General features: G+C 41.4%; 2 protein-coding genes across 13 annotated transcripts; both read right to left on the bottom strand.

The window, feature by feature from the left end:
* Positions 1-1349: 1349 nt before the first annotated feature.
* On the bottom strand, positions 1350-34462 carry VPS39 (VPS39 subunit of HOPS complex). 7 transcript variants are annotated; one of them, XM_073348655.1, is made up of 26 exons: positions 34227-34462; positions 29951-30016; positions 28937-28963; positions 28391-28455; positions 27503-27545; positions 26447-26541; positions 24184-24282; positions 23285-23377; positions 21805-21988; positions 21074-21194; positions 19002-19122; positions 18453-18582; positions 17307-17449; positions 16306-16449; positions 15488-15629; positions 15017-15103; positions 13053-13126; positions 12231-12329; positions 11804-11921; positions 10492-10620; positions 9785-9887; positions 7215-7260; positions 6452-6601; positions 5244-5378; positions 4854-4945; positions 1350-3589 (listed from the first exon to the last, which is right to left on the bottom strand). In XM_073348655.1, exons 1-26 carry the CDS (start codon positions 34297-34299, stop codon positions 3514-3516), a joined length of 2655 nt encoding a protein of 884 aa, XP_073204756.1. In that variant the 5' UTR covers positions 34300-34462; the 3' UTR covers positions 1350-3513. The 7 variants fall into 7 exon arrangements, with proteins under 7 accessions (XP_073204756.1, XP_073204757.1, XP_073204758.1 ...); XM_073348656.1 differs by lacking the exon at positions 28937-28963; XM_073348657.1 differs by lacking the exons at positions 26447-26541; positions 27503-27545.
* Positions 34463-41710: 7248 nt separating this feature from the next.
* On the bottom strand, positions 41711-70768 carry TMEM87A (transmembrane protein 87A). Of its 6 annotated transcripts, none has more exons than XM_073348649.1 (20): positions 70525-70767; positions 69430-69490; positions 66940-67037; positions 65502-65618; positions 63377-63430; positions 63215-63268; positions 62017-62152; positions 61080-61141; positions 58861-59044; positions 56943-57042; positions 55464-55557; positions 54061-54129; positions 52670-52778; positions 50816-50874; positions 50417-50520; positions 49895-49965; positions 47610-47671; positions 46300-46355; positions 44603-44633; positions 41711-42516 (listed from the first exon to the last, which is right to left on the bottom strand). In XM_073348649.1, exons 1-20 carry the CDS (start codon positions 70654-70656, stop codon positions 42475-42477), a joined length of 1695 nt encoding a protein of 564 aa, XP_073204750.1. In that variant the 5' UTR covers positions 70657-70767; the 3' UTR covers positions 41711-42474. The 6 variants fall into 6 exon arrangements, with proteins under 6 accessions (XP_073204750.1, XP_073204751.1, XP_073204752.1 ...); XM_073348650.1 differs by having other exon boundaries at positions 46300-46352; positions 70525-70766; XM_073348651.1 differs by lacking the exon at positions 44603-44633 and having other exon boundaries at positions 70525-70768.
* Between the last annotated feature and the right edge of the window lie 1321 nt (positions 70769-72089).

Here is a 72089-nt window from a genome sequence, read left to right as displayed (position 1 = left end):
TGAAGAAAATGCAAGATGGAACATCTTTCCGGAACATTCTCGGAGACAAAGCAAGCGGCTTTGTGTCTATATTTCTGGCTTTGCCACAGATGGGCATCAAAGCATATAGAAGAGGCAGGTCTTAACTCCTAGCTACTTAGTGTCTGCCATGATTCTAGAATACCTGTACAGAAGGGGTCTAGGTTAACTAAAAAACTTATGTACAGTATATGAAATATATATAAACATTTGCCAGGCACAAAAAAGAACTGCATTAACTACACTGCCGCCAAGTATACTAACTACATTATACAAGGGTAAGTAAATTGGCAGTATGCAAAGTAGACACTTTTACTGATTCCGGCACTAAGACGGAACCAGTAGAGGCAAATGAGGCACATTCGGACCCATTCTGCCTTTACGTGGTGGTGTATGAGGGCATTTAGGGTGCAGGTTGGCTACAGACACAGCTGGCCAAAAGAATCCAATCTCATGTGCCTGAGGCACATGCAAACCAAGAGTGAAATCTATGTGGACAGGCATGTGAAGTAGTAAGATTACAAGGGACGCTGGCAAGTTTAAGTACCAGCATGCTCAACTTTACACAAAACATGGAGAGAGAGAAAAATTTCTCAGAACACATTTCTTTTACATTTGCTGACAGGACTTAGATGTATTTTTCTCTCCCAATGCCTTTACATATGTTCACCTGTAAAAACATTATGCCACAGAAATATTGTCTATTTCATGTAAAAAAAATAGCATCATACAAACAATGTTAAGGTAGAGAGGGGAAGAATAGTCTTGGAGCTAGGGCACTGGAATGGGGAAGTCCGTAGACTGGGGTCCTATCTATTTCTGGCTCTCCCAGAAATTTCTTGTGGGACCCTGAAAAATATCAGCTTTAAACCTATGTTCCCAAACTGTTTCGTAGACCTTAGCAAGAGCTAAAAACAAAGTCTTGCTCAAAGAAAATCACGTCAGGAATTAAGTTATGAATGTCTGACATTAGTAAATGCCACTTGAATGGGAGCAACTTTCAAAGCATAATTAAAAAAAACAAAGGATAGGAAATATGGAGCTTTAAAACATTAAAGTGAATAGTAGACCCTCATAGCTCTCTAGATAGTGCTCAAGTTTCAGGAACCAATACGCAAGAAGGGCCTTAGCCCAGGTTTTTAAAAACAGGATAGTGCCACCTGCATTATTTTCAGTAACATGAAATGACTTCTGAAGACTAACAGGTAAATAGGAATAATACTGGGATCTCAACCTTGTGTTACTGACCCTTAGAAGACCAAAGGAAAGAAATATGTAAATCCAGAGCAGCTCAGCTAGCTACTATCATCCACACAATAAAATGAACAGACTGGTTCACAATATTTATTATTACAATATATTGCTTTAAACAAAACTTCCATATGGTTAGTAAATCCAAACCATAGTATGAGGACAGCAGAACTGCAGCGCAAACCACACCTCTGCAAATGTATGCAAAAAAGCCGAACAAAGGCACGTAAGCGTCACCATGATAGAAGAGTAAACTACAGACCCCAACTGTGGGAGTGCAGATTTACAGGCAGCAGATAGTCTGATTTACCCATCCTCCTTACCAATACCAGAAAGGTCTCGTCTTCTGTATGCAAAAACTGTAGGGCCTTGATAGATACCCTTCTTTCACTGTCAGCTCCTAAACATCTTTCTCTTGTACCTGAACTAGTACATAAACACGATACAGAATATGTGCAAATTGAACACAAGCACGAATTAGGTTCTCTTGTTCAAACAGAAGGTTAAAAAAGTAAGTCCAACTCCCCTAACCTCTACAGAAAGGCACCACCAGCAGTATTACCCAAGACATCCAAGGTTAGTGGCAACCATGGCCTTGAAACAAAAAACAGATGGCAGAAGGAGTAGGCTATATGACCACAGTATGGTATTTGCAGAGTTTGAAGGTGAGATAGGATCAGTTATATCCTACAGAAGACCTGTTGCTAAAAGTGTTTTTAAAAAAGGGACTTAAATAAACATGTAAACAGTGGAATTCAATGACATTGTGGGCAGATGGGTTTTGGTTTTTAAAATTTATTTTCTCAACTCCTTGTTTGGGGAGTAGAATAGATTTTAAAGGAAAATGTGTATGATAATTGTGTGCCATGCTCCATATCATTTAATACTTAATTTTAGAAGTATGGCTAAACCGGGATGTTATTACCCACATTCAATTACGCTGAACCATGTGCTACTGCTGACTTTGTTCACTGCTGCTCAGATTCTTTGTACAGTAAGTGAACATGCAAGTACCCTTATATCAACTTTGCTATAGAGTAAAGTTCATGGAAAAATAAGAAAAATATTACAGACTATGAAGTATACTGCATCCAGTTTTGTGTATTTTGAATCCTCACGCCAAAGTAAAAATTTAAAAAAAAAACAAAACAAAAAACCACCAACTTGGGCAGAAGGGAGTTGATCTAATACCCTCAGAGACATCGAAATGCAGTCTATATTTTACTTTAATGCTGGAGAGAGAACTATAGACTGAAGAGCTATTTACATGCATAGGGATCTCAAATGTTCTCTAGAAGCTCAAGCAAGAGATACATTTCAGTCCCTGTCAAAAATGTTACTTTTAGGGGGTGCTCTTTTTGGTACAAGTGCAAGTGATAACTTCCCTTCTTCAGATAGTCATTGCTGCTTCTCAAAAGCATCCACTCATGTTGGAAGTGACTGTACACAGTGCAAACAGTGTGTGAGCTAATTCATATTTACATACCTCTAAAGTCAAAAAGGGAAAAATAAATGCTTACCACTGAAGCCTACTGTGTATGGCTAACTCCTGTGGAACTTCTGTATATCAGAAGATGAGTTGATAAGCACTCTAGGCATCAAAGATAAAAGTTCCTTTGTTCAACATCTAGTTATTCCCAACATTGGGAGAAAGGTGAAGTCAGACAATTGTTCAAGTATTAAGCACAAGAGCCTCATCCTCTTGCTTGCTCTCCCTCCCCTGCCCCCTCACGCACACAACTTGGCGGATAAAAGTAGATTTCAATACAATGTTAATACAGTTGCAGTGACTTTTCAAGGATTTTACCTTTTGAGGAATATTAGAGTGAGCCACAAACAAGGTCAGATCAGGAAGTTTTTACCTTAATAGAAAATATTTACTTTAAAACATGCCCTCATTGGTAAACACCACAGAAGTGTTCAGAAACTAGCCTGCAAGGTTTGGAGCACAATACTAGCTCATTGCTGCTCAATTTCCATTCTTCCTCATCTTGGTGTGTTAAGAGGTATATATAGTTGCCAGCAATTGAACAGTTAAAAGTGTCAATTTTCAAATAAGTCAGTACTGCCAAGTTGCAGGTAGAGTCAGTCCAGAGACATGCTGGGTACAAGCTATTTATAACATGTTCCTAGCAACATGCCTCAAAACTTCAGATCATCAACTTTTCCTAAACAAGTCTTCACTTCTGTATTTCATGTGAGTGTTGTGGCTAGTGCAGTCCGTCTAATATATGGCACCATGTTTCAGGTATCTGCCGTACTGACTTCTTTGGAGCAGAAGTAGTGCACAACTACTGCATTCGGGTATCGGGCAAATGCACTGTGAAGAAACAGAATAGCATACAAGATCAAATGTCAGTATAATCAATACCCAGTTTTCCCTGTTCACTATACAAGCTTGATTTTTGTTACAGACAGAAAAGTGACTACATAAGACTGCTACTTTCTTAATGAAGAGAATTCCTGACTGAGTTTCAATTCTAGCATCAGTTTTATTGGAGATGCCCCAAGCAAAGAACTCAGCTGGACTTTGCAGCATCGTGACTCAAAAATGAAGTACACAGTATATACTAACCCTACTTTCACCCAGTACTTCAAGATCATACTTAACAGGGAAAACTGGATCAATGCACACCAATAATTCAGTGCTCTAAGAGACAGCTGACTGTATTCATTAAAGCAGCAAGCAGAGAGAGATCTATTCCCCACTAGATTCTGAGTATCAGTCATGTCTTAAGAGGGGATTAATCCCACCACCAGTAACAGCAGCTAAAAGTTGTTAGGTGATATAAGATTTAGTTTGGAGCTGATGCACTGAAAGGGGTGAGGGAAGGGAACGTCAAAATCTCTGCTTCACATCAGACTGATTTCTTCCTGAAAACGCCAGGGATGAAAATGGTGAGAGGAGAATAATTATTGGAAGTTTTGACACCAAACCATTGCTGCTGCTCAGATGCACTGTGATTGGCACATAAGGTGCACGTTGATTTGGGAGCACAAGGTAGCCTTCACCACACTTAAGGCTTCAGATTTACAAAGCCTTTATATATTATATACATTATACTTTCAAAACTGAGAGACCACCTATAAAAATGTATATAAAGAAGCCATGTGCAATCCTAACGAGGGCCACTCCACATGGACCAAACTGTACTGTGTTTACAAAGAGCTTTCCGATTCCAGGATGCAAAACTACTTTTTATAGTGATCATCATCGACTCTGTACAGAGTTCTGAGCTCTGCAGTCAACATCTTAGGTGATATCAGCATATCAACTACTTGCTCCATCAATCTTGGAAGAAAAGCTCCATGAAACTTGAAATTGTTTTATTGTGTCTGTGCTGGAGGCTTGAAAAGCCAAGAGAAGTTATTTTTGCAGTTCATTTTTTTTTTTTGGTTATAGGCATCAAGAGGTTAGCCACTCTGCTAAGATTACAGTTTCCAATTCATTGTACACTTCTGAAAGTTCTCCCTCAGTTGTCTGCTCCTGGATTTACATATCCTTACTTCTCTGCAAGAATAAGCCAGACTAATTTGTTTTTGTACCACAAGCCTCTTTAGGAAGAATGCTCTGTATTACTCACCTATTTCCTATCTTCTTTTTACACACAGTGCACACTTTTTCCTCTGTGATGATACACTTCACCTGCTGATGCAAAATTCTCTCCTCCTGAACCTGTAGGAGAATGGAAACATGGTAAGCAGTGCAATGCTACACCTCAGCCATCTTTCTAGTCTGAACAAACAGAAGAATAGTATTTTTAATTACCTTTAGTTTCCCACTATCCTGAAATGCAAGAGTTATGATTCGCTGATTAGTGCGCATTTAGTAATCTTGGCTATGCTACAATACCATCTAGAGGACAAGTTTCCTGTACTGGTAATGAAGAGCTCAAATTTTTACAGTCTTTCCATTTAACAGAACTTTTGAAAATCCACTCTGATAAACGAGGATAAAAGAGGTGGATACAAACCCTCAGGAATTCTGCATGAAGAAGATTTTTTAGTACTTGGTTGAATCGCTTCTTCTGGGCATTTTCTTCAAGGACTTTTTCTAGGAAGATTCGAATCTCACTAATTTGAGTATTTGCTGGGAGCAGGTTTATAGCCTAGAAGCGACAAGGACAAGTTGTAAGAAAGACGAAGGGGTATGGAAGGAAAACAAAAAGCAATGGGATTGAGACATTCATTTTCGTCCGGTTTCAGAGCGGTAGCCATGTTAGTCTGTGTCAGCAAAAAGAACGAGGAGTACTTGTGGCACCTTAGAGACTAACAAATTTATCTGAGCATAAGCTTTCGTGGGCTAAAACCCACTTCATCGGATGCATGCAGTGGAAAATACAGAAGGAAGATAGATAGATATACACATATATACACAGGGAGAGGGAGAACATGAAAAAATGAGTATTGCCATACCCACTATAACGAGAGTGATCAGTTAAGGTGAGCTATTATCAGCAGAAGAAAAAAACCTTTTGTAGTGATAATCAGGATGGCCCATTTCCAACAGTTGACAAGAAGGTGTGAACAACAGTAGGGGGAAAAAATAAGCATGGGGAAATAGTTTTACTTTGTGTAATGACCCTTCCACTCCCAGTCTTTATTCAAGCCTAATTTAATGGTGTCCAGTTTGCAAATTAATTCCAATTCGACTGTTTCTCATTGGAGTCTGTTTTTGAAGTTTTTTTGTTGAAGAATTGCCACTTTGAAGCCTGTAATTGAGTGACCAGGGAGACTGAAGTGTTTTCTGACTGGTTTTTGAATGTTTTGTTACTGTTACTCACACCTTCTTGTGCACGGTTGGAAATGGGCCATCCTCATTATCACTATAAAAGGTTTTTTTTCCTCCTGCTGATAATAGCTCACCTTAACTGATCACTCTCGTTATAGTGGGTATGGCAATACTCATTTTTTCATGTTCTCCCTCTCCCTGTGTATGTATGTGTATATCCATCTTCCTTCTGTATTTTCCACTGCATGCATCCGATGAAGTGGGTTTTAGCCCATGAAAGCTTATGCTTAAATAAATGTGTTAGTCTCTAAGCTGCCACAAGTACTCCTCGTTCATTTTTGTCCAGATACTTTTAGGATCTGCTCCCAGAGCCTACCCTTAACTCCAGTGTTTTTCACTGTAATTCAAGATATAGCAACTATCCATATCCATAAGGTAAGGATTCCTTACCTTAGTAGTATCTAATTTGCTGTGGTGCAATTCTAAAACCTGCAGGGCAGCCTGGAGATTGGCTTGAGGCTCCAACAGCTCCATCTTGATTGGCCCCAGGCAATGTACACTAGGTGGGGATAGATACATCCGGAGTAGAGACAGATACACCTGTTTCACACAAACACAATAAAGACTGAAGCATAACAAAAACAGACACCACTGAACTCTAACCGCTACAGGGCTAACTCTGCAATACACCATGGCACTGACAAGTAGGGATTTTGATATAGACTTAAAATCTATTAGCCTTAAGCAGCTTGTCTCCTGAACAAGTTTGTGCATTGATTAATTTTCAAGCCTTCAGCAAGGAACAAATTTTAGATATTAAAATTTGCACCTCCTTTCTCTACAGCACTGCTACATGTATTCAGACTCATCTGTTGTCTTAAGTAGCAAGTTTTACTACTTTTTATTCTGGTTAGCAGCAACAATACAGCCCAGAGGGACACAGCTGGATTCTATTCCTACTTGTAAAACAGAACTGTTGGCCAACGAAAAAGTTCAGTCATTTCCTACAACCCAGCAACATTCCAAACAGGAGAGAAGTTGTAAAAAATGTACGACAAGTTCCTCAATAGTAGAAGATGATACAGAGGACCCTGCCCCCTGAGAAGTTCTGAGCAACCATAGGTCTCCTTTAAATTTGCTATATATGGAGACAATAGTTTAATTCATGCATCACTCACATGAGCAACAAGAATATGGACATAAAGCTACTCACATCTTTGTTGCCATCTTTGCTTCTGTCATAGTGTTTATGGCAGTACCTACAACAGACGTGAAATGAATGAAATGTGAGATTGTCTTTGTCATAAATATAAAGGGAAGGGTAAACCCCTTTAAAATCCCTCCTGGCCAGAAGAAAAATCCTCTCACCTGTAAAGGTTTAAGAAGCTAAAGGTGACCTCGCTAGCACCTGACCAAAATGACCAATGAGGAGACAAGATACTTTCAAAAGCTGGGAGGAGGGAGAAAAACAAAGGGTCTGTGTGTCTGTTGGTATGCTGCTTTTGCCGGGGATAGAACAGGAATGGAGTCTTAGAACTTTTAGTAAGTAATCTAGCTAGGTATGCGTTAGATTATGATTTCTTTAAATGGCTGAGAAAAGAATTGTGCTGAATAGAATGACTATTTCTGTCTGTGTGTCTTTTTTGTAACTTAAGGTTTGCCTAGAGGGATTCTCTATGTTTTGAATCTAAATTACCCTGTAAGGTATCTACCATCCTGATTTTACAGTGGTGATTCCTTTACTTCTATTTCTATTAAAAGTCTTCTTGTAAGAAAACTGAATGCTTTTTCATTGTTCTCAGATCCAAGGGTTTGGGTCTGTGGTCACCTATGCAAATCGGTGAGGATTTTTACCAAACCTTTCCCAGGAAGTGGGGTGCAAGGGTTGGGTAGATTTTGGAGGGAAAGACATGTCCAAACTATGTTTCCCAGTAAACCCAGTTAGAGTTTGGTGGTGGCAGTGGATATTCCAAGGACAAAGGATAAAATTAATTTGTACCTTGGGGAAGTTTTAACCTAAGCTGGTAAAAGTAAGCTAAGGAGGTTTTCATGCAGGTCCCCACATCTGTACCCTAGAGTTCAGAGTGGAGGAGGAACCTTGACAGTCTTGTAAATCAATAAATCCACACAAGCAATAAGTATTAAGTTTGGACAGCCTCAGCAATACAGAATATGTACTAAAAGTAGAGCAGAGCATTTACAAGGGACACTTTTCATTCTCAACTATGTGATACTGGTGAAAAGGGGAGTTTTTAAATGGTATTTTTAAAAATACCTGTCTCAATCCAAGATATTTAAATTTGAAATAGCATTGAGTTCTGGGGTGTAAACAAAAACAAACAAAAAAATCTGAGAAACTTATCTTAGGTTGACTATCAATGCAGCCAAAGAAATAAATGGATAAATCCTGGGGTAACAGGCCAATGAATAGTAACAGACTTTAAAATATAAGAAAGAGGTGCCCGATCAGCACACAGCAGGGTGAATGCCTCCCAATAGGCGTTACCTGAAGAGGTATGCACAAAGTTAGGGTTTAACAGCCCCCATGTCTAGCTACAAAGAAACCCTTGGAAGCACACCTGCCAATATCTAGGTGCTGGTTAGTTGTACTTTCACCCAAATGCTTTGAATTTGTTAAAAAATACAGGGAGGAATCAGCCATAGACTCCACCTAGTAGGAGCAGCTGCAGAAGCAGACAAAGCAGGGACTACTGCACGGGGGTGAGGGAGACGGTAAAATGTGGCCCTAGCTGGGCCATCCCTTCCATAGCACCATCTGGACTCAAATGGGGACCTCCTCGTCATCAGGAGACCCCAGGGAAAAACTGCAGAGGAACTGCAAGGAACTCCAGCCCACAGGAGCAACTGCAAAAGCAGCCAAGGCAGGGACCTTCAGTCATTCAGAGACCTTTCCACAGTTTTGACTGAAATTTCTCTGCCATGTGCTGATTGCCTCCCACTTCCCAGTCTCAGTTTCACTTCTTACCCTCTCGTCCCCTGCCATGTTCCCCTCACCACCTTCCCTTTTCTTTTTATGCAACTTATCCGCCCCTCCCGACTAACCCCTCTCCTGCCTGCTGCCAAAAAAACAGAACTATTATAGCAGTGCTTCCTCTGCTTGTGTTGTACACTTTCCCCTAGCCTCTGTCTTGTCTATTTAGATTGTAAGATCAGAGCAAGGACTGTTCGCTGTTCTGTCTTTGTGAAGTGCTAGCACAATGGGGCCTAACTCTCATTTGTTTCTTAGGCTCCATCATAACAAACATGTTGTTTAACTACCACCAACTTCTAATGGAAAAGAATCTCCTTGCTAACACAGTTCCTTCTAATTAAGGAAGAATATTGCAGTAGAAGATTAATATGTAATAATAGGGCACAAGCTAAGAGACAACAGGAAATGCTTATATTACAGGGTGAAAAACTAAAAAAGCCAGTCAGTGACTGCTCTGCTATTTAAGACTAATTGGAGCCCAAGTAAAGAAACAGGCTTGAGGCACTGACAAATGCAACAGCATGGGAAGGCCAAGCCCCAAGAAATGTGGAGATGCTAGCTGTGATCAGAAGAGTTATTCATGCATCATGCACACAGGGAGAATCCCAACCAACAAGCGTGGCAGGTATGAGAGATCAAAAAGTCTACAATACCTATCATGTTCTAAGTGCACATATAACATTTAACAACCCCACCCCACCCACCGAGACATGAAGCATCAATGGTTGGAGAGAAGCTATTTTAAAAAACAACCTTGAAAAAAAATGGACATGGAGGGAGAAGAGGCTTACATTTCAGCCATTTTGGTATCCTTCAGAATGTGGACATAAATAATGAGGGCTTGTTCATGCTTCCCCATACGACCCAACAGCAAGGCACGTTCTTCTAGGAGACCTAGAGGGGATCATCATAAAAGTAATAATCAGTGCCTGCCACAGAAAAGGGAAAATTCAAGCTCCACTACAACAGACCAAGGAACTGGAAGAGATGGGAACAGGAGTGAAAAGCAGGAGAAAAGTATAAATTGCGGCATGAACAGAAGATCAGACATGACTAACACGATGACCCATCGGTGGCGTCTAACCACATCAAAACACTATCACTTTACTGGATCCTGAACTATTTTTGCCAGTGCCCCCACCACCTTTTTTTACTGAACATGCTTGGGATGCACGTAGGATGCTTCAAGGGCCATTGTTGGTCTGCAGCAACTGAAGTTCATCTACAGGTTACAGTATAAATTTAAAAGAGAAGTCAGTCAGCAGCTCATCTTATCCCACCACAGACCCAGAGGGGAATTTCACTGTACCAGTCACAAAGCCCAAACAGCCAGCACTGGTGTATACAACGATTGGCAACAACTGACCTAATAGTTCTTTTCCATTTCTAGTTACTATAATTTTATAAACAGGAAGGAGAGCACAGAAAGATGTTGCTGTGCAACATGAAACTAAATAGGTCTCAAACTGAAGGAAGCTAGAGCATGACTAGCACTCACCATCAAAGGGGAAATCACTGATGAGCCTACTAGGTTCATAGCAGCTAGAAATCTCAAGAAAACAGAGCAGCTTTCTCCGATACTCCCCCAGCTCCCCTTCCTCCTCTCCAGCAGGCACTGGAATTTTATCTGTGAGGGGGAGAAAGCTGTCAGAGTTAGTATCATGTGGGTTCTCCCACAGTAACAAAGGGAACAGGGAGACGGAACATTTTTACCAAACTATTTTGCAAGAAGTCAAATGTTGTTTACAATACCCCATGCACTGCGGACCATGTGCAATAAAAGATGCATGAATAACTCTTAAGGAGTTGAAGACGATGGTCTCCTTTTTTAGGCTCCTTGATAATGAAGCAGATAAGACTAACTCTAGATAAGACTAGTAATGAAATTGAAAACCTCTCTTTCCCAAACCACAGAATTCAGGAAGCCTAGTCTCAACTCCACATAACCATGACAAAAAAAAGTTTCTTGTTGCTACCCTAGAATTTCCTTTAACACATGAAACTATAAGCTCTATATAAGTTCACCACTATTGTACTCCCTTCATCCTACATTAGAAGCATGCTGTGCTCTTTTCTCTAGTAAGTGCACTAGCAAAGAGAACCTACAATTTAAATAATTGATGACATGGATAATGGAGTGGACAATTTATTTATAAAATCTGTGGATAACGCCAACATGGGAGGGGTTGCAAGCATTTTGGAGGACAGGACTGGAATTCAAAAGGACCTGGATAAATTGTAGAATTGGTCCCACACTTTAAGAATGATGTGGATAAATGAGAGAGAGCCCAGAGGAGAGCAACAAAAATGATAAAAGGCTTAGAAAACCTGACCTGTGAGGAAAGCTTAAAAACCTGGGCGTGTTGAGTCTTGAGAAAAGCAGACAGAGCCTGAAAACAGTCATCAGGTATGTTAAGGTCTGTTATAAAAAGAAGATGATGATAACTGTTCCCCATGTCCACTGAAGGCAGGACAAGAAGTAACAGGCTTAATTAGGAATGCTTTTAGCTGTAAGAATAGTTAAGCACTGAAACAGGGTTTCAAAAAAAAAAAAAAAAAAAAAAAAAAGGCTGTGGAATCCCTGTCTTTGCAGGTTTTTAAAAACAGGTAGACAAACACCTGTCCGGAATGATCTAGGTATACATGATCCTGCCTCAGCAAAGAGGATGGACCAGAGGACGGGTTGAGGTCCATTTCACACCTACATTTCCAAGAGACTTCTAAGACAACATCTAGCCAGTGTGCTCTGCAATCTCCCCTTCCTGTATCACTGCCTGTTGCAAGGCAAGGCAGATCATGGTTAGAAGTACCTGCAGGGAAGGAGCAGAGATATTCCTTCATTAATCCTTGCACCTTCTCACAGTACAGCTGGATCAGACAATTGTGGAATTCTGAACCTGTCTCCTCCCAAACATGGATGATGTGTTCCTGTGAATAAACACACAGTTCAAGAGCTCATCAAAGAGAAAAAAAAAAGCTTCTTCTTCCTTCAGAAAGTGAGTCCATGCAGTCTAGCAACAGTTCCACACTTCTCTCCACTGACCACCACTTAGGAATGCCAAAAATGGCTCCCCAGTCTGACTCGCTTCCACCTCCTAACAACTGTATATTTTGTTTATTTCACCTCATGCTGAACTTAGTATTCTTTACAAAATTTCAGATTCTAACACTCAAGAGCAGAGGCTTAATACATACATATGTTAAATTAGCAGCACTGTTTTCAATGTAAGTTCTTACCAGGTAAGGGATAGCCAGGCTTTTAAAGCTTTCTATCAAGAAGTTGAGTACTTTGTCTCGAGGCAGGGATTCTACTTCAGGAAGGTCTTCTGTAAATATCTGCCAAACAAAATTTCTATTCAGGGACTGATTTTTACATGTGAGTGTAGTCTCGTTTTTCTGAAGCATAGGAGTCAGAGGTATTGCAACACACAAGCCCTCAAATCAAATGTGGGAGCTGTCTGACGAATGAAAGCAGCAGATTCACCCACTTGGCGCTGCCTTGTATCTGGAATGAGCAGCAATGTTCTCCATTGCTACCCTATTATCACATACATTACCTACTAAAAAGTGCACTTAAACTTGTGTTCTACCACCAGAAGCTGCAGCAGAGAAGGAATGAAAAACGAAGAGAGCAAGTTTTAGCTGGTATTTCAATATACCATATGAAACTGTGTGCAACCACAATACACATCATCAATAGTAACATTACACAGGGCCCTTACTGCTGGTTACAGCAAAAGCCCCGTGTACAGGGGGGAACTGCGTGGATGAGAAGCTTTAGTTGTCGTGAAATTATTCCCACATGCTCATCTTCAAGTAGAAGGCTATATAAGGAAACACGTAGGCATGCTCTACCTCCTTCCATTACCAGACAGGTAAGGTTCTTTAATTTCTGCACTGAATGTAAGTGAAAAACTAAACATTGCACTGGAGTTCAATAGTAATAACGGGACTCTGATCTCTGAGGACAAGGCTTCTGAGGACAAGGACAAACAACTGCTGCTATACTAATGGCATCAATAGCCAGATGAAAGATACATCTAATGTAGCAACTCTTACCTTCAATCCATCATCAGGAAAGTCTCTGAGCACCCATGTGGAATATAGGAACACCAAGTGCAAGTTTTCTGTGCCTGGAACAAGAACCAAAGTAATAAACACTCACCACAATCTGAATTACTGGTTCCTGCACATGCAGTGATTTGCATAGTGAAGTATTTTCACAACTTGAGGTGCTAGAAGTTTGATTTAAGAAAAAAAATAAAGCTTAAATTAGAGAGAGCAAATTCTGTACTAAGGCCCCATTCAGCTAGCTCCCACTTGCAAATCAAGTCAGCCAAATACTTTGGTGGGAATAGCTCAGTGGTTTGAGCATTGGCCTGCTAAACCCAGGGTTGTGATTTCAATCCTTGAGGGGGCCATTTTGGGATCTGGGGCAAAAATTGGGGATTGGTCCTGCTTTGAGCAGGGGGTTGGACTAGATGACCTCCTGAGGTCCCTTCCAACTCTGATATTCTATGATTCTATATGGTACCATTAGACTTAAACAATCACAAGAAAAACAAGATCCAATGGCTGGAAACTGAAACAACAAAATTTAGATCAATAAGATGCTCTTAAAAAAACCAGAGTAATTAACTATTGGAACAACTTGCCATGGGTTGTGGTGGATTCTTCATCACTGGAAATTTTTAAATCAAGATTGGGTATTTTTCTAAAAAAAATATTCTCTACTTTAAACAGGAATTATTTCATGGAAGTCCTAAGGCCTGTGCTATATCAGACTAGATGGTCATAACGCTTCTGACCTTATAATTTCAGAGATGCCAACCTTGCTCTGAGTCTTAGGAATGTTTATGAAAAAAGTTAGGGAGAAACAGGGAAGTTGCTTGGACCTGTGCCAACTGCCAAAGTTGGGAAGCCAAATGAAGACGGGAGTCTGGAGTAGCGCTTAAAAACGTCTAATCGATATTAGAAGCACTTCTGTGCATATCAGAGTAATAACAGTGTTTCAAGATGAAGTGACATTTAATAACAATAAACATCAATAGCCATGACCAGGTCAGACCATGATTTTGGGGATATCCTCACTCATTTTTAATCACCCACACCAATCATTCTGGTTAACAGTGGTGGCTGGTGAACTTTGGGGCAAGTCACTGCAGCATAGCAAACAAACAAACAAAACCACACACCAATCATGCCCGCTTCCTCGCATGGCAATATCCCCTCCATCAGGGGAGCAACCAGAATTAGAAACCTCTCCCCCAACCTCCATCTATGGTCAAGAGCTGCCCCCACCGGTTGTCTCCTTCCATCAGAACAGGCAGAAGGGGAATACTGGCCCTAAGAAAGCTGCCCTCTTACACCACCCTTCATTACCTTGGCCAGCCCAGGCCTGGACCTCCTTCCCAGGATGATCCTCCTGTCATGTACCCTCTCTTCCTCTTCCCTCTTCTGCCCCTCTGACTTCTCTCCCACAACTGTGCAGTAAGGGTCAGCCAGAAAACAAGCCATTGTCAGGGGATTTGCGGAGCTGATTCATTGCCCAAGCCTCATGTTGCATATTGCACTCTAACTGCCCTATGTGAAATCCCCTGGTGCATTCTAGAGCACATTGCCATAACAGCACCCTAACCCATTCAAAATCACCACTGTTTGCTTTCTATGAGGCCCTCACTGCACCACAGCGGCACTGGAGCAGAAAGCCCCTTGCAGCCATGGCATTACTTGCAGTGTTCGTCTGAACCAAGCGGTGGTGGGTGACTGACGCACACACATTCTTTCTATGTTATACATATAAAAATGTGTGTGCTTACAAAATAGATAGATTTAAGACAGAATTAGTGATTTTGTAACATGTACAAATTGGGAGGATTACAGAAAATATGGATGGTTGGCATCTCTGCAATTCATGAAAATTCACAAAAAAAAAAGTTAAGTGGCATGCCAAGTCTAGGTAATGAGGGTTAGAGGCGTCCCTTTAAAAGGGAGATTCCCACTTACCCCTGATCTGCACTCACCCAAATGCTGTAGATACTGCACTGTCCTTTCATGACCCTTCAGAGGAGAGTTGGCTTTCTTTGATTGATCCACTAGTACCTGCAGAGCTTTTAGTAGAAGAAAGAGGTCAATTCCATGGGGATTATACTTAAATTTAGAAAGCAGATTCCTGCATTCACTGAGAACTCATGCTCCTGGGAGAGCAGGATGACAAAGCATGCTCCTCCCACTGCAGCAGAACAGGAAAAATTATTTTTACATGTCAACTTTTTGCTACACAAGAAGCTCTTGGCAAGGACATACCCCAGGCAAACAACAGGGATAAATACTTAAGTCAAATAATTATTTAATCAAGAGACTGCTACAATGGGAGGCCATTCTGAAATACTGTTAGTTTAAGAATGAACAAACAGACTCTTGTCAGCAAGGGATGGGTTACGATGTATAGCAGAGGTGTGCACTCCATTCACCCCTCTTCCTTCCTCACTTACCTTTTTCATGCAGCCCTTTCTTCTCATACAGTATTATCAGCTCACTGTACTTGTGTGCCTTCTTCAGTACATGCTCACTCTCTTCTATGTGGCAGTGATTATTCTCCAGTCGTAGCAACGGTGCTACCAGAGCTACATTTGTCTGTAAGCAAGGGAAGGGCATTCAGAGGTTTCAGATTCATGAACTGTGCACTCAGGCTCAGTGTCCAACACTATAATCAAGAACACAGGAAGGGGAGGAGATCCAGAAAAGAGAAAATATCCATTAGGGCACAAGAAGTGGGATTTTAACATTTGAAAGGGAATCCTCTACTCTTGTCAATTTTACATGCAGTTTAACTTTGGTGTTCAGTGAGCAAGCAGATAGCCAATGGCCCATATACCAGCACTTCTTTACTCACTATGGTGGAGGCCAGCTGTTGAGAAACATTAACTTCAGGAGTAATGGTCTCCGACAACTCTCTCCATCTACTTAAGCACAGCAATGAGAGAGAAGCATGCTTACAAATATGTAGGTATTTCTCTATACTTCAAAACAGAGCATTTCTCTTTGAGGAAAAGCAACCTTGCAAATCCAAGGAAGTAAACAGATATGCTTGCCAAGTTCAGTGAAGTTGTCTGTTGCTAATGAAGAAATAAGATGAGATGAAATTAAGTTCCACAACGCACTTTAGTCCATGAAGGACAGATGTTCACTTGAATAACCTCAAATGAAACTATTCCTTATCCTGTCTTCCAATTTTCCACACCCCAAACTCCCAATGGAGTTTACTTTTTATAGATTTTTATAGGCTCGCTGGGTTAGGCAGGGAACTCACATGTAGGTAACACTTGAGCAAGGTGGTGTCAATGATTTGGAGCAACTTCTTTTTGGATTTGATGGTGGGTGTTCCTTCCATGAGGGGTGAGGTGCTGGACTGGTGGTCGGAGTCATTTAACTTCTTTACCAGCTGACTTCTTTTCTGCAGACAACAGAATGAGATTTTAAAAGTATGTATTTTATTCCACCATCCCACAAATACCGTTCCAAAGGAAAACATAGGCCAACCTAAACCCTCTTAATTATAATCCATTACACACACCCATCAACTATCCCTCTGCAAATGTCTCAATTTAGATATAAGATGTATTCATCCATAACTCTGGGTGCATTTAGCTCTAGGGCCTCAACTAATTTCACCTTCCATGATATCACACCATGATAGGAGTACTCCCCAATGTATACTAATTTTACACCCCAATTTGACAAGCCTACTATTAATCTACATTAACCACGTTTTATGAAAATTTAAGATTTGACATTTGTTTAAGAAAAAAGCACAAATGTCCAACTCCTTTTGGTGGTGTCTTTCACTATCTATCCCTAATAGGCCAACATGTCACAAACTAGGGAGAATAAATCTATAAATAGAAAAAGTAATATTTAGTTACTACTTTTAATTATTTAAGTCTAGGAAAGTAAACTATCAAAGTTTGTCAGTATTGTAAGTACCTTATAGAAGCCAGCCAAATTCTCAGCTGATACAGCTCCATTGATTCCACACTAGCTCAAGTTCTGGTCTTTTATCTTTATCTTGGCCCTATTAATCACTATGTAGTTAGGCTTTTTAGCTATCAAGGGAGAGAACAGTATAGTAGTCCATGGGAACCAGTGAGAGGGAAAGCATAGCTAACCAGACACATTTGGGGTATGCTCCAAATCCAGCACTGTATTCTTCTGACATCTCCCTGCTATGCAGTGCCCCCTTACTGAAGTCACCAGGTCAGGGCTGGGCATCAGAAGCCAAATTCCCTAGAGGTACATATTAACAGCATTTACCTGAGTTAGATAGTCTATGAGTGCTAAGTGTGCTTTCTCCAGCTCAGCCCCAGAGAGCACCGGCAGAGGATTAGGATACTGCAACTGTTTCCTGTAATCAGTGGGCAGTAAGTCAGGATACAGACCCATCACATGAGTGGGATCTAAGCAAAAAACAACCAGTATTTGTAAGTTTCATACCATCTTGTTTTTCAAAATACCAGTATTATATAGCTTTCTGGTAATTAGTGCAGTTTATCATAGACAAGCCCCCAGCACTTAGTAGTTTCATCTTCCTGGTGCTTTACAAATAATTGTCTCTACACTATTAAATTGCTAATCAAGTATCCCCATTTTACACATGAGGAAATGGAAGCAGAAGTTAAGTGAGGCAAGGGGGAGACAAAGCTGGAGCAGAATTTTTAAGTTCATGCCTTCCCCGACCCACAATATTCATTCTGTTGCTAGAGCTTAGTGCAGAGTCCCAGCACTAATAATGAGGTTCAATGGCAGGACTGTGAATTAATACTGCTGGTTGCAAAAGGCTTCTAAGAACATAACACCATTGTAATAAATCCAATGAGCTTCAGAACAGATTACATGGACAGACCTGACCAGCAGTTCCCATTACTAATGAACATCAGTTTCATGCAGTTTACAAACTCTAAAGTTCACTACTTAGATTAAAATCCTAGCTCCTGATCTGTTCCTCAGGTCCCAGGAGTAAAGTTTTCAAAAAGTCCTAATTCCCAAAAGTGACTTAGGTGCCTAAGACTCACTGAAAGTCATGCCTGAAGCTGAAAGTTGACTATTCAGGGAACTTCTGACATTCACTCACTTCCTTCTTATTCCATTCCATGAAATGTTCATCAAGCAGAAAAACAAGTAGCGGCTCACTGACTTTTAGCAGTGGCTGGTGCTCATAAAACTCAGAGTGAAGGAACTTTGTACAGGTGCCCCTTCTACTTCTATTCCAACTTGTGACACTTTTTGTAGAGTAGTGGGGAGGGTTTCAGGGTCTAACCAACAAACTAATCTTTGGGCTGCACAAGATGACACTACTTGTTCTCAGACTAAATCAAGTTCAGCACCAGCATCAATTTCTGGTGAGATTTACTGTAGTCTCCCCTCACTCACATTCTTCAACCCCAGGCTATACCAAGTTACCTGTACCGAGCTTGGCAAAAACCTGCATGGATTCATCGAAGCGCTTCTGGCAGAAGAGGTTAAAGGCATAGAGGTTCTTAATGTGATGAATCTGTTGTTGCTTTTCACTATCTGAATCATCTTTCATTTCCTACACAAATACAAACCCAGGAATAATAATAAGAATTCTTGTGCTTAAATATAAAGAGAACAGAGAAGAAAAACTGACAGTGTTGAGCTTGAAATCCATTGAAAAGAATGGGAAAACCCAGGATTGAACAGGTGACCAAAAGCGCCTAAACTTCTAAAACCAGACAGTTTGTCAAGGATGGGCAGCACTGGATAGCAGAGTAGAGCCAGGAGACAGGAAGTTATTAAATGGCTAAGGGGTTAGTCAAGAGAAACTAGAGAGTGTGTGTGAAGTGGACATCAAGGAGGTTAAGACCTCAGGGCTTTCAACAGTGCTTAGTGGCAGCAGTTACCAAACAGACTACAGAGACTGGCCCATGATTCTATACCCAGCAATACAAATAGTGTATTCCACCCACACCACTAAAGATGACAACTTACCGCCAACTGCAGAGCCAATTCAAACTGCTTGTCTTGGAGAAGCTGCTGGATCTGGGTTGCTATGGAGACTGGAAGGAGACGCCAAACAAAATGATTGCTGGCCACATACACAATATTCGTACTACAATTGGAAGAGAAAAGGCCAGTTACCAAGATATAATAGTGAGGCAGGAACTCTAGCCCACATCTTGTGAGAAGAGTCTATCCTGGTTAACACATGTATGGCTTAACCAGATATACTAAAGTGGTGAGGTTACTCAAGTTCTCCTTTCCCTGCTCAACATAGCGGTGAAGGCAAAACAGAAAGCGATTAAACCACCACTGTGAATTCCTGAGGACACTTGGGGTATGTCTACACTGCAATTAGATACCTGCGGCTGGATTGCAGGAAAGAACTTCAGAAAGGAATTAAAAGGAAGAGAAGCATAGCGAGGGAAGAGAACCTTATCTTGAGGTGCATATCAAAGGCTTGCTAATATATATTTGGGGGTACAAAGGGACACAGGCACCCTTCAGTGAGGAAGTAAAAGGACCGCGCTTTTGCTTCATGCAAAAGGAGTCTCAACTATGCTTAGCTGAAAACACCGAAGAGAACTTTGAGTGAGAAATTTCTTTGGACAAGAGAGTAATTTTTTAGTTAAGATTAGTTTCTTGAAAGTATGTTACAATTTTGTTTTATACGTAACCATTTGTTTCCAATATTCTTACTCATTATTACTTAAATTTCTAGTCATTGATAATACTGTATATATTCATATTTACAATGAAAGCAAGTTTAAGTGTACTAGTGTTAAGCAATGTGCTCATCTTGAGTTAAATCTTAGAAGCTGGTGTTTGGGAATAGCAGGGCCGGTGAGTCTGAGTATTCAATGGATAGAGGCTGGACGCTGCAGGGAAGATGCCGAGTATTTGCAAGTTGTGGTGTGCCTGTTGCTACCCCTACAGAGAAAGTGAGGTCTACAGAGGCCTAGCAGGCCGTGCTTATGCTCTCAGAGGCTGGTGGTGGTTTCAGGGAGCTGATCACAGAATACACAGACAAGACTACTTCTCAGTAAGGGCAGGCAGCAGTGAGGTGCCCCACAATCCTGGGTACCCTCGTGAAGAGTCACAGTATTCCATTTCCACAAGAAGCTTGTCATGAAGGCACTACTGCAGCCACCCCAACAATCAAAACTTGAAACAGGAATCAAAGGTTCTACTAGAGAGCAAGGGAACCCCCCACTATGCCCTTAAAAGCCATGAGAGATCAGTTTATACATATTTACCGTCATCAAGGTCAAGTGATGCTGCCCTGAATAACATCTACTTTTCATATTCAGAGCGACTTAAACACCCAATCAATCCTCAACACCCACGTGAGGTAGGTAAGTATTACCTTTTACTTTAAAGAGGGAGAAACTGAGAAAGAATGTTTAAGTGGCTTAGTCAAGGTCAGAGGGAGTTGGAACAGAATTAAGGATTTTCTAGCTCCCTGTGTTGTGCTCAGAACATGAGCCTCCCCAGTCCCTGCCCCACAATCAGACACATTTTGTTAATCTTAAGCCTTTTTTTTTTTTAAAATCCCAGGGAAAGTTTTGTGCAAACTTGTCAGTGCTTCTAGCTGCCTTCTACAAAAAAAAAAAAAAAAACACACCCACACAGAAAAAAGGGCAGTTATACCCCCAAATCACCAGGTTAGTTTAAATCAAAACAGGTTACATAACTAAGCAATCAGGATACAAGTATCCTGTCTATACTAGCCACTGCAGAATGAGGAGGGCTGTGAGAGGTACAGAGGAATTTAGTTCCAAGAAAGCAGCAGAACACAAGAGAACAGTGTCCCTTATCCAGTAACCTTAAGGTCAACACAGCATAGTGTAGCAACAAGAGGGGCAGATTATTAAGGTTCTGGCTATGAGCTGTTTACAACTTCTGACTCCACAGGTCAGAGAAGAAACAACATGATGATGGAACTCATGGTGCTAGTTAACCATAGTTATATTTCAGATTGTATGGAAGGGCACAATACACAGAAACTGTCGAAGAAGAAAGACTAGGTATAGGGAGAGATGAAAAAGGAAGTGCTCTTGTACCCTCCAGAGGTGATGAAGCGTGGTCTTTGCAGCTCAATACTCTGCACCAGCAGCCGGGGTTCAAAAGTGCGAATCTCCACATACCTTGGTAGCACCGCAATGATGTATGGAGGCTGATGTTCTGTTTGGGAGATGGAACAAGCATGCATCAGACAGATTTCTCCAGTATACCCTGGAAAGGGCCATGACTCACACCATAACTTCCCTCCAGAAATGTTCAGTATGTTACGCCCTTCTCACCCATCCCCCAAATCCATCAATGAGCTTAATGCTAGAAATTAACAGCAATTCACTGATTACTATCATTTTTTCCCCCTCAGTTTTCCTTGCCACTTCTCTCTCACCACACGCAAATTCTGCAGTACTCAACTTCTCACAAAAGCCAAAATCAGGTTTTAAATTACAAAAACAAGTGGCACATATGTAGTGTCTTTTATTTGCAGATCTCAAATCACTTTATAAAGATGGAGTTATCCCCACCATACTGAAAAAGAAACTGAGGGCACAGAAGTTGAGAGCAAGGAAGTAGAGAGAAATATAACCCATGCCTCTCTGCTTGAATCACTAGGTCATGCTAGCTAGCACTCAGATGATTGTAATAAAATCAGTGTGACACAATCAAAGACTCATACATTAAGCTAGTGAACTTAAATCTGCTCCACTCATAAGAAACAAAAAGCTGACAAATCCTGGTTGGATTACAGCAAGGAAAAACTACTTCTAGTCCTCACCCATAGCTATGGGAATGTCTGTCCAATTCAAGGCACCTTTCTGAGTACAGATCCCTTCTTCGTTAAGTACTACCGTTAGATCATCTTGACCAACTGCAACTTTTCCATCTGCTAAGGGAGCCACCAATGGTTCAAGCTGCTTCCCTGTGGGGAACAGTTCTTTGATGGACCCTTTTCCATCCACCTGTGAGAGGAAGGGGGCAGGTGGGAGGGGAAAGGTCATTCAGTTTTCACTGTGGAGTTGTCATCTCAAAACTGTAGAAGACTACTTGATGAAAAGACAGACTTTATAGCATATTTTTTTGAAAGTGATACATGAGTCTCAAAATATCCACTAACACATGAAGGTAGTTTTGAAGGCTATTTGTAGGTCATCTTTTGTATGTATGTATCAAAATATTACTTGTTAGCATTGCAATTTAAAAATAAATTTGTATTTTTCTCTTAATTTGAGGAAGCCTGTTCCTATTGCTAATAGACTACTGTAACTGGATGATCTTGTTATTTAGCCACTAAGGCGTACAGTCTGTGTAGCACGATAATACTGATGTCAGTAAAAGTGTGCCGTAGTCCATAGATTTTCCTTGGACTCCCTTCTCATTCATATATGGGCCTTATTTAAGTGACAGTACCATAGGAATGTATTTCATTTTCCTAAAATATCAACATAAAATGATAAAGATGGAAAACTATAGTAATGGTAATAATTATGACTATTGTTAATGTTGCTGTCAAATTAACCAATAGAAGGCACTATTTCATTTCAGTCCTGCAGTAAATCTGAAATAATTAACAGTGATGAATTTAGATATTTAAAGGGATGTTGTCAAATTGAAACTGTTTAATTTCAGCTGAAGCACTAAAATAATTTTGGTGAAGTTACTCTGCCCCTCGAATAATCTCACTTTTAAAAAAACCCTATTGAATAGGTTTCAGAGTAGCAGCAATGTTAGTTTGTATCCGCAAAAAGAAAAGGAGTACTTGTGGCACCTTAGAGACTAACAAATTTATCTGAGCATAAAGTGAGTTGTAGCTCTAGAAAGCTTATGATCAAATAAATTTGTTAGTCTCTAAGGTGCCACAAGTACTCCTTTCCTATTGAATAGGTTATTTTTAAAATATTTTCCCCTCTTATGTTGAGGTGTAAATACATCAAACAAAAGGGAAACTATGAAACAGAGTTAAAGTGCTGCCCAGCTGAAAAAATGTTTTCTTAATTTAATTCAGTTACACTAATCTTAGGCATTACTTGCAACAACTAGATAGTCTGTTTTTCAGAAAGACAAGCAAATTAAAGGAACATGCATGCTTTTGCGGAAGGAGGAGTAAGCTGAAAGACAGCATGTCAAAAATGGCACATTTTTATAATAAACAGTGTCTATCTCACACTCTGAATCCTCCCTCCCTGGGAGCAGTCTATATCTTCTCCTTAAAAGGATTAACATCCCCTTACATACTCAGTTCAAAGTCCTGTTCTTACCCTTATCAGATAATAGTCCCTCTTGAAACCTACACAGATAGAATTTTCACACCATGCCATAGACTTGGGCACATCCGGCACACTGAAGTCCCCCTGAAGAATGAAAGGAAAGTAAGTCACATTGGCTGCTTTAGGAGCTAACTATGCCTTCCCTGGGCTCCTTTTAACCTGTGGTCTGGAAAGCTTGTTTCATATTTAATTGTGGGGAGGCAGTACCGTAACACTGAGCACATTACCCTTTCTTCACTCTTACACAGTAGGAAAGGTTTCTTTTAAGACTGAGCACCCTACTAGCTACAGAACTGCAAACATTAGACATTACTGCAAAATATTGATCTGCTCATTGAATAATTCTTACTAACATCATGCTTGCTGCAGGAAAGGGCAGACTACATCTGTTTAAGAAGTGGAGTCTACTTTAGAATCACTCCCAACCCTTCCTGGCCAGGGAACGATAGCATTCAGCTAGAATGTCCCAACTCCATATTCTGCACAGCAGCATTTTTCTGTAACTAGACCGTGTGACCTTCCTGAACGGTTATTTAATTGGGCCTCAAAGTGGACCAGAGCTAGAATGCAGAGGTCAATTAGGATTGTATACAAATTGTACCTTTCTATCACTACCCATAGTCTTCAAGAGAGGAGTCAGTCTTCTGGTTCCTGGTGATTTTCACCCATAACTAGCTCCCAATGCATTATTTTGATGGTATCAACACTTTGCTTTCAATTGCTGCTTCTTTGTTAAACCATGCAGCACCAACACTATCAAGTGCACCCTGGAAGCAGAATCTAACACTAATTCTGAATTATACTGCTGATTAAACTGGGGTATTAAAAACAATTTGATACTCTGGCAAGGGCTCTCGTACGGTCTAGTGGTTCCCACAGCACTCTCTCACCTGTAGCTCATAGAACTCCCTGTCCTTCCAGAAATACAGCTGTAGCTTCTTCCGCACTGCCACGCACATCCTCAGCACCTCCTCCCCTGTATCAGAGTGCTGTGAAAACAGACAGCCTCACATGCGTTAGGATTAGAAGGTAAATAGGGACAATAATATCGGGCCATAAATAATCCTAAACCTATAGCACAACTGGTCAATGGAAAAGCTGAGTAAATTTTCATGCTCCCATCGGGTCACCATGGACTATTTTCTTCACTGGGCCAAACCCAAAGTGGATGTCAATCAAGGTGCTGAACATGAGTTCAGATGTGCATGTGGCCAGAAGAAAGATTCAAGATGTTTTCTGAAATAATTAATGTAAGATAAATCTAGGCCACAATAGGACTTGTTAATGAAAGTTACCAGGCACAGCCCTGGAGACTGAAGTTGTGTGTACATGACAGAAATGAATTGTGTAGCAGCAGTATAAGCTTACTCACATTTGTCACTGTACCTCAACCTTATTTTGGTGAGACCACCTCTATACAGAAAAAGATAGGCCAAAGCCTCAATGAACAGGCATAGACTGACCTTTCTGCAGAGACCAAACATTGGGATGGTGGTTTATGCAATGAGGACACCTGTTCCATTTCCCTGTAGACAAGATGCACCAAACCCTTTCATGTAGTCATCCAGCCAGCCTTCAAGATGGTAATGGCTCAGTCACTACTAGCCTGAGCTAGACCTGAAGAGGTGAAAGCCACCAATTCCCATTGCCCATTATTGAGCCACCTACTCCCACTATTTTTCCTGTAGCTCTCACAGTGTGCTAGGTGCTGTACAAACGAAGAAAGGCAGTCTTTCCCCAAGACCTTTCAGTCAACAAGAGAAGTTGTTTGTACCTTTTTCTCCTACTCTAAGTGGTCAGTGGTGCTTTGCTGTCCCCAGGTGCCCTTCCACCTCATCATTAGTTAATTAATTTCTTGACAGCGTCATGGTAGGAATGTGACTATGGAGAGGGCAGTGCTTTACATATCAGCTCCAAGAGGGGTTCCACATGTAGTCAAGCAGTGTGGGAGAAAAAGACAGCAGGTGGAAACTATTACTACTGGTGAAGTGGAAAGGACTGTGGCAATATGAAAAAGACAAGGACAGAGAAGCATTAAAAATTGGCATTAGTCAGGACCTTGAATGTAAAGATGAAAAGCTTGACACTTATGTGCTGAAGGAGTGGGGAACAAGGGATTCAAAGAAAGGGGGATATGATCATATTAATGAACTAATATGATCTAAGGGTCTATGTTTTGTATTCTAATTAATTAGAACAGTTTATTGACAAGAGGCACCACTGCAAGTATACGCTAAGTCAGACACCCACACACAAAAAGTACACCCAATTATAACAAGACATTTTGTAATGCTTGGATTTGCATGTTTCATATGATTTAGCATTAGCTATGTTAACACTAGAAGCCCAAGACTAAATAACTATGAGAAAATGTTTACCACTGGGCAAAAGTTTCAGCTTGCCTAATTACAAAGACCAAGCTCCCTTTCAAGAGTAAATCAAAGCACTAGAGGTACACCATTAACTTAAGTCTCCTCTAGCTATAAGCAAGGTCTGGGGACCAAAGTACAGGTAAATTGATTAACTGATTTGTGTGTAAGTAAGAGACCATTTTTATAAGACCGTAGGACCCGGATGAAGGACCACCTTATCCTTATGGAACATTATATAGATTGAATCAGCCATTAGTGTCTCCAAGACACTCTAGGTTAACGTAACTGTTACCAGAAACAATTTTCAGAGAAAGATGGTGAAGTGAAAATTCGAAGAACCACTCTAATGGTGGTTCCATTACCTTTGTAAGCCCCATTGTAAGTCCCAAGATGGGGATGGCTTCCAAAATGAAAAAAGCACTGGAAGAACTACCCTTTAAAAATCTCATCACTGAGGATGAAAATTCAGTTGAGTCTTGAATCAATGGGTGAAAGGCCAAAATTACAACCAAGTGTACTCTTACAAAGTGGAGGAAGAAACCAAGACCAACATTTTTAAAACTTGGTGCCTGGAGTGAACTTCCTAAGTCCACTGTTAAACACGCAAATAAGCAGCCTGATTTTCAGAAGTGCTGAACCACAACATCTCCCAATTTCTCACATAATAAATTTAAAATGAAAATAACTTTGTAACATACAAAACCCTCTGAGCAATTTGAAAGTTAGTCTTTGTTATGAGACTTTGTCAGAACACTTACAACATTAACCTGCCTCCACTTACCTGTAAGTCACACGTGAACAGAGATGCACCTTTTGCCTTAGAGACTGTGGTGATTTGTTGAAATGTCAACAGGTCGTGGACATAAATGTTATTTTCTGTTTTAGACAAAATTCCTAATTATTGTTCAATAATTTAAAAAACATGCAACTCATTTTTAATTTACAGAAACTATCACAAGACACTTTACAAAGCAGATCCAAACTAGTGAGAGAAATTTAAAGTTTCAGGATAGGAAGGAGACGGGGTTTTTTCCCCCCTTCACAATTTGAAAACAATCAGTGAGGCAGAGACAAAAAGGTTTCTGGGTTGCAGAAGACTTTCACACCAACTGTGGTAAGACTGTATGAAGGAACCAAGAACGGGTGCTAAACAAGCAAGCAAAGTGGAAGACAGACAGAAGAGAAAGCAGGCGACAGCAAGTTCATGATGGAAGCTCTCATTAAAAAAAGACCATTTTGAACTGGCTCCTGAAATTTGTGGGTGGTGAACAGAGTTGAAAGTTGGAGCTGGTGTGGTCAAGTTTTTGTACGCACGAGAACGCAGGCAGCAGCATTCTACACATGCTGGAGTCGGGAGAGCTGGGACTTGGAGGTCAAAAAGGAAGGAGTTGTACCATAAGTAAAAAGAGACAAGGAAGATCATAATTCAAGAATAAGTTCACCCAACATACAGTACTCAAAATTCTTGCATAAGTTATTTGAATATTAGTGGTCTGTTCCCCAAATGTCTTTACTGGCTTAAGGGTAGCCCAGCTGCTTCTTAACCTATACTGCACAACACTTCCCTGCAAATTAGAGGGCAGAATTCTAGACTCAGTGACTTTTCAACAACTAGACTGCCATGCAGTGTGAAGGACCACCCCAAATCAAGATGGTGGCAAACTGTTTTAAGAATAAGCCTTAGAGTAGGTGAGGGTATGAATTATTCACTTTCCTTGGTACAACAAACAGACAGTCTATATGGGGGTGGGGAAAAAGAGATGTCATGCTCAGCCAAGTAACTGCACCAAAAAAAAAAAAAAAAAGAACTAAATACTGAAACATATTCTTCACTTACCTAACAAACTGACCAGAATTTTAAATTGGGAAACAACATGAATCTGAAAAGAGAATTGTATTAAAGCAACATCTCTACAAGCCAAACACTATTCCCTGCCCCCACACCCAGACATGGACAGAGATTTAATTAGTCTATGCAAATAGTTTTATTTACCCACACAAGGCAATGAAGATGGAGCTACTGTTACTTTCTATGCAACATTCCTCCAGCTACTGTACAATCCCATACCTATACTCATGAAGTGTCTGATAAAGCTAGCTTATATTGTTTATATCCTTTCCGAGTGAGAAAGCTTAACAATGTAGATCCCTTTAACAAGATTTAACCATGTTCTGGTGCTTCACCAATAAAAGGATGTAAATGATTCCTTAAAAACTACTGTTCTCCAACAAAAAGGCAAGGTGCTCTACTTACTGCAGTGATACATTCAGTGTGCTAACATCTATCAAAATTAAAATGATAATAAAACTGACAGCAAGTCAGTACACAGCTATTCTAGATTCCAGCCTCTAATAGCCAAAACAATATTTGCACTTTAATAGCATGTTTCATCAAAGGATATCAAGTACCATGTCAGACAGCAATGTATTATCTCCATCATACAAACATGTATGATTTGCTGGAGGTCACAGCGATTCAGTAAGTGAGTCCTAACACCAAGTCATCTACTGTAACCACCAAGCCAAGTTCCTTCCTACTGTAGGAAGGGACTGTGGACAAACTCACAGTCTAGTCTGTGCCACTCCCAACAAAGTTTACTGTTTAACCAAAAAAAAAAAAAAAAAAGCAGCCTTCTGGGGATTCCAGATAAATGTATTTCACATTGCACCCTCTTAGTGGAATCACCAGCAATTTTCCCCAATGTCAGCAACTGCCATTTCCTACCTGCTGAATCTTTTTTGAGAAGTTCTTGTTGGATTTCTCTAGTGTCACTTCAAATCTGTTGCAACCTACCAAGCAGAGATTAAAGAGTGACATAAAATCACAGTTGCCTTCAGATTTATTACTGCATAAACCCTTACTGTAAGTCCCATAAATTATAGCAGAAATTGAATTAAGTATCTAATGACAGAAGACTGCATGTCTTGTAAGAAGTGTGTGCTTCCTTTTTCTTAAACCAGTTTGGGGGATCTGAGGTTGTCATACATATCTAGCTGGGGATTCCAAAAACATGGTTTAACTTCATGAAGTCAGCAAATCAGAAGGTCTCATCTTTAGCTAAATCCTTGCCTTGGAATCTCAGATCCTAATATAATTTAATTAAATATTTAAAAAAACCCAAGCTATGAAGACAGCCCTAAAGCACCTTTTTTCCCAGCCAATCAAATACCAGCAACTCAAATCTCCAGGAAGCACATCACTGCAAGATGGAGAAAGAAAAAAACACTTCACTACAAGGGTTTAAAAGGAGTTTTACGGATACAAACTTACAGCCACTTTCTGATGATGTAACCTCTCCTGGTATTGATGCAAAAAGGGGGAGAAATTTACCAAGTGAGACAAAAGACACTAGCAACTCAAGTCAGCATGATCTATTGAAACAGACTACCTATGGAGGCTGGGAAAGAGCTGGAATTAGGGTTTAGGAATCCAAGTGTCTACAATAGAAAGAGAATCCTTCTGAGACCAGGTGCAATTGGGGGCAGATGTGCCACACCTTTTAACTTTTTCCTTTGCAATCCAATGAGCTATTAAATTAAAGTACATTTAATAGTATTGTTTTCTGCACATTATAACTGGTAGATACCAGAGATATAGATCTGCTTAACATGAGTAATTTTATATATGATTCTAAATATAATAGGCGCTCTTTGTGGCATCACCAGAATGCACTGAGGCCACTTGTGACCGCTTCCTCAAAAGACAGAGAGGGGAGTATTTTTTGGTCTAGATTAGAATGTTCGGATTCTGAACCAGGTTTAATTTTATTATGTATATTGATCAAGATGGTGGGTCTCACCTTTCAATTAAGTTGCCTTTTTACTGAACCACCAATCTGATCTATTCGCTAGGTTCTGTTAGAGTTTATGCATGGTGGGTATTGTATTCATGCAGATTACACTAATTTACTGTAAATACACATGTGGAAACCATTATAGTTCAGATAGATAACCAGAAACTTCTATGCTTAAACTCTGTACCATTTTCTTTTTATCATCTTAATACAATTCTTAACTTTGGTGGAATCTTGTGAGAAAGGGTAATTTTTAAAGCAGATGGTAAACTCTAGAAGACAGATAACAGAGTAGAAGGAAAGAAAAGGTAAGATCTATATATATTGCAGTGGCCCTGTATAAACATTTTCGTAAGCTACAGGTGATAAAAGCTGCTGTTCAGTATACTAAATGTACCAGGGTACCAGTATTATTAGAGTCACTGAAGAGTGGAGAAAGATACATTGTCATAATATTGCACAAAAGCTTGGGGTTTTTTGTACAAGCTCACCTATATCCTTCCTGATCCTGTAAAGGAGGAGATGCCCTTGTTTGGTGCCAACAAGCAGCCATTCCTCTGTAAGATAAGAGAATTCTTATCAGTACCAATAAGAATACCCCTCTCAGCTAAAAGTAATCTGAAAATTCTTCATCTTCTTAAACTGAAGCCCACTGTTGAATGGTCCAAAACATATTATGGCAAATTTCGGCTGGGGAACGTGCATGGCTCTTGCACTGTTTCCCTAGAGCAGGGGTATGCACACTTTTTGGCCCAAGGGCCACATCTGGGTATGGAAATTGTATGGTGGGCCATGAATGCTCACGAAATTGGGGGTTGGGGTGAGGGCTCCGGTTGGGGGTGCAGGCTCTGGGGTAGGGCCAGAAATGAGTTCAGGGTGTGGGAGGAGGCTCCAAGCTGGGGCAAGGGTACGGGGGTGAGGGCTCGGGGTGCAGGCTCTGGGGTGTGGGAGGGTGGGATCAATGGGTTCGGAGGGTAGGAGTGGGATATGGGCTGGGGCAAGGGGTCGGGGTGCAGACTCTGGGCTGCGCTTACCTCAAACAGGTCACAGAAGCAGCTTCATGTCCCCCCCAGCTCCCATGCAGAGACACGGCCAGGCAGCTCTGCGTGTTGCCCCATCTGCAGGTGCCACCCCTGCAGCTCCTATTGGCCCTGTTTTCTGGCCAATGGGAGCTGCGGGGGCAGTGGCAGTGTGCAAAGCCCACTGGCTACCCATATGCTTAGGAGCTGGAGGAAGCCGCACAGAGCAAGCCTCCAACCCTGCTCCCCAGCAGGAGCTTGAGGGCTGGAATAAAAGGTCTGAAGGGCTGGATGCAGCCCCCAGACTGTAGTTTGCCCAAGTCTGCCCTAGAGGAAGTGCTTCCATATAGAGTAACCTTTGTTTTGGGAAACAAACATTTCCAGGGATCAGGAAAGAAGTATGAAAACATGGCCCCGATACAGGCGCCTACTTGCTCATAATTAGGGCCCTACCAAATTGGTGGCCATGAAAAACGTGTCATGGACCATGAAATCTGGTCTTGTGTGCGCGTTTATCCCATACTATACAGATTTCACAGGGGAGACCAATGTTTCTCAAATTGGAGGTCCTGATCCAAAAGCCAATTGCAGGCACGGGGGAGGGGGGAGAGTGTTGCAAGGTTATTTTAGGGAGGTCATGGTATTGTCACCCTTAACTTCTGCACTGCCTTCAGAGCTGGGTGGCTGGAGAGTGGCAGCTGTTAACTGAGCGCCCAGATCTGCAGGCAACAGCAAAGAAGTAAGGGTGGCAATACCGTAACATGTTGTCTTTACTTCTGTGCTGCTGTTTGAGGAGGCTCTGCCTTCAGAGCTCGGACCCCAGCTAGCAGCTGCCACTCTCCAGCTGCCCAACCCTGAAGGTGGTGCTGCCACCAGCAGCAGCGCAGAAGTAAGGGTAGCAGTACTGCAACCCCCCTACAATAACCTTGCAATCCCCCACAACTCCTTTTCATGTCAGGACCCCTACAATTACAACACCATGAGATTTCACATTTAAATAGGTGAAATCATGAAATTTATGATTTTTAAAATCCTATGATCGTGAAATTGACCAAAATGGACTGTGAATTAGGTAGGGCCCTACTCATAATGAAGTAAAAGTAAAAGGGAGAGAGCTCTGCATTCTTCATAAATATACATAAACTACTTTTCAAGCATTGGCTGCTGCATATAGATGCCTCGTGTTCCTCCCAACTTATTGGTCTACACAGTGAAAAATTGGAGGGAGCAAGACAAATTTAGATACTACCATTTGTGAGTTCTGACTTTGAACACAGTAGTCGAACATTTAGAAGCCACAGTTGTCCCCAGGAATTATTCAGTTATGTCTGAAATGATTACATTAGTTACAAAAAAAAAATGGTATTTGAGTTGCTGTGACACGTAAAAGTCAGTCATTTTGGATTTACAAAGTAGAATACTTGAGAAATCCACTGTTTTTCCACACACACACACTTTCATACATTGCATATTAGAAGGCTTTGAATCTAAGTATTACTGTGCAACTCATCCACAAAAATCTTTGTTCATTAAATTTCCATTAATCTTTAGCTTCATAACAGGGAAAACTTTACTAAACATATGAAATTTACCTTTCCCTTTTTCACACCATATTTCTCAAAGCTACTTGTGATTTAACAAGATCTTGCTTCCCCTGAGCCTCCTTTTTTCCTATTTAATTAGAAATTAAGTCATAAAACTGGAAGTACATCTCCTCTCTTCCATGAGACTGCTGTGCTCAAAAAACCCACAGGATTATGACTTCAATGAAACAAATAAATTTGTTTTGCAATGAAGTTTCTCAGTTTCAACGTTTTCTCCACTGTATTAGTGCTACTGTAAGGAATATATTCAATTTAGCTACAGAATTTAAGTCACAGTGTTTTGTTTTTAAGGCTTAATTAAAAACAAGCCAAGTTTCTGACAAAGTTACTCTTTTACATGAAAGTTTTTGTTCCATAACATAACATTTATTTGAAACTGCTCCAATGGTTTAGTATTAAAAAGAGTCCCAAAGAAAACTGATTAGAGCATAGATGAGGCAGTCAAAGGTGCATGATAAATAAAACCTATTCACCTAGGTATCACTAACACAAATTTGCTATGAACCATCTACTTGCTAAACTTGATTTGTTAATATCACAGCTTTACTATATTAACAAGCAATCTACAAGAAAGAAAGTTACAGGGAGAAACTAGCTAACCCATATTTATAAATATTGAAACATTTTATACTACTGTAAGTAATCACTGCTCCATCTACAGTAATAACAGTTACTAGAATTGTCACTTAGGCCTGATCTACACTTAAAATTTGAGTCGACATAGGTTGGCATAGCCCTGAGAGACATAGCTAACTCCCATGGTAGATGCTGCTAGTTCAATGGAAAAATGATTCTATCCTCAGGGGTGGGGGGTGTTTACCTACACTGATAGAAAATCCCCTTCTGCCAGCACAGACTGCATCAGCATAGCTATGGTGCTGTAGCTATGCCTGTAGTCCCAGAGTATACACACAGCCTTGGATAACAGTTCTAACCCACCAGGTCAGACTGTTTTGTATTTAAGACACGAAGTATGGGTTTATTCACAAATAAAACACACCAGGTAGGGAAAGGCAAAGTATCACTTCTTATGCTACACAGGAACACATTTTCTCCCTCTCTACCATTCAGACTCACACTTAACACACAATGGGAAAGAAAAACACATAGGATACATAAGACCAGAACAAAAAATTTCATCCCACAACAAACAAACCTATTCAAGGTTTCAGAGTAGCAGCCGCATTAGTCTGTATCCGCAAAAAGAAAAAGAGTACTTATGGCACCTTAGAGGCGAACAAATTTGAGTATAAGCTTTCGTGAGGTACAATGGGTGTTACAATGGGTGTTACCATACACACCATAACAAGAGTGATCAGGTAAGGTGAGCTATTACCAGCAGGAGGGGGGGGGGGGTTTACAATGATAACACCCATTTTTTCATGTTCTGTGTGTATATAAATCTCCCCACTGTATTTTCCACTGAATGCATCCGATGAAGTGAGCTGTAGCTCATGAAAGCTTATGCTCTAATAAATTGGTTAGTCTCTAAGGTGCCACTAGTCCTCCTTTTCTTTTTACTTTGTGTAATGACACATCCACTACCAGTCTTTATTCAAGCCTACAAACTGAGCGCAACCAGATCAGACAGATCACCCAAATGTTTAAAAAACAGACCCATACACAGACCAAAGTGGGTCACTTCCACTACCCTTCAAAACTGCATCTTTTTAATGAATGGAGGCTACAAATCACACTTCAGCCCAATTCCAGTCCCCACTCTATTCCCTGAAACGGGGGCTCAATCCCCGCTAGCCGCTGCCCGGGCTACGCTCAAGATGGGTCACACACGCGGCTTGTAGAGACCCCAACATTCGAAGTCTGGAGCGTGTGTTTTTAGAAAGAGCTTCGAGCCCTTCCCGCGAGGAACCCACCCCGCGACGGGAACAGCCGCAGCGCGCCGGGAGGCTGAGGGCAGCGCTGTGTCACAGGGGTGCCTGGAGACACTGGGCTCAGGGGCAGCGGGCTCAGCCGCGGACACCAGGGCGCGGGGCCACAAGCGGGCCGCGGCCTCGGAGCTGGTCCCGGGGCAGGCGGAGCAACCGCCGCCCCACCGCCGCGGGGTCCCCGGGACTCCTTCGCGGGGCCCCCGGGGGAGGGGCCAAGGCCCGTGGGGGGAGTCCGGGGGCAGCCCCGCCGCTCACCCCAAGCCGCCAGACAGTCTATCTGCAGCGGCAGCTTCTCCAGGATCGGCACCGGCTCGAAGGCGTCGTGCATGGCGGCAGCTCCCCGCGCTCGCCCCGGGCCGGTAGCGCCACCTCACCCGCACCCCCGGGCCGGCCAGGCTGGAGAATCCTGCGCCTCCCCAACGCGGAGCCCCCGCGGCCCCAAGTACAGGCCCAGCTGATCCCCAACCCTTCCCAGCAGCCCCCGCGCCCAGCCCGTTCCGCTTCCCCGCTGGAGCCCGCCCACAAGCTCCGCCCCCTCCGCAGGGCAAGCTCCGCCCTAGGCCCCGCCCCCTCGGCGAGTCCCCGCTACTGCCAGCCCGGCCTCCCTGCCCTGCCCCTCGCCCTTCCCCGGCCCGGCCCATGCGCGTGGGGCCCGCTCGCCCCCAGACCTGTAGCTCAGAGCTCGCCTGCGCGCCGTGACTCTGCCGCTTCTGAGCGGCATGGCCCTGCAGCAAACGCGCTGTGCACCAGGAGTAATGTGACACCTGCTCTCTGAAGCAGGCCCCCAGGCCCCGAGAGCTGTGAACGTCCCGTCCCTCTTCATAGGTAGGTGGGTGGGAGGGTAGAAACAGCGAAGGCTGCTGCCTCCTTAAATAGGTACAATAGTCGCTACTTCACGGCCGCTCAGCTTGGCAGAATCATCCAGCCCCCATGCTTGCAGCCGGGGGCCATGGAGCGGTAAACACTGGCGCACGCAGGAGGGCATCCAGTTAAAACACGAGCGCTGGCCCAGGGAGTTGAAGCTGCTGTTCACTTCCGGCCGTTCCCCCAACATTTAAGGTACCAAGAGCCTGCCCGGAGAAGGGGGGGAAAGGAGTGCGTATCACCCTGTAACAGTAGCTATTAGAGTCAGCTGTGTAAGCATGACCCATCTCACGGTGACTAGGACCAAACTAAAATTGAAAAGGGCAGTTTCGTTCCAGCACTCGCAGACGTGGGCGTTCCTGACCTCAGCTTCATCTGCTTCCTTAGGGCTAAAACACCCAGGGCGTATGCACCAAAACCACCACTTATCAAAGGAACCGTTACACTTGCTAAGACCAATTGGGCATCTAGCCTAGGAGCCTGTCTCCTTTCCTTGACAGTTTACAGTAGAAAATGAAAATGAATAAAGCTTAAGATTATGAGGCTCAATAAAATGAAGCTTACATTTTGATAAGATAGTTATGTCATGCCTTTGCAACCATTTGTCAGCCTACTTTTTACTGCCGCTCACAGTTAAAGTGAGAAGAGTAGTGGTGGTACTGTACTAAAACAAACATATTGCTCTTTGACTTCTGTACTATCAGCAAGGATCTATTAACATTGTTTTATGCATGTACAGTATTTATGATAGAATTGTACCCATTACTTCATGGGGTGAAGCCAAACGCCGTCATCACCCTCTTCAGCAACTGCATGTGAGCCTTATTCATTCTCTTTCCATCAAGGCTGATGAGTCTTCCCTTCATCACGTGACCCTAGTCTCTCCCTCATCTAAGTCTACCAAGCTTCTACCACCCTCATCAGATCCTGACTCCTCATGGGGAGGAGTCCAGGGGCCGCCCCACCCTTCACCCCAAGCTGCTAGACAGTCTATCTGCAGGGTAAGGGTAGCCTCACCCCCAAGTCTGGGTCCTGGGGGAGCTTCACAGGGATCTCCCACCTGTGCTCCCAATGCCATGCTGGAGCCTCCACCTTTAACAAATAAAATTTGCATAACTTTAAAATAGCATGCAGAATTTTTATGTTTTTGGCACAGAATGCCCTCAGGAGTAACCACCTGCACTGTTAAGTACCCTACTGCTCATAAGACTACTCTCAAATATAAAAAGAAAAGGAGTACTTGTGGCACCTTAGAGACTAACCAATTTATTTCAGCGTGAGCTTTCGTGAGCTACAGCTCACTTCATCGGATGCATACTGTGGAAACTGCAGAAGACATTATATACACAGAGACCATGAAACAATACCTCCTCCCACCCCACTGCTGGTAATAGCTTATCTAAAGTGATCATCAAGTTGGGCCATTTCCAGCACAAATCCAGGTTTTCTCACCCTCCGCCCCCCCCACACACAAACTCACTCTCCTGCTGGTAATAGCCCATCCAAAGTGACCATTCTCCTCACAATGTGTATGAAAATCAAGGTGGGCCCTTTCCAGCACAAATCCAGGTTTTCTCACCCCCCCACCCCCACACACAAACTCACGCTCCTGCTGGCAATAGCTCATCCAAACTGACCACTCTCCTTACAATGTGCATGATAATCAAGGTGGGCCATTTCCAGCATAAATCCAAGTTTAACCAGAACCTCGGGGGCGGGGGGGGGGGGGAACAAGAGGAAATAGGCTACCTTGCATAATGACTTAGCCACTCCCAGTCTCTATTTAAGCCTAAATTAATAGTATCCAATTTGCAAATGAATTCCAATTCAGCAGTTTCTTGCTGGAATCTGGATTTGATAGTGTCCCCTGAATAGATATGTGGGGATATGATATAGATATGAATAGATAATAGATATATAATAGATAGATATTTGTTGCAACAAAGCCCGTTGCCAACTGTGCCCACATATCTATTCAGGGGACACCATCAAAGGGCCTAATAACATCAGCCACACTATCAGAGGCTCGTTCACCTACACATCCACCAATGTGATATATGCCATCATGTGCCAGCAGTGCCCCTCTGCCATGTACATTGGTCAAACTGGACAGTCTCTACGTAAAAGAATAAATGGACACAAATCAGATGTCAAGAATTATAACATTCATAAACCAGTCGAAGAACACTTCAATCTCTCTGGTCACGCAATCACAGACATGAAGGTCGCTATCTTACAACAAAAAACTTCAAATCCAGACTCCAGCGAGAAACTGCTGAATTGGAATTCATTTGCAAATTGGAAATGGCCCACCTTGATTATCATGCACATTGTAGGGAGAGTGGTCGCTTTGGATAAGCTGTTACCAGCGGGAGAGTGAGGTTGTGTGTGTTTTTTTGGAAAAAAAAAAAAAGGGGGGGGGGGGGAGAAAACCTGTATTTCTGCTGGAAATGGCCCACCTTGATTTTCATACACATTGTGAGGAGAGTGGTCGCTTTGGATAAGCTATTACCATCAGGAGAGTGAGTTTGGGGGGGGGGGGGAAGAGGGTGAGAAAATCTGGATTAGTGCTGGAAATGGCCCAACTTGATGAGGACTTTAGATAAGCTATTACCAGCAGGACAGTGGGGTGGGAGGAGGTATTGTTTCATGGTCTCTGTGTATATAATGTCTTCTGCAGTTTCCACAGTATGCATCCAATGAAGTGAGCTGTAGCTCACGCTCAAATAAATTGGTTAGGCTCTAAGGTGCCACAAGTACTCCTTTTCTTTTTGCGAATATAGACTAACATGGCTGTTACTCTGAAACCTCTCAAATATAAGTTATCCAGAGTGATGGTACAGCTGAGCCCATAGCATTAAACTATTTCATGAGAGGAAATAGACTCTTGCCACTGAAAAATATAGGAAACCCATGTCAAAACAAAAAAAGGGAAAGTAGCTGAGAGCCAGAAATTGTGTAGAATACATACTGAAACAGTGTGCATTTTGTTGATTAGGTATAGTATCCGTCCACAGGATGGAGAGACAGCTTCAATACTGAATCAATCTACTGCTTGAGAAAAGTCAAGTAACAGCATGGATCAAGAGCCCAGCATAGCTGGTGGCTGATAGTATGTGATCTCTGCTATGTTTATTCTCCTCTCAAACCTCTTGCACACCTAGCAAGTTTTACCTAGCCAATTTTACCAAAATTTTGAAAGTTGTTTGAAATACCTCTTAAGCGTAGATTCAAAATTCAAATATAGGTCCTGGACAACCATCTCAAGAGCTTTTCAACCAGCAAGTGACATCAAGCAAGTAACGATTATTGCTGAGCTTAATTTATAACAGGGAATAAGACAACTATTAGAACGGAATCAGAGAGGAGGTAAGTAAGATAGCAGGCATCTGAGGGTTAAAAGGGAAATAGTAAACTAGAGCTTGATTATTGTTTAAAGAAGCCAAGTTCCTTGCAACTCTTTTGAAGAACAAAGATTATTTTCTGTCCGTTCCCCATCACAAAGCAGAGCTGCTCAGCAGAAGGAATCCAGCTGAGTTAGGTCCTTCCTGTGCCTGACCTAGGTTTTATTAAAAACACACACATAACCATCTCCACATTGCAGTTCCAAGGCAGGTGATGGTTCTTTGTTCTATTCACCTCTAATATCAAACAGGAGTTAAAGAAAATAGCACAGAAGAGCCAGTTAGCAGCAGCAACAACTGCTAGCAAACAGAGCCAGAAAACAGGGGAGTTTGAGTGTAGAGCTGTTGGAGAAGGGAGGCAAGCCCCTCTTTCTTAAGGGCAGAGAGTAAGTTCTTGGGAGTCTGTTTGCTTGCTGTTTTGCTTTCTGTTTTTCAGTTTTCAGAGGCTGGTGGGGCAGAGTACTGTGAGAGAAGCAGAGCCTTTGATCATGGCAGAGCCCTGATTAGGGGGCCTATAAAGGCAGCCAAGCAGCCAGCCAGCAACAAGGGCACAGGAGACAGCAAGCAGAGCAGAAAATGGAGTCTTGAATAGGGAGTGTGGTGTTCTGAACTTGCAGGGTTTTTCCCCCTTGACAGGAGCTTAGGCAGGAATGCTATGACAGACACAAAGGCAGCAGTGGTAGTGATCCAAGGAATGGAAGAAACAGTGAAGATGACTAGACATGGATGCTACGGGATGTACGTTATCCTGGAACAGGTACCCAAAGAGCCCAAAAACTTCATTTGAATGAAGTGGCGCCTGATAGAGCTAATGAAAGAGAAGATCCGAGGTTTGGAGATGCAGGTGGAAAGCATGCTTGAGTTTCAAAGGGTATTCAAGCTGATGATGGAGGGAAGACGAGGGGAGGCAGAAGGGAAAATTCAGGACTCTCAGATGGAAGCTGGACTAAAGAACTGTGAGGGTAGACTGCTGGATGCGGAAAGTGGCCTATGGAAGCATGTGACTGTGGTGTTACAAAAAACATGAACATGGTTTGATCTCTAAGATAATCCATTTTCTAGACAAAGGAAATGCAGTAGATCGAATCTACCTGGATTTCAGTAAGGCATCTGGTACAGTTCCACATGGGAAATAATAAGTTAAATTGGAGAAGACTGGGATTAATATGAGAACTAAAAGGTGGAGAATGAACTGGTTAAAGGGGAGACTACAATGGTTCATACTGAAAGGGGAACTGTCAGGCTGGAGGGAGGTTACTTGTGGAGTTCTTGAGGGATCCATCTTGGGACCAAATTTTATTTAACATTTTCATTCATGACCTTGGCATAAAAAGTGGGAGTGCTTTAATAAAATTTGCACATGACAAAGTTGGAAGGAGAACCGGAATATCATACAAGAAGATCTGGACAACCTTGAAAACTGAAATAATAGAAATAGGATGAAATTTAATAGTGCAGAGTGCAAGGCATTGCACTTGGGGACTAACAACAAGAATTTCTGCTGAGCATTTATCAGTTGGAGGTGAAAGAAGAGAAAAAGGCCTGGTTGTAAGAATTGATCACAGGATGACTATGAGCTACCAATGCAATGTGGCCATGAAAAAGGCTAAATCAAACCTAGGATGCATCAGGTGAGGCATTTCCAATAGGGACAGGAAAGTGTTACTGCCATTATACAAGGCACTGGTGAGACCTCATCAGGAATACTATGTGCAATTCTTGTCTCCCATTTTTAAGATAAATTCAGACCAGAACAGGTACAGAGAAGAGCTACCAGGATGATCAGAGGAAGGGAAAACCTACCATATGAGAAAAGACTCAAAGAGCTTGGCTTATTTAGCCTAACCAAAGGCTGAAGGGAGATATGATTGCTGTCTATAAATACATCAGAGTGATAAATACCTGGGAGGGAGGGGAGTTATTTAAAGTTAAGCACCAATGTTGACACAAGAACAAATGGATATAAACTGGCCATCAACAAGTTTAGGCTTGAAATTAGATGATGGTTTCTAACCCTCAGAGGAATGAAGTTCTGGAACAGCCTTCCAAGGGGAGCAATGGGGGCAAAAAACCTCATTGGCTTGAAAGACTGAGTTTGGTAAGTTTATGGAGGGGATAGTATGATGAGACTGCTACAATGACATGTGGCCCATCTGCGACTGCTAGTAGCAATATCCAGGGACGGGAGCACTAGATGGAGAGGGCTCCGAGTTACTACAGAGAATTCCTTCCCGGATGTCTGGCGGGTGGATCTTGCTGACATACTCGTGTCCAAATGATTGCCATATTTGGGGTCAGGAAGGAATCTTCCTCTTGGTCAGATTGGCAAAGACCCTGTAGGTTTTTTGCCTTCATCTGCACTATTAGGCATGGTTTACTTGCTGATTTAAACTAGAGTAAATGGCTGATACCCTGTAACTTGAAGTCTTTAAATCATTATTTGAGGACTTCAATAACTCAGCTGCAAGTTATGGGTCTATTACAGGAGTGGGTGGGCAAGGTTCTGTGGCCTGCAACATGCAAAAGGTCAGACTAAGGCCAGAAGGGACCACTGTGCTCATCTAAAGTTTGAGTCTGAGATTTTAGTAAAAACCAACAGGAGTACTTGTGGCACCTTAGAGACTAAATTTGTTAGTCTCTAAGGTGCCACAAGTACTCCTGTTCTTTTTGCGGATACAGACTAACATGACTGCTACTCTGAAACCTGAGATTTTAGTGCAGTTCTCCTGCACAAAAGCAGCTCTATCAAGGGCACTTTGAGTGTTACATGTTATCTCATCAATTTCTGAAATAAATATGCTCAATTTACAAGTAAAAACCTGCTTAACTAGTGGTACTGCAAACTCCACATGGTATGTAACAGTCAAGCTGTTGCCTCCTGTGTCATTATCAGTAGTAAAGACTCTGCAGGCCAATTATAGCCTCACTCACACCCGTGCAACTTACACATGCAAACCTGTGGCCTACAATGGGCATGCACATGTAAATTATTGCCAAGTGAAACTTCCAGGCTAGAAAGTATGAAAAATTATTAAAAAACCAAAAGCAAAGACTTTTTTCCACTCTTTTAAAAAATGAGACGACCATTCTGTACAGAATAGAAATCTGCAACTCTGACATTGATCAAATGAACAGAAAGCACTTGTTGGCCCCAGGGATGGACTAGACAGGAAAAAAATCGATCACTAAACCACTTACGTAACAGGTGACTTTTTAAACTCCCCATTGCCCCCCCCCCCCCGCGCTTAACTTTCCCCAGGAGCCGAAGTATCCCAGCAGAACATATTAGGATCAAAACCAGCAAAGCTTTTGCCTGCAGGGAAAAGAAGAACCTGCTCCCTCTGGGAGGTGGTGCCATCATCTCATGGGTAAGTACGGACCTCGAGGCAGACAGGTCACTTGCACAGAGTAGAGTTCTACTGAAATATCTAGTTAATATTTGCTTAACTTCATAGACAAACATTAGCAAAGTGTTGTAGGAAGTTTTTATTAGGCCACGCAACACTTTGAAGGTATGGGTAAGTCATTTTTAGGCATCCATCACATTGCCGGCAATGAGATGTGCCACAACAACAAATGCTGAAGTTATGCAACTGTTGCTCCTAGGTCAATGACATTTAAAATAGAAAATCTTTCCTATACACAGTGTTGTTAATAAAATTGCACTTGGTTTTGTTAAAAACATCAATATCATTGTAACTTTTTCAAAATATTTCCTTTTTGGTATCTCAATTGATTTCCTTCAATTACTGGGGCTTCTTACTCAAAAACCTCCTCTCCTTCTAAGCCAGCTGCGCAGTCTCCATCTATTAGCCATTATTTTCAATAAAATGGGAAGGTTGTTTCTAAAGTAACTCTTCACCACCTTCTTCTACCCTCCACCAAAAACAGGTAGTTGACCTGTGGAAGTTAATTGTAACATTGAATTCATAGTCCCTCAGTCAGATGTTAGGACTTTTAGTTTGACAGATTAAATATCTGAAGAAAGTTACAGAAGGTGCTGGAACACACATTTAAATCACTTAAAAATCCAAACTTGTAAATTCACTGTAAATTCAAACATTTTTCAAAGGTTTATCAATGTCCTCGTGAACCTCTTCCACAGTGAACTGTGTAAGATGCCCTCGCTCAAATACAGGGTCCAGTTCCAACGGTGAAGATCGAGAGAGAGAAGTAGGATGCGCCTGATCCACTGGGCAGCCTACGGGAAACAGAACTTTCAAGAAGCTGCTTCTTCACTCCATTTTGGATCTTTCAAAGTGTGTAATCATTCTTTCCTGCAAAATTCAAAAAAGGTCATTGAAGTTCGTAATTTTTGTCTCTGTGTTTACATCACTCAGTACTAAGAGCCCACTCGTCACATGTTTATAGATAACGCACATGCATTGCAGAACAGTGGTTATACACGGAATAAGAGATATATAAAGAGAGTGCTCAAATTTTGACAAGATATTAATTTGTCCAGTCAGAAATCTAACAGCACATATTGGGGAAAAGTTACCTTTCTGAGTATACACTGCTACTCTCTCTCTGTTTAGGTCAGATCATTACATGTTAACTCTGAATGTGTGAAGATACATATCATGTACACATTACAGAATTTCGTATGCTGGTTAGAGAGAAGCACACTCAAATACTGACATAATGCGTTTCTCCCTAACTAGCAGGAGGTTTGCGTTTTGTCACTCCCAAATAGGTGAAAAGGGAACTCTTAATCAAACCTTAAAGTTTGGAACTCATCTAATACTACAAAAAGCAGAAAGAAAAATATGTGCTAAAATCAAGGAAAAAACTATTCACTAAATAATTTGCAGAATGCTATAATAATCCATCGTCTCTCTCATTAAATTCTCTTCAGCAAGAACAATTTTTGCCTAGTGGTTCCAGATACAGTAGAGAGCACACTTTGTCAAGAATTTAATCAACTCATCAACATTCATAGCATTGGACATCATCAAATTAGGCTTGAATAAAGACTGGGAGTGGATGGGTCATTACACAAACTAAAAACTATTTTCCCATACTAACTTTTCCCCCTGCTGTTACTCACACCTTGTCAGCTGTTTGAAATGGGCCATCCTGATTATCACTACAAAAGTATTTTTTCTCCTGCTGATAATAGCTCCACCTTAACTGATTTGTCTCATTAGAGCTGATATAGCCACGCCCATCGTGTGTGTGTGTGTCTTCCTACTGTATTTTCAACTCCATGCATCTAATGAAGTGGGTTTTAACCCACAAAAGCTTATAACAAATTTATTTGGGCAGTTTAAGATGCCACAAGTAGTCCTCATTCTTTTTGCTGATACAAAGTAATACGGCTACCACTCTGAAACCCGTCAGCATTATTTAGGTGACTGATTTTATTGTAATTCAACATGAGGCACAGATTTCACATATTAACCCTTTATTTGGCCCAAAAGCAACATGCAAATGATGGTATTAACCAAAACTCAACTTCTAGAACAGTGGTGCACAAACTTTTCCAGTCGCACCCCCACTTACCATTAATGGAATCTGTCTGCACCTCCCTCCATTACAGCACCGCCAAGGCTTCCCCAGCTTGGGCTGAAGGCAAAGCTGGGGGCGGCACTGCGGATGGGGGAGGAGCTGGGGCTAGAGGCAGAGCTTGGCTGGGGGCAAAGAGGGAATCACAGCAGAGCGGAGCTGGAAATGTAGCACTCCCTCCCTGCCTCCCATGGGGGCTGGCCCAGGCCTGGAGGCAGAGCAGGACTGGGGCTGAATGAGTTTGGAAAAGAAGTGAAGCTGGGGGCAGAGTGGGACTAGAAGCACAGTGCTCCCTCCCAACCAGGGCTGGCTGACATCCCACTGCACCCCTGCCCACAAAATGTCCCGTCCCCCCCCCACCAATTTGGGGACCACTGTTCTAGAAACAGCTTCTAATTTATGCACCAGCATCTGCAGAGCCAGAGAGCCAGAAACAGCACTGTTTTGCTACAACATAAGTTACTGGAATTCACACAAACGTGGAAGGAGACAGGGAAATGCAGCTTTACTTTGAGTAAACATGCATGGCACTACTACATGAAGGGAGCATCTAGTATTTTAAATCATTTGGATTTAAAATAATTGTTTCATGATAAATTGCAATCTGCTGCACAGGTTCTACCATTCTTGAAAGTCTTTCGGCTGAACACTAGTTTACACTGTTCATATTTAGGGCAAATTATTGTATTTCATCCAATTAGAACATCGGTACTTCCTCCCCTCCCCTTTCCTGCCGCATTTATAGGAACATAAAGCTCAGTTCTAACAGGCCAAGTCAACCTCTTTAATGAAAGACTCATGACTCCCTTGGCATGTCATAAGACTTCAATTTGTGCTGAAGGCTTGTTTACTGACCTCATCTGAATCCAGAAGGGCTGGGAGAGCACTGCAGTAAAAAACAAACAAAGATTGGTACACAGACCCAAGCACTAAATGACTGAAAACATCAATGTCAGTTTTAACACCTCCAGCTTTTTGACAGGAATAGGTTATAATGGAGAAGACCACCAACCCTTTGCTAAAATTAGAGAACTGGAGGAAGACAGAGAAAGACATTAACAGAGTGAGATAGGACCTATGTAGTATTATCAAATACCAATAACAAAATCAGTTCCTAAGTTCTGCTTTAATTGTCCAGCTCTCAAATTCCCATCACTTGAAATCAGCCAGAAGATATCAACTTTCAAAAACTCTCAAGTAAAATGACAGTGTCTTTTATAACCTCTTATTTACTTTATGTGGTGGAGAGGAGTATCTTGCCTTTTACTAGCTTTCGGTACCCTCTAATTAAAGACAAACCCCAGGCAAATGAAGACAAATTTTCACAAGATACACCGGTTTTCCTCAGTGTAGTATTCTGAAACTGTACTTAGTATCCTATCATGTATAAACTGAATTGTATTTTTGTTAAACAGAGTTGTGTATTTAAATCCAGGATCTGAGTTTTCTGCTGGAATGCCAGTATCAGAACTATAAGCCAGTATCCATCATGGTTTACATATGATTTAAAAAAAGAAATTTAGGCACAGAACACCAAAGTTTAAACTGTAAAAATCACTATTAAGGCAGAAGTGATACCGGTTGTGTACAGTGGGCTTCCACACTACCAATGTCAAGTATTGAACTAAACTAAACAGCCACTAAACAGAAGGCCCAGACATTCTGTCTTAACTACCCAACTTAATAAAAATTATTCACAATTTATATTATATTAGGAAAAACACTCAAATGTACATCCAGAGCACACTACTGAGGGAAGCTAATCTGATTTTAACTCCACAAAAAAAAAAGCAAGTCATTGGACATGAGATTCAAAACACAGGTGGCTAACACTGACTTCAGCTCATTATTCATAGTCATGAGATGATATACAGAAGCCACAACAGGAAAAAGTTTCTTTCATACAAATATCACTACTCATGGTCAGAATCACACTGATTTCTCCATCCACAGAGCACAAGAATGTGTCAGCTCTGTCCTGTATCTTTTAAATGTCTTGGTCCTTTAACTAAAAGGACTAGGACTTTACCTTGTGTGATACCTCTAACTACACAAATGTTGAACGCTTAAAACCAAACATGTCACCAAAATATTGAACCAGAGACTTACTTATTCCCAGTAGCCTCACTTGTAGTACTGCTGATTTTCAACTTGAGGTCAAATCCTCATAAGGGACCATTTGCACCTACCACTACCAACTGTAGTGACTATTTAAGAAATTCCCAGTCTACATTTCAGCAGATGCATTACGTTTAAGGATAATTTCACCACAGCAGCAAGAGAAGGACAAACACCAAGATTTAAAGAAGGTGCAGTTCTAGATTTTTTTTTAAAAACCACTTAATAAACCCTATCAACTACTACATATGGCTATATATTTACACTTAGCATGCTGCACAGACGTACTCTTAAAGTCAGAGGCCAACTCCAGAAAGGGTTCAGCACTTGCCCAGCAGAGCCAGCACCACAACTGCTGGCATTCTAACTATACTTCCAGCGCTTCTGACTCCAGTGCAGCTGCTGCTGCTGCTTGTCACAGCACAGATACTCACACATCAGTCACTGAAGAAGGAACATTCTCTTCTACCCACTTCAGATCATCTTCCTGCTAGAAGCACAGAAACCAACATTAAAATAAAAAATGACAAGACTCTGAAGGGGTTTGCAAATGAATACATTTCCTCTAGCCTACCTGAAAAGTTCAGCATTAACTATAGTGGATGCCCACACAAGAAATACAAATTGTTATTTCTGGATAAAGGAATCGAATTCAGAGGAGCAGGGAAGTCAAAATAAATGTTTAAAACATTTTTCAGCCATTTTAAGCCAGTGCCTACTCAGCCAAGAATGAACTTAAAATGCTACAATAATGTATAAAACATGGTATTAAAACACAAAAATAGGATTCAGAATGTGGCATTCAAAAGATTAAAGAGTACACCCTATGTTAATGTAACCTTCCTAATTTTTGTTGAGACTCTCAGCACTTTCATAGCACTAGGAGGACTGTTGATTTGTATGAACTGACATTTTGATTTGCGATACATAATATTACGCAGGATTTTTGAGCACTGAACATATTTCTACTCTGCTTTTTTGCTGAACAGAAAACAATGGGCAGTTTTATCTTTATATTAAGGATATCTGTGAATTAGAAGTCATCTTTATTTGAATGTCCTTGCTGCTGACTCAAGAGTTTGAGGAACTCCTTGCTACTGCCAAAGCAGAACAGAGATTTCAGGGAGCAACAGGGTTCTACAGTTTATGCATGCTTTAGACAAAAATGAGCTCGACCCTGAAGGCTTTAGAGAAACAACTTTGGAATGCATTTTCTACCTACTCGTGAATAAATCCTGAGTTTTACAGGGTCACATGTGGAAAATGCAGACGTCTTAAATGCACTCACAAAAGATACACATGTACCTCAGGTGGTTGTGCATCTGACTGAAAAGCATACAGGATTTGGAAACATAGGGTAAGCAGTGTAAATGCCCTCTGAATCCAGTTCAACTTCCATGTATTTTTCTGTTTTGAAGCAATCTTAGAACCTGAGAGACTAGCTACACAAAGGCTAAATTATTACACTTCGTGTAATATGAAACAGTTCTGTCTCTAATGCATTATGTGCAAGTTCTCAAAGCACACACTGAATTCTGATTTACCAGAAAGCTAAAAACACAAAATCTGTTCACAAGCACCACGATCATCATGTTTTGACCCAAATCACTCACTTCTTGGAAAGGACAAACACAGATACTTGGTTTGCTCCTGTTACAGAGCTCCTATTTAAGTGGCAGCCAACTGAGTGATCTGGCATTACTTTTACCTAGTGATAGGGCCAAGGTGGGAAGGGCATACTCACAGCTTTGTTTGCTTTCACATTTCCATTTGGTTCTTGTTTTGTACTTCTCATTTTCATTCCCTCTGCAAAGGGGAGACACGACAGACACGGGATATTAAACTATGTCAGAATGTAAACTGTAGATGGCATATCTATTAGGAATACTCTACTGAAGCCAAAGGTCATTATTTAGGGGAAAGGGCATGCTACCTATTTAAAAGCAGAGTCCCCTTTCCAGGTAGCAAAAGTAATTTCTCAGAAAAATTCATATACATTTTTAACAAACAATACTAAGGGTTGGTGTGCATGGTGCAACAATGCACCCTAGGGGTGTGTGGAAACAGCACTATGTTGAAGTGCTACAGGAAACTTTTAGTGCACACCACATTCACACACTTTAGAAATCACTCCCCCCCAGTGTGCATTGCTGCACAGTCTAGGCAAGTCCAAAGTGAAGCTCAGTGAACACCTATGATAACTATAACTCTAAGAGGAAAAGGATCTTTCTTCAGTGTACTTTTATGCATGATCCATTTCACTGTTCCTGTAAGAACCAGCTCCCCCACCTTTTCTGTGAGCCTTTCAATCATCATGTCTAATCCATCTTAATTTGCTGTCCAGCAGTAGCATCTGAAAGTCCCCACTATCTGAAGGCTAGTTGCCTACAAAGTTGAAGATCTCAGACCAGTTCCTAGTGGACAAGATTACACACGAGTGCCCCCATTGGCAGTTTCATCTGAGAAGTCAGAGACTGAACAGGCCACGCAGAGACTGAACATTTAGTGGTGGTGTTCCTCTAAGGCTAGGGTTAAGTCTAGCGGCAGCGTGGAGGAGTTTACGCTGCTGGTGACAGTGCTGCTATACCTGTCCTTGATTAATTCAGCACTAAGATTCCTTTCCCACCCCCAAAGAAAGGAAAATCAGAAAGATTCTGTTCCTGTCTTTAGGCTTAGTTATGAAATTAAAAGAATTAAAAAGTTAGCTTAAGTTTGGTTGAGAAAATAATATATTTGCTTTCTGGTTTGTGGCCAGTAAGGAAGGGGCTCTAATCAGCAAGTAAAGGAAGGCCATGAGAATAATAAATAGTATCACTTGTAGTGTGGAAAGGACGTATGGTTCAAAAAACTAACTAATAAAATAAAGAGCTGCAGTAACAAGACAAAGAAAAAATGGTCTTAAGAGAAACAAACACAAACCTTCCCACACTTCTGCTGCTGAGCGGTTGGGGGAGGGGGAGAGGAGGAGATAAAGGAAGGCCTTGGAGGAAGGAAAGAAGCAAGGAGAAACTCCTTCAAACTGGACTTTTGCTAAAGCTAGTGAAAGGTATAAAAAAAGCCATGAATCTGAAGCTTCTTTGTCAGACCCCTACATGATCATGCTGGAGCACACCAGGATAAGATGGTTTTCTCTAGGTCTGGCCTATTTGTAAGTATACTGATCACAGGCTTACAAATACTTTAGTACTGTATTGGGTGTAGTGACTGCTTATTTCAGAGATGGGCAAACTACATCCAGCCTGCGGGACCCTCCTGCCTGGCCCCTGAGCTCCTGGCCCGAGAAGCTAGTCCCTGGCCCCTCCCCTACTGTTCCCTTTCCTAGGCAGGCTCAGCTCACTGTGCCACCAGCGCAATGCTCTGGGTGGCCTGACCCAGTGCTCGGTGCTGCACGATGGCGTGGCCAGCTCCAGCTGGGCAGCACGGCTGCCTGCCCTGGTGCTCTGGGCAGCGCAGCTGCAGCGCCACCAGCATTCCAGACAGCACAGTAAGGGGGCAAGGAGCAGGAGGGTTGGATAGAGGGCAGGGAAGTTCGGGGTGGTGGTCAGGGGGTGGGGGTGTGGATAGGGGTCGGCGTGGTCAGAGGGCGGGGAACAGGGTTGTTGAGTGGGGGCAGAGGTCCCAGGGGGGCAGTCAGGGGACACGGGGGATTGGAATGGGCAGGAGTCCTGGGGGGCAGTCAGGGGCAGAGGTTCCAGGGGCAGTCATGGGGCAGGGGGGAATCGGATGTGGCAGGAGTCCCGGGGGGGCCGCCAGGGGGCGAGAAGCAGGGGAGGTTGGACGGGGCGGAGGCCAGGCCATGTCTGGCTGTTTGGGGAGGCACTGCCCCTCCTAACCAGCCCTCCATACAATTTCGGAAACCCAATGGGGCCCTCAAGCCAAAAAGTTTGTCTGCCCCTGGCTTATTTTTAGGCTGTTAGGTATGTTTAGAGCAATTGTATAAAACACCATTTGGCCTTTGGATTTAAAGAATGTATGGTTAAGAGTGTGTCTGGCAGTCTCCCATATTAATATTAATAATTCCAACATTACCAAAGCTTTCCTTTAACATGGGCTCTTTCTGTTCATCCTCATCTTCCTCAGACAATGGTGAGAAAGCAAACCTTTTGAGAAGAGGAAAGAATGAAGACACCATGAGACAGATGCACAAAGTCAAAATATCTTACATAAATGTCATTTTGAAGAGATTGATTATCTTGCCATTTTTATTATTTCACTATTCTGGACAGCTCCCTCTAACTAAGTTAGATTTTTGATCAACCACAAGCTGAGATAATTTAAGTACTCATACCATTTCCCTTTTTTAAATAAATGTTACTAAGGAGAGCCTATAAATCTACAAATGCTACTTCCACTTTCTGTGGTCAGGATATACAACATGAACTATACTTCCTTCTCAATCCCTATACACACACGCACGCATGCACACAGCTCTCAGAGCCTGCAGAAAAGTTTAGCAAGTGACCATGCAGTACACCAGGACTGCTGGAAATGCTCTTTGGATAGACTTGACTTTAAGAAGTCAAGATTACTTTAAGGTAAAATGCGTTAAACCTTTGGTTGTTGGCAGACGGCCTCCATAGAACCATGATGACAAAAAGGATCATTGAGAACAACAGTCGCCAGATGGCATCATCCACCCACAGCTCCTGCCAGTCCTGTCAAGAAAATAGAGAATCCATGCCCTCAGTCTTTTTTTTTTTTAAAATACACTGGTGAACTAGAAACACCTGTGACAAGGAGTAAAGTTGCAGTTCTGTTCTAAACGGCTCCCCAAAGGCTATAAGTTTCCATGGATTAAGACTTCCCTTCATGTGGAGGAGCATACAGTGGACCCTACAGGAAGAGCATCTGCCAGCTTCCCCAACCTTACTTCCTCTACCTCCAAATCCAGATTTTTAAGGAAGGAAGTCGTAATCATGGAAACCACTTAGGTATAAGATGCAAACTCACCAACTGACAATCCACCAGCCTGAACTTCATGGTGGTCCAGATGATAAATACAATAGATGCTGAAGGCAAAAAAAAAAAAAAAAAACTTGATAAAACCAGTAAGTCAGAGTTTTTCTACCACTAGAGTATCTAAGAACTAAGTAATCATGCCCCGGGACTTCAAAGGCAAAAGCCTTTTACAGTAAATTGTTGATGGTTTAAACTTTTCCTGTTACATCCTTTTCTTCCAATCACAAAGGGACGATGATTCTGCGGAAGTCATCTCACATCAGTTAATTCAGCCACTGAAATTGAGAGCTGAATTCAATGTTGTTGTTTCCCCCAAAGCATGCTTGTCCAAGACATGGCAGGGAATGATCCCCCACTACTTCCTTCTTCTCCATGGGACTATTTTTTAAAGAATTACATAACTTAATTCTAGCAGCATTCTAGACAATGTAACAGTTTAACATTTATGAAATCTATAGTTCTTTACAAGCTACATCCACAGCAATAGTGAAGAATAGTTACCTCAAGCAAGCATACTTGCAATCAATTGGCACACAATACATTGCATGGCAGATTGGTGACTTACACAAAGAAAACCCATTGATCTTATGAAAAATGCCAAGGAATCTAATGATTTTAAAAACAAGGTTCTGCTGATACTGTACAAGGTTTCATTCCAAAGACCTTCAGAGTGAACTGCATGTAACTCAATTTATCAGCCTTTGGAAAAAAATAAAAGTTAAGTTAAGGTCAATTTCCGACTGGTTCTGACAAGAAGTCAAGATATTTCAGATCAGAGGCTTCAAATACTATACTCTATCTCTTCAAGTAAAAAGGTCTGAGCTAAACCTCAAACCTGCATTTCCCATGCTCATCTTACTTTCCTTCTTTTAGAGAGACAGATTAGGATATTGGCATTCAAAGACATCAGGCCTCTTTAAAATATTTTGTACTTGTAATCTGATCATGAAGTAACCAAGCCTCCCACCTACCATTCCTGGAATTTAGATCTTATTACCCTGGGCCAAAAGCAAGTTTTAATGCAGAAGCTAAGCGTTCCCCATAGTGGGCTTTAAAGGATGGAGTTTTTTTTAATACTGGTTGTATTTTGGAGCAGCTTAGTTTCAGATGCTGCCAAGAATGTCAACCAAACCCACCTATTTAATGGGCGCATTTTCTAAAACAAGTTTCAAACATCTCAGTCCCTTATGGGAGTTGAGTTAATAGCAATCTGCTCACTGCCTGGATAGGGTTTTTGGGTGGGTAAGAAAAATGGAGTCTGGTAGTATTATTAGGTATGTCCTTGATGTTAGCTGGATTTTATTTGATGCAAATAGGTACAAACTTTAAATTCTAATTTCCCGTCCAAAAATAGCCTGCCCTCTCTTTTCTAAAATGAGCAGATGTTCTTTTTCACAAAGCCACTCTGCTCAAAGATTAAGCTGTCAGCATGGTGGAGCCATAACACATTTTAAAAGCCCCCATTAACCAGTACAAAGTGGTACTGAAGTCTTGGAGGAAGCCACTACCCATCTGAGCAGGAGATTTCAGCATGGGATGCTGCTGCTAGTGAAGCATGAGGATGTCTGGGGAGAGGAGGTGGGAGAGGAAAGGGGACCATAATAAAAGAAACTTCAAAAAACTATTAAGCTTATTCAGATAAATGCTAATTTGAAGCTACTGTTTATGGATAGTCAGAAAAAATCTGGCAGAAGCCCACCACTATGCAAGTCTGAGTGTTCAAGAGCAAACACTGAAATGCCAAAGGCCAATAAACTGACCCAAAGCAGAGCTTTAGTAAACTAAACCAGCCCCATAATACCTGGAAAGTGCACTATTTAGTGAGGAAGGGAACCCACAGCTCACCTGCTACTGCCAAGATAAGAGTGTTGGTGAAATGCCGGTAAAGAGAGAGTTTCACAATGTTCCTCCGCAGTTTTAGCAGCTTCATCGTTTGAGTCAGGCTGATGAATATGTATGGCAAGTCAAGGAAAGCAAGCTTAAGAATCAAGTTCTTGATAACAAGTAGGATACAGCTTTTGTACACATCTCAAGCAACACTGTCAGGCCATACAGACATAGCGCCCCTGCAACCCTCCCTAACCACAGCACAGCCACGGTGACCCAGCCCTCCTGCACTGCAGAAGGTCATCCAGCGGCAGTGCTCCTGAACAGTGGTTTATTACAACTGGTTTTCCATACCCATCCTTTTATGTCACCCCACTCCATCCAGGCCTAGTACTCTGATATCACCACATCAGTAAGCTAGCCTGATGCAAAATTTCACAACTACACTACAGTAGTTCATACCTGCAGGAAAACTTAACATGCATTTTGAGAAGAGAAAAATAGGTTTAAAACCTGGTCATGTTTTTAATATAAATGGACAGCACATCCATGTTTGTCTTTACCTACTTTCCTGCAATTTTAATTGTACAATAATCAAACATGTGTTTAAGACAAAAGACTGACATCATTGTAAGAGGAATAAGGGGGTTGCCCTGGCCTGGAAAGGGAAAGGTGAACTTTTTGGCATATCCTAATTTTTCAGGTTTGGTAGTTTCAAGAGCTTATACTAAATCTCGATCTTTGCTTATACTAAACCTAGTCAAGTCCTAAACTCAAAGGGTCTCAGCGCAGCAGAAGACAAACAGTAAATGTGGAAGAGGAGGCTGGGAAGAGATTTAAACAAATGACTGAGAAAACTGCTTAAAAAGTTAACTCTTTCTTGTCCCCAAACTACTTTATGAGACCTGTAAGTTCTGAGAAGAAATTTTAGCACTAGTGTTAAAATAAAGAGTTTTCTACCAGTCTAAAACAAAACCAAAAAACTCAAAACCACCCCTCCCCGCCAAAAAAAACAAACCACTCCCAAACAAAAATACTCTCAGTAAGGTCAGGACGGACCATAGTCCAAAAGCTGCTGTTCTGAATACTGCTTCAATACAACTTTAGAGTACACTCACATCAATAAGCAGAGACCACCACAACACAAAAACTACATGTTCACTATGGTAAGGGCTAGGACCTGTTCCAAAACCCATTCACAAACCTCTGTTGGCAATTTAAAATTTGTTACATGAGTTATGGAAATAGAGCTTACCTGAACCCTTAGGCCACAGGGCCTATGGTAGCTGTTCGACAAAAAGATGGTATGTCATTCAATATGGCAAAAAATGTTTGCTGCGGAAAGATTCCCTGAAGACCAAACTCCAAAGAAAAAACACTGCACCAAATTAAACAGTGAAGAAGGATATCCACCAGCAGAGGGCAGTATCTAGGAAAGCCAGGGGAATAAAAGCCAAGGAGGCAAGATCATTCTGTGCCTAGAGATAAAGAGAAAGACCCAGTGAGAACAAGATGAATGGGAAAGCAAAGCACACACCAAAAATCATCAAGCATTCAGTCCCAGGTTATCATTTTACCATCAGAGAACATAAATACAGAACTGGAAAGCTATTAAGCCCCTATGCCTTGCTGTTGAAGCAGAGGGTTTGAATTAAGTGTTCAACACAAGGGACAGAGTATTTTATTAAAAGCAGAAAACGCCACACAGTTCTGATCCCCACAAGCAACTGATATGGCAAGAAGTAAGTTTTTAGAGTAGGTAAGTAACTCATTGAGCAGACACCCCTAATGAGCAGACAGCCTTGATGGTGCTGCGCTGCAATAACACTTCTTACAGAAAGTTTGTTATAGATCTTTGCAGGTAAGCCTTTTACTGTGTTGGTGCCAAAGACTACATGTTCCACTTTTGAGCACTAAATTTAAACAAAATGGCACAAGTTGATGGAACCCACTAGGAGACAACATACAAGATGTGATCAACAGTCCTCTCGCACATACACAAAAATTCATTTAGGATGTTATTTTGTTAAGAAATTCACTTGTACTGGTCTCCGCACCAGGCACTGAACATTTCCTAGAAAAATTAGCCATATTGTGCAACTTCTGAAAGGATATCCACAAAATAATACAGGCATCAATCACTGATAGACCCAAGTTTGCTATCAGAGCCATAGCGCCATAGAAAAACTGAAAGGGTACCAAATAAGAGACAAAGTCAAAATAAGCTATCCCAAGAATTCTATCAAGTCAGGTGCAAAACCAAATTAAAGGATCAAATATTGTCCTTGTGAAGCCAAACCCCATCGACCTCAAAAATGACTACAATAAAAGCTTTTAAGAATTAAAATAGTCTTCACCGGGCTATTAAAATATGCAGCTTCAAAAATTTGCAAGGAGCATCCATTTCTATTTGCCAGCATGTTTTTCCCCCTGCACAAGGCCCAGTGAAACCTCCCTTGACTACTAGGCACAAATTCAAAACCTTGTCAATTCTGGACCCAAAAACTCCACTTATTTTCAAGTATTCCTATTTCAAAGCACCAAAATTATTTTCCATTGCAGAGAATTACATTTTGGGGAGGAGACATGGCAAGAAATTGGTAAAATAGCTGGAAAAATAAAGCCTTCTCCACAACACTTCACAACTGTCTTCTCTCCTCCCTAAGGCACTGGGAATTTTCATTCTCCAAATTTCCCTATTGTAGCATAGCCCAAGGATCCTTCACTACATTACAGTATACGTAATCACACATAAGACCAACAATTGCTACATCCGTGGCACACATGAAAACATAGGTAAGCGTCTACTGACCCCTGTGACTCTAAGGACACCTTCCATGCCAGAAAATAATAAATAGAGCACTCCAGCCGTAACTACTTTGTGAAGAGTGACTCCAAGACGAGGCCTGCAGGGAAATATTAAAAAAAAGTGAAAAAAGCTAAAAAAAAAACCACACCTCAGCAAAAGGCACATGATTCAAGGTTTCTCATCACAAGTTACAAATCTAGGAAGTTATTTTGTTTTGGTGCTCTAGGCTCATGGTGTCACATTAGGCTTTGTCCAGGCTTGAATTTAAAAAGGTGTGATTTTAAGAGTACAGTACAATGAAAGTTTCACACACTATGTGTAAGATAAAAACCACTTCAAGACCCAGACTTAATTTCAGACACAGAAAAAGTTTGTCTCACGCTTCATGGGAATTTATAATATACATACAGAAGTGGTCTTCTCTAACCGCTTTTTGAACATTCAAAAAAGTTTTAGACTTTCATTGTGAGAGATAATGGATTAATCTCAGTCTAGCCTAAGAACCATAACATCCCCAAAATCTAGTTTAACATTTTCCTTTCTTGGCTTCCTTTAATCTTGGTTCTATTGTCTTCTGAAATACTTTTCTTCATTTATTAGAGTTATTCTGATCTCTATGCCAAACTTTGTCCCCCATGTTCTGTCCCCTCTAGATTACACACATTTTAGTGCATTTGGTCCTTCCTCATAGGTCTTATCCTTTAATCCTTTTGCATTTGTTGCATCCTCTCTAGTTTTTCCATATCTTTCTTTAAAAAGATCAGAACCAGAACTGCATATTCCCTGAAGTGGGTATCTAAAGTCGTCCCCACCCACTCATCTCCATACTCCCTCCCATATCAAGAAGATTCAGCAAATGCACTTAAGAACAGTTCTCTCTACCTGTTTTAGTCCCGTTACTATCCACATTTAAAGGGTTTAAAGAAAATATTTTGAATGATCGATCACACTTCTACCATTCCCCATAACTCACCCACTTGCTGATATTTTCCTCTCCTGGACACTGAGCACTTTGTACTCAATTATATTCACTGCACAGTAGTATCTGATCATGCATGCACACAGCCTTCACACGCACCTGACTACATGATGGAGAGCGACTGTGTTAACAGAATCCATTACTTAGGGCTGTCAGCAGCTATGTTTTTTTTAAACTTTGGGTTAATTTTTAACACTCTCAAGAAACATTTATTTAAGCTCATATGCATTACGAAATGTCATTTTTCGGTAGATAGGTCAGCTTCCTCACTGACAGGGTCTCCAATCTGAGAAGAGTATTGAACCACAGAAAGATTTTTGTCTTCTCTCTCTTTAAAATGCTCTTTCCATTTTTGGTTACAATAATTTTTTTATTTAACATTTGACTTCATTTTGTCCCACTGCAGCATCCATTTTCCAAGTTTGCTAATAACATTCAAATGTCGTTTAACCACTTTAAAGAAACGTGTTGAGCCTGTAACATGAGATGAGGTTGTTATTTACCTGACTATCCCGTATCCCAGGCTGACGATGATTACCAGAGTTCGAGCCAGTGAACGTTTCACTGCAGAAAGCAGCTCTGCAAGTATCAGTGCACCTTGGACTACCAAGAACAAAGCACAAGAAACTTGGTTACTAAATGTGTAATTCGGGTTCTGAATAAGTGCTGCAGGTAATAGCAACACTACAGTGGTCAAGACTATTCCAAGAAATGCAGGCACAGTAAAATGCATCAATCTTTTTATGATCTACTGTTGGAGCAAGCTTCCAGGAAGAGCTGAATACTTCATTCAGCACCAAAGGAGTTAATGAGAAACCTTTTTTCTCAGAAAATGTCTGTATGCATATGGTCTACATAAAGTAGATTAGACAAAACCTACCTTTAAGTATCTTCTAGCCGAGAGATGAACTGAAGAATGTTATTTCAGTCTCATACCTCACCACAAGGTATATACAAATAATTAAATCAGATTGAATACCGAATGATCTTAACTCATGCAGAAACCAAAATATAGTAATGCCCTTCCCCATTCCTTCTTGCAAATACTTTGAATGTAGCCCTTAAGCATCTCCTGGGCATTAATAGCATCCCAAGTAGCCAACCAACAAGATCCTCTACGTTGTGGATCAGGACGGCTGCATGTAAAAATTCTGTTAGATCATGCTGTAGTTTCACTCACTTAGATCCTTCTTTAAGATCTTGGTGGGAAGCCCTGTGCTAGTGCATCCCACCTAGAACCCAACACGCTCCGATCAGTTTCAACTGCAATCCGACAGTGAGTTGGTACAGTAATTAATTTTGGTTCCTACCAGCGTGAGCCAGATTATAATTAGTGATCTAGATAGGTGAAATGTCACATATCCCAAAGCAAGTCACACAACCCATTAATTCACAACCCAGCTCTGTCTATAACTCAACTTGTTGCATCTAGCTTTGGCATTTGTGATCTATTACCTTGTGTTTTAAGGCTTCCTGATGTACTATAGCACAAACTTCTCTAACACATAAGAATGTAAGGGTGAGCAAAACAGCACAAGTATCAGCTTTAAATTAGTTTAAGTCAGATCCTAAAATGTTTTTGAAGCATTTTCTAGAACACAACATTATAGATTCATAAAAATGTAGGGCTGGAAGGAACCTCAAAGTTACCTAGTCCTTCCCTCCACACTGGGGCAGGAAGTAGTCTACCTAGACTGTCCGTGATGGTTATCTGTCTAATCTGTTTTTAAAAACCTCCAATGACAAGAATCCCACAACCTCCCTAGGCAACCTGCTCCAGTGCTTCACTATCTTTATTGTTAGCAAGATTTTCCTATACAGACAAATTCAATGTGCTATGTAGGTTAAGTCTCAGAGAACGTCAAAGCACTTTAGAAACAAGATTCAATTATCCCTATGAAGTAGGTATTACTCTTTTTACAGATGGGACAATGAAGACTGAAGACTTCAGTTTACTAACTTTGCAGAGGTCATCCAGAGAGCCTGTGGCATAATTGGAAACAGAACCCAAAAATGTTGACTACTTATTCCTTGTTCTGAGGTGCCCTACTAATCAAAGAGTTATTGCATATACATTACCTAATTAGTTATATATTCGAGTAAGTCATTACTACCTTACCCTGCCCAGGACAATGGGTATGACTACACTACAATCAGAGAGGTGACTACAGAATATGTAGAGCTAGTTTTGATCTAGCTAGCTCAAACAATAACAGTGAGGCCACAGCAGCACATACTAGTTGATCAAATACGTATGTAGGGCCCCGGAAGAGCCTGTACAGCTCCTAGTGCCGCAGCTACACAGCTAGAATTATTCAAGTGGCTAAATCAAAGCTACCTTAGGATGTTGACATGTGCCGAGTCACACTTCTGACTGTAGCGTAGATATACCCATAACTGAAAGTTGTTCTTGGTACATACCAGATTCTCCCGTGTAGCGGATATTCTGGAATTCTGCATAGAAGACTGCTTTCTCCAGCATTCCCAGGAAGATAACCGCACCAATCCAGAACTGGATCCTCAGGAGGTCCCGCCAATAACAGGCTGACCACGCAAGCCACAGAACTCCAAAGAACACATACACGATACACATCACCATGAAAAACTACCATATCAGGAGGGAAACAAGGAAGGGATTAATAGAATGGTTAGACCCAATACCATTTCCATAGAAGGACAGTGCATGGATTATAAATACAGCTACATTTTCTTGGTAAAGCACAGCAGCTTTTGAAATGTCTATATCCAACTACGCTGGAAAATAAAAAAAGGTTGACTTCACATTTCTTTCCTCAGGTTCTGTAACAGTCTGGAGGCATGGTATAAATTTCTCACTGCCAGCAGATGGAATCAATTAAATTGAGTTTGAGTGATTCCATTCTTATGTTAGAGGCACTTCCCAGCTTATTCTCGGCAGACTCTTCCAAAGGAGTAAAGCAAATATCACTAGCCTCAAAAAACTCCAATCAGAATCTGCACTTGTACAAATCATCCCCCAAACACCAAGAAACATTACCCTCCTTGCACCGGTTTGTTCTTGTAGTTCCAAACTTCTCTGCCACCCTTAAGGGACATTTCAGAAGCTTCCCTGAATCTATCGTGGAAAGATTTAATGTAAGAGGCAGGCTTATCTCTCATACCATTCTGTAAAGCACAAGTTACGGGGTGATAATTGGAACCCTCCCCTCCCAGGTAGGAAAGAGACTTGCTTTTCATTACAGATCTGTTTGGTCATTTCCCCCAGTCCCAAAATCACCTTCAGACACATGTGGCCAGCAAACAAAACAGTTTTTGACCAAATCTGAGATCATTCAAAAGAGGCGAGTAAGACACAGGACCTAGAAAAAGCCTCAGAAATTTATCACAAAAGGATGTTCAAACTAACATTCTGCTATGTTTTAGGTCCAAAGTGACTTGTTTAAGAGACTTAAGTAAAGTCGTCAAGATCTTTCAGACATGCATTGCATAGAAGCAAACTTGACATGTTGAAAAACAGATTTTGTAAGTTATTTGATGGATTAGAAACATCAGAACACCACACCAGATCATGGTGAACTTCCAATAGATCATTGAGGCTTAATGTGCAAGAAAGAGGAGGATGAAGACCGTAAAGCACATAAAACAAATGGCCACTCAATATGGATCAGCTACACAGCCAGAACGAAGACGTGGGACAGCATGGGGACAACTGCAGTCTCTCCCTGCAGTGAACTGGTTTTTAAACTAGGCCACTGAGAGACTTAACTGCAGAATCTCAACTCACTTCCTGATCAGGATAGGATTTTCTTCCCTATACACCTCTGTGTCCAGGTTACTCATACAATTCAAATAGAAGGACCTAGCCACAGCAGCTTCACCCTCCATCAAAGGTGCCCTCCAGACTTAAAGGCCCTTTTCCTGGATCGCTCACATTGGGTCACTCACACAGAATAAATGAGCCTTAGAAAATTCTGCTGCATGCTTCCTACTTCTGCAAAAAGTGAAGTGTGCAGCATCTCAATCACAACCAGAGACTACTGCTTACTCCCGCCCAGTAGCAGAGACCATTGCATTAAAGATATTACTTTTTGTCAGTCTTTTCCCAAGGTCTCTATAAAGGGAATGAACATTTTGTTTAAGTCTCTTTACTTCTTCAGCCATTAGGAAAGCACTTCACCTCCTGGAAAGAAACAACTAAGAACTGAGTCAGCTAGAAGCTGAGTTATTCTATCACTGTCTGATGGCAGCGAAGAACAGTAGGGGGTGGCTACCACAAAAGAGCAGAGAAAGCAAGGACACTCAAAATGGTAACATTAAGCAAAAATAAAGAATAGTGAGTTTCCTCAGATGAGCTAAGACAGGAGAGTATGTACTGAAAGTTGCAATTCATGAGTGGATAACTATACTAATGATACTGTTGCCCTCTGGCATGACTAGTCTACAGCAGCTATGTTATAGCACTCAGACAAGAAAAAAAAAATTAATACTGGAACATGCTAATTCCTGAACTTTGCAGAGTAGGGAAAAATACATGAAAAACAATGTTCTTTATTCATGCTGAGCCACTAACTCACTGTGGTTGACTACACTGCTCAAGAAAAGATTTTACTGGGATTTATGTCAACTTCGTAGGCAAACTAAAGAAAGCCAGTTTTACTTACAATCATGAGAGGATAGTCTGCAAGAGAGAGGTACTCATATGGACCCTTCAGTTCCACAGTCACTGTCAAAACACAATCCAACTGGTTTGAACAGGAAACAATGCAGGGAACTGGAATAACCACCTAATTCTGACATCAACACGATAACAGAGATATTCCAAATCTTTACATAGTGCAGCACCTCTTAAATGTAATTTGTACTTCAATCACAATAAAAGATTAAGCCTTATATAAAACAATGAATTACATGCTTGTATTCAAAAATGACATGCCCCGTTATACATAGCATTCTTCTTTAGTGAAAAGTAAATTATATTAATTTGTGCTATGAAGAGCCTGTGCAGACTAGGGCAAGTTCAAGACTACATTTAAGTCTTAATTTTGAATTTCCTTCTTTTTCTTAATTGCCTATGCACTGTAGCCACTTTGAAAACAAATGTCATGCCAATAAACATTTTAATTTAAGATATGCTAAAGAGTTTAGTATTTCCCTCAAAGATGTGCACATGGTTCCAAGGCACTGCTAGTAGCAACTGCAAGGTGTTAATTTTGATCTTGCAATGCTCTACACCACTTGAGGCCTGGTTACTTAGAGTGTTACTATAAACAACTATATTAGTTGGGTGTTCTTGCAACATCCTTACGTGGAGGGACAATACTCAGAACTGAATTACTGAGGACTTGATAGTTTCTACCATTAGTTTGACAAAGCCCAAAGCTGTTATCCTCCTGATACCACGCATGGCTCATCTATTGCCTTAGGCTGAGGGGAGCTGTAATTGGGAATATTATGGTGTGTGAGATAGAAGATGGAAGTCTTTAAACTGACACTGGGCTGCACAGTGTATATTACATAAAAGCACATAAAGAATGTCTGATAAGAACATTCAATAAGTCAAAAATAAATGAGAATGAAAGATGGCTATATACAGCTTACTTGTAAAGAGACTCTCTTTTGGATCAGAGGACGGTGCCATTATCTCCCTCCTTTTCATGTTCAAGGCTGAAATCCCAATTTGCACAATGAAGATATATGGCCCATCTTTCTGGGTTTGGATCACAGCATTCCTTGCCTGAAAAGGAAGTTTCCAGATGTACGTACAGACCAACACAGAGCAAATCAGATTAATGCAAAACTAACGTCTTCTGATAAGACTCCTGAAAAGATTTTAAGCAGGCACAGTATTCACAGATGAGGCTATAACCACGATGTTCTCCCCCAAAGCCCTTATGCTGGGAAATATATGAACAATATGAATGTATAACACAGTGGGAGCTGTCCACCTAGTGGACCTGTATTAATACTTTTCATTTAATCTCCAACCTGTTCTCACAGTTGTAACACACTAGGGCCAGGCTCCTAAAAATTGTGGTTTATATACAATGCACTAAAAGTAAAGCTAATCAGACAGACAACCACAAAAACTACAGTGATGTCAGGAAAAAGACTTTCCTGGATTCAGTTCAACGAACACACATTCACCAAGACTATTTTGCTTCTTACTCTCTGAAAGCAACAGCAACAACAGAACTATACAGAGTTCTTTGGCTTTGATAGCAGCCATTCAAATTGTATAACATGAAACACCAAAGGTTATTGAGATGGAGTAAGAATCTTCCATATTGATCATTTGCTGTAGAAATTACTGTTGCCTGTGGGACATCCCTCATGCTTACAACTCAGATCTGCCAATAAATCAGATATTTAATAAGACAAAATTATCAATGATAAAATCTGTTAATATATATATATAAAATCTGTTGATATATATCAATCACACACACCAATATTTGTGTGTTGAACGTTTAAACCTAACTATTGTATTTAATTTCATTTCTGATAACACCAGTCTGACCTTTAATGGAATCCAGAGAGAACATGGACTTAAAAACTAAATGTTTCATACAAAGATTGTGGAACATCTAGAACTATTGCCAAATTACTTATGTTCCACATAATTATTACACTATGACAAGGCTGAAACATATCTAGCTTCCATAAGATTCAGTGTAGCAAAAATAATAGCACTACCATTAATACATACTAAAAAGAATTTGTGCAAATATAAAATAATTTTTATTTAGAGCTGCTATATTCCACACCACCCTTATGCCTAAAATCCTCAGATACTTACAGTTTTCTCTGCCACCATTGTGTGGTTTGTTGCATTCGCCTTATCTTTTAAACTCTTAAAGACATAAAAAGCAGCAAATCAATCAAGATTCCAAAAGCTTCCCCACCACACACCACCATCACCCCCATTTAAAAATCATGTACACCAAAGAAAAGTAATTACCTCTTGTTTTTCATCTGAGAGGCGTTCTAGGGGAATATACTCTTTATAGAAAATCTTTAGGATAAAAAAATATGAACATTTATTTCTAAGGAAGTGTTTAAAGACAAGTTATATCAGCACTCCTTCTGCTGTTAAAATTAAATTACAAGAAAGCACATTCTGAAACATAGCAACAGAGAGTTAATTTACAGGGAGAAGCCCCTCTCTCATTTCCCTAACCCAAACTCTCTCCACAGCGGAGACAGAATTACTAAATACAACAAGTTTCATTTTCATAGAATTGGACCCACAGATTTAATTTGAGGAGTAAAGAAGTTAATTTCCATAATAAAGTGTGCACCACTTAGAGAGTTCTAAGCACCTCCCTATTAGAGGTAACTCACAAAGAAAAAAAGTTGGACCCAAGCTGTTTTATTTCTTTATGCATAAAATAGTCCTGAAAGGGTGGGTTTAGTTGGGTTCTATTTGCAGACTTTTTTCCTGCTTGTTTTTTACATAAGAAATTCAGATCTTAACTACCCAGAAAGACAGTACAGTGACTGGAGAACTAATGAAACTACTACTTCAGAAGATTCTGAAAGCTAAGCAACTGAGTGGGAAAGAGTCTTTGCCAGACTGTTTATAATAGTTTATTAGCTGATACACATTTGGAGAAAGGATGTCTTCGTTCAAGATTTCGGTTGTGATTTCAAAGGCGCCCAAGGAAAAGTCACATAGGGTATATGTCTACACTGCAAGACTACAGCCACAGCCAGTTGTGTCAGCCAACTTGTGATTGGGCTGCAGGGCTACAAAACTGAAACGTAGATATTCCAGCTCAGCCTCCCACCCAAGCCTGAGGATCTACACTGCAATTTTATACGCCCTGCAGCCTGAGTCAGCTGACATGGGCCAGCAATAAAGTGTTTTACTGCAGTGTAGACATACCCTTAGGGTCTTCTGAAAATCCCACCCTTACCACCTTGGCAATTCTATTAATATATGGCCTCCTAATACACAGCTGAGATGCACAAGAGCTCTTCCAGTAAAAGCAGAGAAAACAGTTGACATTTCTAATATTTCTAAACGTAAAAGCAGGCAACGTATTTTAAAATGTGTTTCAAGCCATCTTTATACATCAAAGTAGTTAAAAAGGAGCACAAACATGATTTTTAAAAAATCCTTTTCCAGTCATCTTTAACTATGCCTCATTGCTTACTTAGTACGCCAGATTCAGGAGTTAAGAGAAGTTTCCTGGTGTTCACAACCCAATGTCCTTTGTTTCAGCTAGTAACAGCCTAATACAGATGCCAAGCTGTACATTTCTCCTTGAATTCTCTATGTACAAACTGTTAAACAAACAGTACGTTTACTGACATTTGGTATTAACAGAGTTGTGCAGATTCCTGTGGCAAGATACAACTGGTGTAGGGCGTGTATTTGTACACTCCCCCTTGATTCCTTTCCACAAAGCACATACCTCCACGTGTAACTGCCCACTTTGGCCCTCCTCTTTCCCCTCTTGTTTGGTCTTATGCTTTAAGTACTCTTTTGCCCTTTCACTATGTGGACTTCAGTTGCTTGAAGTTTCTAATTTATTGACAGTGTGTTATATAATCTACCTATCCACCTAGTCTTTAAATTTATGTTCATTTAAATGTTAGTCTTGAACACTCACCTGGCAAAAAAGTTGAGGGCATTATTCAGCAGGGAATGTAAAGCCCAGTTTGCTGTGCACTTCCCACAGCCCCCCAAAAGCAGTGCCCACTCTGTGTATGGACACACCCACAAGCTTCCCAGCAGAGAGCTCTATGCCATTCCCCAATATGAAGTAGACACAATGTTGCCAATATGGAAAACTCCACCATTTAAGTCTGCTTTTTGGGGCCAGATTTTGAACAGTAAACATTAAATAAACCAAAACAAAGAAATCATGGTTATAATTTGTTTTGTTTCTGTTATTTGTTACACACATATAAAGATACATTTTCTCCTCTTTAAGGTAGGGGTTATGTACTCATCAGCTAAGGCAGCACCCGTAGTTGCAACAAGCCCAACTGTTCCAGTAGGAATCATCCCAATCCTTTCCTCTGTACGTGGTATGAGAGAACATGGTGGGATTACAAAGCCTTCACCAACATCATACCTGTGGTTTGAAGAGCTCAGAACAGTTGGGGAAGAAGAGCGAAGCCATGGCATAAGATCCTGACCAACCCGTACGTGCTTCAGAAGTAGCTCCAAAATAAGACATGGCTTGATCATCCTGTCAGATACATAATAGAACTTTTGTGTGGCATTTGATATATCAAGTGATTTTTTTCAGCAGCTAGAAAAAATGGAAAGCAACACGACTTCCCTTAATGTACAAACATCCATGAAGAGAATAAGACATCTAAAACAAAAGAAGTATTTCCCATCCTGTCCATACAAAATGAATCTACCCAGATTAATCACAAAGATGTTCATGATAAAAACCCCTTCCATGTAAATTTAGAATGGGGATCAAAACACATCTTATAATTGAACTCCCTGTTCTCTAACCAGAGAGTGGCAACTAGCTCTTCCATGATTTTTAAACATAATCTTAGACAATTATATACGTACATAACTGAACGCCAGTCAGTCCACAAAGTTATTTTCATGAAAGTTGCACTGTAAGCTATAAATATACGGCATATATTATACAATACTAATAGTGAACATTTGTTACCATATAAAAGGAACCTCAGTTCAGAGCTAACTTGCTTAATAGTCAACTGCACCTGAAATAAGGTTGTACCACTGGTTTAAAAAAAAAGTCAACATGTCTGTAAAGGCCTCAATCCTGCAAATATTTACACCTGTGGTTAATTTTAAGTACATGTTGTTGGGATGAAATCAGTGGGATTACTTATATGCTTAAATTTAGGGGAGAAGCATAAATCAGCAACACGGAAGCCTAAATTATTAAAAATACCTTGGACAGAAGAGTTTAATATAAGACGTTATATTCAGTACATTTTATGAACCTGAGAATGAAAATTAAGTAAACTATCACAAACTGCTACACAGAAGTATCTGAAGTTGTAGAAAAGTTGTATGTTCTACTGTATTTGATAAACAGTATGCATTTATACAATGTACAGACTTGTAAGTAGCATATACAATAGGGGTTTGAATTAAGGTTGAATACAACCTCAGTTTAGGTATTTGCTGAGCTTTGAGTGCCAAATTCTCTAATAATTTTTTGTACTGAATATTAAGTGTTTGAATTTTTAATCAGAGTTGATCGGTTTGTTTGGGTTTTTCTCGTTGCTTTTTTATCCTCTGCATCTAGATGAAGAAAATTAGTGTAAAAGCTCAAGAGCTAATGGCCTGATCCAAAATCCACTGAAGTCAATAGAAAGACTCCCCTTGCATTCAATAAACTTTGGATCATGCCCTCTGCATTTCCCAGTTACCACCAGAGTACAGAGGCCCTCCTCAGAACAGCAGACAGACAGGAATGAGATATAAATGAAGTATCCAAGCTCAAATCCACTAAGCCACCATGACTTAAAAAAAAAAAAAAAACACACCACCATGCAGTTTCGGATGATTCTTACCCCAAAGTTGGAGACTTCATCGTAGCAATCAGAATGTCTAAAGTACCAGGTAACATTATAACCTTGCAAGGGATCACAAGCCTTCTCATCTCCTTCAACTACAAGGAAAACAAGACAGAAAAAAAACGTAACAAGTCCTCATATGCCAGGTTTTCCCCTAGCTATTAATGGACTAGTACCATATATAATGTTACTCCCCTGCCCAACTACAACAAACAATGAATAATATGCTTATTCAAAGAAGGGACCAGCAACAGAAGAGCAGAAAGTATGTTCTTCTGAGACAGTCACTATTGTTCAAAAGAACACAAAGTGACCCATGTGGAGACTAGAATTCCATTCATTCTGATGTTACAAGTTTCCACTTGGGGGTGTCTGAAGATGTTTGAAATTATTCTTTAACACAGTGAAGCAGGGTGCTAAAGCAAATGACAATTCTTGTAAAGCAGCAAGCACCAAACTAAATGGCAGCAGTACTAACCCCTCACAAAGACTACAAACTCAAAATACACAAGATAATTTAACCCTTAGGTACAGACAGTGTAGCTCAGGGTAAGCTCTCTCCCTCAGTTTACCCATCTGTAAGACAAAGACAAGAGTCCTCACTGGGGAATTGTGAGGCTTTAATTTGTGTTTGAAAAGATACAGCACAGTCCAGTGGACAGGGCATTGGATTTGGAGTGAGGAGATGTGTCTTGGGTTCTACTGACAGCTCTGCCACTGACCTGTTGTGCGACCATGTACAAAATTTCATTTCTATGTGCCTCTGTTTCCCCTCCTGCCCTTTGTCTGCTCATTTATTTCAGCTGCAAATGCTTCACAATCTTACAACCCTTACTTACAGCCCCAATTTCTACACACTACTGTAATGCACATAATTCATAATTATAATAAGATTTATACAAAAATAAAGAGGGTCAAGTATTCAGGCTCTAGACGCCCGTGCCTTAAATTTCTAAAACACCAGCCATCCCTCTCACCAACATAGCTGATTTCTTTCCAAGGCTCTTTCTTTCCATAAACAGCCATCTTGCAGGGTGCTGTAAAGTTCAATAGAACTTCGTGCTATTTTGAATGAGTGGGGAAAACCTATTCCTGAGCTGATGGCCCCTCAAAGAACACTATCATCAGCCACCTTGTTTAAATCAAAGTGGAGTCAGATAAAAGCATAATTTTTTAACTGTGAGAATAATTTAACCATTGGAACAATTTACCATGGGTTGTGATGGAGCCTCCATCAATGACCATTTTTAAATCAAGACTGGATGTTTTTCAAAAAGATATGCTCTGTGAATTAGTTTGGGGAAGTTCTATGGTAGACCAGATGATGATGATGGTCCCTTCTGGGCTTGGAATCTACGAATCAAATGCCGCCATTGATTGCAAATGTAGCAGTATGGCACAAGGAGAGGAGGTCTTCTCAAGTAGCAGAGTATCAAGTCCTAATTAAGACTTTATATATCAAAACCAGCATCTTCCACTGGAAACCAGTAGGTAGCCAGGGCACATCATGAAGCACCAGTAACATGTGCTGCCACCAAGTACCACCAGTTAATAGGCAGGTTACTGCACTCTGCACAACCTTACATTTCCAGATTGACCTCAACTATATGCCCTTGCAGAGTCAACTGGAACAATCCAGTTTTGAAGTGACAAAGACAAGGATCACTGCAAGAATATTTGCATTTGGGAAAAAAAAAAATTGGTCACAGTCTCCTGGCCACACACAGATGGTAAAAAGCTCTCCTGGACACTGTTGCTATATGATCATCTAACAGCAGCTGGAGACTCCATACGATTCCCAATGAAGGCGAGTAAACAAATGGTGAGAACATACCCTCAGTCAAAAGGCGAGGGACCATCTTCACCACATTATCCAATTGCTTCCCCCAACTCACCAACTGTACCTGTCTTATCTAGATTGAGCATCAGCCAGCTGGCTTCCACCACTGCCCCAGTCTTCCTCTGACACTGGCCTAGACTTTCAACAGCATGGCTATAACTGGAGACAGTGACAGAGCTGAAGGTCATCAGCATACTGAAAACACAGCAGCCCCTATCTTCTGACTAACCCTCCCAACAGCCCCACACATTGAACAGGAGAGGAGACAAGACAAATCCTTGCAGAAGTCCATATTATGGTACCCAAAGAAAAGAGAAGCAACTTTACCATATCACTTTCCGGAAATATTTAGCCAAGAACGAACGAAGCCACCCAAGAGTAGCACCATTCACTCCTACTACAATGTGCAGTAAGTGAACACCACCTCTTAATCAAAGGTGTCAAAGGCTGCTAACAGATCTAACAGTATCAGTATGGGCACATGATTTTAATCCATAGCTAGCAGATCATCTACCCATGTAACCAGTTTGATATCATTGGAGAAGTCACAGTTTTACGAGCACTTTCATCCAAGTATTACTACATTGTGAGGACTACTAGATTGAGTAGAGACTAGCATAACAGACTCATCCACCAAGAGCACTTACACTTCAGGAAAATTGTGGTGTTGCTGAAGAGAACCTTTCCAAAATGAAAAAATTTCTTCCCCTGCAAAGACAAAAAAAAGTAAAGAGATGAGGAAGACAATTGGATAACATTAGATCATTTAAATAAGTAAACACTGCTTTCTTTCACCCAGAATTTCAAGCACAATAGTCAAAAGAACCCAAACTCTTAAGCAAGAGCTCGCCTAACTGATTTAGTATTTGTGATTCTTCCACCTCCGATTCTAGCATATCCAGCCAAACCTACAAAGGAGATCTTGCAAAGGTGTTTTATTTAAATCAGACTTTGTTTCTTTGTGGTATATAAAAAGGGTCTAGGTTTTGTTTTTTAAAAGGAGTTTTACCCCTAAAAGTAACAGGAGCTGTGATCCTCTCTAATTTTGCTGGAAGACCTCAAGGATTTCTCAGAGGATGTGAGCTGTTAGTTTTCACAACTTGGCTGACAGTGGAGAGAAACTGATTCTTTAACAGATGTCCTTTCACCAAAAGGTTTTAATCACTAACGTTAAACAGCTATAAAACACAGTTTAGCAGTCTGATAAGAAAGCCTTCCTCTTCTCAAATGCAGTTTTCATTTTCTGTACTCTTTTGAGGTTAGTTCACTAGCACTAAAGGCATCAGAGTGTCTTCTGGGCTATACAAATGCAAAACATGAGTCAAAAAATTACAATAAAAGTTTCCAGCCCTTCTACACAAATCGAATGAAAAAGGGGCCCAACAAGCCCAACTTTGTTCCCTTTCGAAGGTCACCTTAAAAACTCTAGGACCATGTTACTGAGCAAAGACGATGGCAAGAGTCTCATGCCCCAGGAAAATCCCAACAGTGCAGGGAGCAAAGGAGCAGACAGCCCTGCGCACACGCCGCCCTGCCAGACCACTGCCACCCTGGCGGCCCGTCGCCGGGGCGCCCCCAGCGACACCTCCGCCTCTCCCCGCGCCGGGGCCCGCCGCACCGCAGCCCCCTCCCGCCTGGGGATAGGGCGGGGCAACATCGCCCCCCCGGCTCCGCGTCCCGGATCTGCCCCACCCCCGGGATCCGGGATGGAGCGGGGAGCGGCCCCCCCGGCCCGCACTCACCAGAGGCACCGGCAGCCGCCACTTGGAGAGCTGGGCGGCGCCGACCGGGCCCGGGAGCAGCAGCAGCAGCAGCAGCAGGGCCGCCACCGGCACTAAGCGGAGCCTCCGCCACCAGCGCCGCGGAGCAGCCATCCTGCCGCAGCGAGCGAGCGAGCGAGCGCTGAGCGGGCCTCGCCCCTTCCGGGCCTGGGCGGCAGGGCGTGCCCGCTGCGCTGTGTCACTGCCGCCAGCGTCGGGGATGGGAACGGGGGAGGAGCGTCTCTCACGTAGTATTCATGCGTCATCACAACCTTATGACGCAGAGATATGACGTCCCTCTTGGGGCAGGTTCTGTTGATGTGCTGAGTGGCATCGTCTTGTTGCGCCCCCACCAGGGGTAGAGGCGCACACGCAGTGTCGCCTCATCCTGGCGGTGTCGTGACCCAACTTCACCTCCTTGTATTGTGACATGAGGCGGTCACAGTGCTGGCCTTCCACCAAAACTTCATCGATTTGGAGTGGTTTTGTCCCACCCTGGTAGAGTTACTATATCACAGCAGGTGTCTGTATTGTTACAGACATACTTGCTGACAGGTATTTTGAAATAAATTATCACAGTAATTGAAACTGGCATGATTATATAGTGTTATTTTGACAAATAAAACATGCAGAATTTTAAAATAATGGGTGTAGAATTTTTAGGCACAGAATTCCCCTAGGAGTAAGAATCTTATAATTCTGCATACAATGCTGATACACATATTTTATCAGAACAATAATGCACAGCAGATTGTGAATTTTCAACTGATACCTCACAGTGCATATCTTGTACAAAATTTATCATAAAAAGGGTGAACGTCATGCGGTAGACTGTCACTGTCATCTAGCTGTGTCCCATGATGAGGCAATGGAAAAGTTAGTCCAAGTACACAAACTAAAAATAGGTGAGTACAATGCTATCTGAGGGCATGGGCAGATTTTATCAGCATACTTTTCCAGCCTTTGAAGCCTTTTTCAGATTGTACTGGGGCACAGCATTGACACACCATTGTGTTGCATATTTATTTACTTTTATTAGATTTCACTAAACAGGGCCTGGTTTCCTACTTTATAAAGAACAAAGCTTAATAATAAGCTAAAATATGAAATCTCCATATGCAGGTCCGTTTACAGAAAATGGTCTCCAGAAGGGTAAGAATTGCCGTTTTAGTTATCTTAGAGTGAGGAGATGAAGTCTAACTTTAGATCCCATTATGAGGCTTTTGACTACATCAGAAACTGTCACAAGAGTCAGTCAAACCATTAAAACGTGGGAGAAATTTGCCAATCACCACCACATTTTCTTTTTTAAAGTATAAACCTGATACAGAGAACTGAATCCAACCCAGGTCAGTAATGACCAAACTTGTTACACTCTGAAAGAGGTTTGGTGGCTTATGTGAAATGAGTTGTTGGTAGGGACACAGTCCATTTCCTAGTGAACAAGTGACCACATCATAAGAACTACCCCAAATATAGAACTCACTGGTAATCACAGCAGAGATACTAACAACTGGATGATCGTGTGAACTGAATTCCCATCTGAC

Source organism: Lepidochelys kempii, chromosome 6 (genome assembly GCF_965140265.1).
Source record: "Lepidochelys kempii isolate rLepKem1 chromosome 6, rLepKem1.hap2, whole genome shotgun sequence".
NCBI lineage: Eukaryota > Metazoa > Chordata > Testudines > Cheloniidae > Lepidochelys > Lepidochelys kempii.
This window is presented reverse-complemented; position numbering and strand designations above follow the sequence as displayed.

Coding starts and splice junctions, on each gene's coding strand:
- VPS39 (XM_073348655.1), bottom strand. CDS start 34,299: ATGCACGACGCCTTCGAGCCGGTGCCGATCCTGGAGAAGCTGCCGCTG. Junction 15,630..16,305: donor TGCTCAAGTGTTACCTACAT/GTGAGTTCCCTG, acceptor CCTTGCTTACAG/ACAAATGTAGCTCTGGTAGC. Junction 15,104..15,487: donor GAAAGGGCTGCATGAAAAAG/GTAAGTGAGGAA, acceptor TTCTACTAAAAG/CTCTGCAGGTACTAGTGGAT.
- TMEM87A (XM_073348649.1), bottom strand. CDS start 70,656: ATGGCTGCTCCGCGGCGCTGGTGGCGGAGGCTCCGCTTAGTGCCGGTG. Junction 67,038..69,429: donor CACCACAATTTTCCTGAAGT/GTAAGTGCTCTT, acceptor TTTTCCTTGTAG/TTGAAGGAGATGAGAAGGCT. Junction 63,269..63,376: donor TCTCAGATGAAAAACAAGAG/GTAATTACTTTT, acceptor TATGTCTTTAAG/AGTTTAAAAGATAAGGCGAA.